Source organism: Phocoena phocoena, chromosome 13 (assembly GCF_963924675.1).
Source record: "Phocoena phocoena chromosome 13, mPhoPho1.1, whole genome shotgun sequence".
NCBI lineage: Eukaryota > Metazoa > Chordata > Mammalia > Artiodactyla > Phocoenidae > Phocoena > Phocoena phocoena.
Window position 1 is genome coordinate 14073516 of NC_089231.1, and position 72089 is coordinate 14145604.

Genomic DNA, 72089 nt, shown 5'->3' on the forward strand with positions numbered 1-72089 from the left:
CAGGGTGCCTGGTAGCTCACAAGAAAGGCCACTACTGATGAAATAAGTCAGACACAGAAAGACAACTACTATATGATCTCACTTATATGTGAAATCTAAAAACGCTGAGTTTACAGAAACAGAGATTAGAATGGTGGTGTGGGGGTGAGGAGGTGGATAGGATGCTCTGACCACAGCTTTCAGGTGTTTGATTATGAAGACAAGAAAGAGAGAGGCTAAGAACTAGAAGAGGGGGTTTGATCCCTGGTTGGGGAACTAAGATCCCACATGCTGCGGGGCAAGAGCCCGCATGCCGCAACTAAGACCCGATGCAGCCAAAAAAAAAAAAAGAACTAGAAGAGGATGTGGGGATCAAGGGAGACTTGCTACTATTGGAAAAGATGCGAGGATGTATGGCAGTAGAGGGGAAAGGGCCATACCAAGAGCCTTAATAGATAGGTGAAGGAAAACAGTGAATACTCTGACCAAGGCAATGTTTCAAACCTGGACGTGCACTTACTGTCTGACAAAGAACAATATGGAATTCTCTTTATTGCAGGAATCAAGGGCGATGGTGATCTCTGAAAGCAAACCTGATGGATCTGGAGGAAAGGAGAATCTTGAAGGCATGTTTTCCTTCTGTCTTTCAGGCCAGTGTTAAGTGTTGGAGCACAGGGCTGAGCGACGTAGGACCCTTATTCTGAAAGGCGCCTTTTCACTCACACCATTTAAGAACCAGCTCTTGGTCAATTCAAGGTTTGTCTTGGAGTGTAAGGCACCCCCAGCCCTGGCTCTGACACATGATGCGATCCTTCCTGTGTTCCCAGCTTCGTCTTCAGTACAATGAGTGCTTTTATCTCTCCTGTTTGGGAGTCCTGAGAACAAGCTGAGGTACCACAGGCAAGCAGGTACCAAGAGGGATTATTCAAATTTGACTTTGCCTTTGGTGTAACAAAATCCTTGGATGTTGAGCATTTTTTGGAAACACATCTAGCTTATTATGGAAATCAGAGCTGGGTTTGAGTTTCAGCGTGAAAAATTATTGATAATTACCGGTATTCTGGTTTTGTTTCCATAGCACTCGGAAACATTTTAAATTGTCAGTTGTGGACTTCCCTGGCGGTCCTGTGGTTAGGACTCTGCACTTCCACTGCAGGGGCCATAGGTTTGATCCCTGGTCGGGGAACTAACGCCCTGCATGCCGCGCTGTGCGGCTGGAAAAGAAAATTGTCGATTGTTGCCAAGCATCTGGCCAATACTTCTATATTGTTGATGCTCACTGTCTAAAATTGCAATTTACCCATGTTTCTGGTGACATTTAAGGTGTCTTGACCAGTAATGTGGGTGATAATGTGACCTTCACCACACATTCTTGAGCACATCTGCTCAGTTTGTCAATTTGCTACTGCTTTTCCCCTATCGTTTACCTGGAGCTTAGGAAGTTGTATATAAGCTGGACCCTGGGTTTAGAAAGGGGTGAGAAATCACATTTACTTGGGTTTCCAAGGAATTTTGCTCGTTTGGTAACTTGGAGCTCCTATTGTGGCTGCCAGACCAAGACTGTTGTGAAAGCCCAGTGATCCAACCTAAGGAGGTTCTGCTCCCTCAGGTCAAGTTCCCACAGGCTAGAGATGCTCCCCAATCAGGCTGGCCTCACGCTCAGGGAATCTAGGAAACTTATTAAAGTGGTGCAATAAATCAGAATGTAAACGATGACTATTGATTTAACCAGAAACTGTGATATAACTCTTGTTGGGAGAGTGAGAAGAGGGAGAGTGGCTTTGGTATGTTTTGTGTTTATGTGGGTGAAGTGGTGGTGGTGATAAGGTCATTAGATGCTTATCTTCAACTGAAGAAAATGAACAGATAATAAGTAAAATTAAGTAAGAAGTATTAGTATAAGCGTATCATTTAGAAATATGGCTGTAAATATCAGAAGTAGCTGGTAAAAGACAGAAACCAGGTGTGGAAAGGAAAGGGAAAGGGGAGTGTTGGTTTTTTTAATCACAAGCTTATTAGTACTACTTGGCTTTTTAAACTGGGTACATGTATCATTACATATATTGTTTTGGGTAAGTATTAAACATTTAATGTAAAAATATCCTGCTCCTACCTTCTCCCTTTACTCAAGATAAATCTCATACAACAAATCATGGCATCAGAAACCTCTAAAACACAACCTGGAGATGACAATGGACCTTAACTTCTCAGAGATATGTTGCCTCCATTTTCAACCTGCCTCCATGCACTATGCTTCCAGCTTTCCATCATGCCTCACGGTTGTAGAACAGAAAGAACAGATTTACGGATTTGGTGCTGGGGACACTCTGCTGGGAGTGATGGCTGCCTTGGAAATATGAAGAACAGGTGAGCTGAAATGGGGTCTAGGGAAACAGTGTCAGGGACCCCTCCGTGAATCTCTGGTGTAAGTGACCTCTTCAGGGAATTATTAATAAACGAACACGAGGTGAAATCCTGTAGAAGTTTCTCTAATCCATTCCTGTGGAAGCCTTCAGATGATGGAAGATTGGGGTGGCTGCAGAAGAGTGAGAAATGACCTCTCCAAATCCAGGGAGGAAACATCAGTGTGGATTTTTTAAGGGTAGGGAGCTGGGGAGAGGGAACAGCTTCCAACCACCAGTCCTGGTGGAAGCTTGTCTTGGGTTACCTAAGTGACATCTTTGCACACATCCAAGATAATATTTCCACAGCTTGGCTCATCCTGGCCTGTCACTCTTATCAGCGACTTCATTTTCACTTGGTGCCTCTACCTTCAAACCATTATACAACTCTCCTATTTAAAAAAAAAGAAAAAACGAAACCACAAAACACATTCATTTGATCCTGTTTTCTCCTTTGTCCTCATTCTTATTGACAGTCTTCACTTTTATGTCTTTCCTCTCTGTCACCTCTGTAACCTGTGGCAATTGATTTCTCTCTCCCACTCCAAATCACCCGCCCCCTTGAAGCTTGTCAGATGCTCTATTTCATTGAAAAGCCTCCAAGCTTTCTTTTTTCCTTTTTTTTTTACTCTCCCCTTTCCTTTTTTATTTTGAAATTTCCAACCCATAGAGAAGTTGAAAGAATAATACGATGAATATCCATATATCCTTCACCTCACTTCACCAAATTAGTAACATTTTGCCACATTTGCTCTTCTGGTGTGTGTGTGTGTGTGTGTGTGTGTGTGTGTGTGTGTGTGTGTGTGTTTGATAGAGTAACTGAGAGAAGATTGTGTTTATTATGACATTTCACCTGAATATTTCAGCCTGACTACTTAAGCAATTGTTGCCTAAATTTTTTAAAGGCATTCACTACAATACACTATTATTTGCAAGGAATTTAACACTGATTCAATAAGATCATTTAATAGACAGTTTATAGTCAAAACCCTAAGTTGTCCCCCAAAATGCCTTTTGAAATTTTGTTGTTGTTTTTAAATCCAGGACCCCGATAAATTTCATGTATTGTCTTTATTTTGTTTCTCCGAGCTCCCTTAATCTAGAATTCAGAATTCTAGATTCTAGAATGTTCCATCCTCTTTTATGAAATTTGATGATAGTTAACATTTTTGAACAGTTCAGGCCAATTGTCTTGCATAACGTCCCTCATTCTAGGCTTATCTGATTGTTTCCTCATGTTTAGATCCAGATTAAACATTGTTTTGTTTTCTCAAGAATACCACCTAAATGACGTTGTGTGCTTCCAGTTGCATCACATCAGGAGGTACATGTTGATGTTGTCCCATTACTCGTTTGGTAACTATGTTTTTTTCTGCCAAATTTCTCCATTGTAAAAGTATCTTTTTCCCATTTTTAATTAATAGCATTCTTTTGAGACCATGTGACTATCCTGTTTCTGACTGCTTTTCCCTCGTGATTTTAGCATTCATGGATTAGCCTCGCCCCAACCAGTTAGTGCACTGATGGCTGCAAAATGGCAATTTTCTAGGTCCTTATTGGCTGGTGTTCTCAGTTTAAAAAGAGCCTCCGCTGATCCTTTTTTGTTCAGTACCAGTACAGACTCAAGATTTCCTTTCTTTTCTTCTGTTTCATAACCCATAGCCGTCATTATTCTTTTTAAAGCTCAAATCAACACAAATGTGGCCAGTGGGAGCCCCTTTAAGCCAGTGCCTGTGTGTGTCCTTTGACATAGGCCCGCTTAGTCTCTCAGCACTTTCTTGCTTTCTGGTCCAAGATATTTCACGCTGGTCTTGTACTTTCTGAGACCTAGGATTAGTCATGTCTCCAAGAAGCCCATGTTCATTTTATTCCTTGTGGTCTCCTAGCTTTCCCTGGAACACTAGATTCTGTTTACCATAGCCTCCTCCCTGAAACTCTGGTTTCATAAATAGTGCATTAGCTTCAATCTCTTGCTACCTTCATAACTGCCCTTTCTGACTCCTGTGTTAGTCATTCACTTTTTCGAAAGTGAAATGTTTGTTATGTGTCAGGCACTGCGTATTCGAGGTACAAAGGCAAAGGGACCACAGGCCTTACCCGCAAGAAGCTCACGTTCTCAGGCTTCTAGCTAGGTAACATGGGAATTGATCATCCAAATAGGACACTTTGAAAATGAAAAAGGGATACTATAAATAATTATACTGGGACAAGAGACATAAATATGTACCGTCCAAGGCAAACCAAATTACATCACTGACTCCTAGCTGATACCCTGCCTCTAGTTTTCCACTACCAAATTCACTTTCTTAAACAGCTTCCAGCATGTAAACTCCATGCCCCCCCAATCCTGCAGCTCTGTTTTTTTTTAGGAAGTCAAGTCACGCCTCTTATCAGGCTTCTGAGGTCCTTTTAAATCTGACCCTGGGGCTTCCCTGGTGGCGCAGTGGTTGAGCGTCCGCCTGCTGATGCAGGGGACACGGGTTCGTGCCCCGGTCCGGGGAGATCCCACATGCCGCGGAGCAGCTGTGCCCGTGAGCCATGGCCGCTGAGCCTGCGCATCCGGAGTCTGTGCTCCGCAACGGGAGAGGCCACGACAGTGAGAGGCCCGCGTACCACAAAACAAAACATAAATCTGACCCTTAGTTATCAAATCCCACTTCCCACTCTGCCCGACATGCTCACCCCAGTCTGGCTGCAAGGCCTGTGAGAAGAGGAGTGCGTATGTGTTGTATATCACTGCCTCGAGCATCCGGCACAGCCCACGGCAGGTGCTTGATATTAGAATGTTCAAGAAGGGCTCTTACTTTCCTCTGCATGTGACATGCTCACTCCCATGGGCGTTCTGGCTTCGCTGGCCCAGGATGCCTTCCCATCTCTCTTAGACCTATTTGATTCCCACTGACTTCCAATCGGATGTCAGAGTGAGTGTATACACTCTCCCACCTTCTCCTCCAACTGCTCAGGATGAAATATTGTTTTAAAATTTTTAAAATTTACAACCCCCCTCCAAAACAAGCAGAAATCCTCTAGGAACCTGAATGTAGAGGAAACTCATGGTGGTGAGAGGAGACAGTGAAGTCATAGGGCCCACAGGACTCATGACCAGATAAGGGCCGTAGGCACAGGACTTCTGGGGCTGCTTGGGAAAGTCTGCAGGGCATGTCCTACTCCTGGTGGGAAACTGGAATTCTTGCATGAAGCCAGAGAACTGGGCATGACATAAGTCCACTGGAGAGCCAAGAGGCAGGAGCCAGCTGGAAGTGAGCAGACCCAAGAGCACACAGGGGCAGCCATGCACGATGGGAGCCAGGCTGGCAGCACGCACAGAGCGCTTCCTGCTTAGGTGGGGGCCTGTGACGGTCGATGTTATGTGTCAACCTGGCTAGCCCCTGGTACCCAGATATTGGTTAAACATGATTCCATACATTTCTGTGAAGATATATTTTAGATAAGATTAACATTTAAATCAGCAGACTTTGAATAAAGCAAATTACCCTCCATGATGTGGGTGGACCTCATCCAATCAGCTGAAGTCCTTGATAGAAAAAGACTGAGGTTCCTGGAAGAGGAGGGAATTCTGCTTGAAGTCTGTCTTTGGATTCAAGTGGCAGCTCTTTCCTGGTTCTCCAGCCTGCCAGACTATCCCACTGATTTTGGACTTACCATGCCTCCAAATTGCATGAGCCAATTCCTTAAAATCAATCTCTATCACCTATCTATCTATCTATCTATCTATCTATCTATCCATCTATCTATCTATCTATCTATCTATCTATCATCTATGTATCTATCTATCCATCTATCTACCACACACATATATACAAACTCTATCTATTTGTACGATCTGTATTTATATCTATATCCACATCCATACCTATTGGTTCCGTTTCTCTGCAGAAGCCACTAAACCACTTCCTGTAGGAAATAGCCAGTGTTTCCAGGTCAAGGGTGTTAAGGTCGAAAGAGCTGGGCGGGATAATTTCAACAACCACCACAACCCCCCACATGTAGGTATAACCATTCATTTACCAGCAGCTATTTATTGAGCCATGTACCGTGAGGCACTGTTCTAGGGGACTCAGTGGAGGAACGCTGTATAATGTACATGTATAGTACAATACATGCAAGTTATATATGTATAATACAAATACATGTGTAGATATGTGCTATGGAGAAAAAATAAGTCAGAGCAAAGGACTTTCAGAGGAGCTATTTTAGGTAAGGGTTGAGGAAGGTCTTTCTGAAGAGATGGCATTTAAGTGGAGACCTGAATGGAGGGACAAGCCAAGTGGAGATATAATGAAACTGGCAAACGTAGAGAACAAAGAGAAAAACCTTACTAGCAAGCAGCAAGAAGAGTCCCACTAGCCACAAAAGACCAGCAGCCTTTTCAGCACTGAGAGTAAACGCTAGACAGAGTCTTTCCCCAGGTAAAGGATCGTCCAGGAGTGAGGGTAAAATAGACATTGGCAGACACACAAGGGCTAAGTGTGTTGCCTCTCAGAGACCCTTGCTGAAAGGACCACTGAACAATAGCTACATTCAGAAAGAAGACAATGAAATCGGAAGGTGTGGGATGGAGAGGCGATGGTGAACAAATGGTTAATATGTTGGATTGATTGTCAAAAATAATAGTAAACTAATTTTTTTCTGTACACAATATGTTAGATGAACATTTGGAAGATGGGAAGTGGGGAAAGTTTGGGGGGATGTTCAAGTGTCGAAGGTCCTTATCTTGAGGAAGAAGTGGTTAGAGATTCTGACTGAATTTAGAATGGCTTTGAAAAATAGCTCCCCCACTTCTTTATGGCCTGGATTGGATCGAACCTTCCCCATGAGTCTTCTCTAATCACCCCAGCACCCTTTTATCTTCTGAACTTCTCTAGCACTCACAGCTTGTCCATGCAACTGAGCCCTTAACTGCACGAGTCACTTTCTGCAAAGTGCTGAGCGCGCAGGGGCCCAGGTCCCCACGGATGGAAGGGCCAGGGGGCCATCGGAGAAAGAGTGCCGGGCCCAGGCCCTGTTCTGCCGGCCGCTAACTGGCTTTGTGAGCCTGGACGTGTTACTCACCTCTCCAGGCTTCAGTTTTCTCTTAGTTTATCAAATGAGGTGATGGGGTGAGATGACCCCTAAGATCCATTCCAGCACTACCAATTATGACTGGTTCTTCCATGCCTTGCTTCTGGAACTTGGAGAAGAACTGTCCAGAAAGATCATCACCTGAATGAATGATAGGGCAGAGCCAGTGGGCGAAATACCACTGTCCCCTCACCTCTTCTCCACTTCGAATCTCTCATTCCTCTTTTGCGTCAGACTCCCAGCCAGCCTTTCTAGAAGACTACTCCCAAATATGGCCTGAAGTAGATACCCTTGACTAGGCTGACTCCAAGGAGTGCTTTTAGTCACTAATGCCTTTCCTTCTGCTGCTGCTCTGGGCTTATTATTCAGTCTTTCCAATCAGTTCATTCCTTTGTTGCATACTTTCTTTGTCTTCTTGTCCCGCACTCAATGACTTCCTCCCTGGATTCTGAATCAATAACTTAATTCAACCTTTGAAACCTGCTGACCCACTGAGCCCAGCCCGGCTCCTGCACTTCAGCCCTGATGTCCTGCTTTCAGATGCTCACCTCTGCCTAGCTGATACCTCCCTGGGTCTGGGTTGCTTACTCCTGTGCTTCTCCCTCATCCTGTGTCAGCCTTTTCTTAGCTCTTGGATCCCAAGTGCTCGCTCATCGTACGTAATACAACATGACAGCAAAAATCATATAGTTCTTAAAATTAATGACTTCAGAAACTGAGATGTTGCAGATTGTTTCAAAAGTGTATAAGGTACATCTCTGTACTTGTCTGCTGTCTTCTGGTGGTTTTCTCTACACAATCAAGGTCAGGTATTGATATTAACAAGGTCAGAAGGGGTGTGCTGTGGTTGAGAGCAGTCAACACTCTTCTTATCACACACATCAAAGCATTGATTTGGTCCCATGACTCCACCTAGGCTCCCTCCCTTTGCTGCATTTTCCCCCCAGGCTTTTAACCAGAAACGATGGTAATTGTTTCTCATTTAGTGACAACTCCTAATGGGCCAGATTTATATTTCAAAATATGAGTTACCTACCATGAGAGGCAGTATGTACATCATCTATTGCTGTGTAATACCACAAACTTAGCAACATGCAACAACACATACCTATTATCTCACAGCTTCCGTGGGTCAGGAGTCCTGGATAAGCTGGGTCCTCTGCTTCGGGAACTCTCACACAGTGTGTGGACTAGGGCTTCTGTCTCATCTGAAAACTTGCCTGGGGAAGGATCCACTTCCAAGCTCATGTGTTGTTGGCAGCATTCGGTTCCTGAAGTGTTGTTGGACTGAGGGCCTCAGTTCCTTGCTGGTCATTGGCCAGAGGCTATTCTTAGTTCCTGGTGTGATGCAATCATGGAAGCAGCATCCTGACACCTTTGTCATACTCTATGGGTTAAAGCAAGTCATAGGTCCAGTTGACATTTAAGGGAAGGGGTTTATACAAGGACATGAATACCAGATGGCAAGGGTCATGGGGGCTCATCTCAGAACCCGTCTGTCACAGGCAGTGAAATAGAGTGGTCAAGACATGGACTTTGGAGCTGCCTGCCTGCTTTCAAATTCCTAAATTTCTAATTACTAAATGTTCCACCATTTAGTATCTATGCTTCTCTGTGCCTCAGTTTCTTCATTTGTATAATAAGGATAATAATAGTACCTACCTTACGGAGTTGTTGTGAGGACTAAATGAGTTATTATATTTAAAGTGTTCAGAACTGCCTGGCTTATAAGAGTGCTGTGTAACTGTTAGCTATTATTACTCCTTCTCTTTGCTGATGTTATTTCTAGAGAGGTAGGGATGGCACAAGGGCAACGTTTGCCTTCTCTCTGAGATGGCAGTGGTGCTTCTCAGCCATTTCCATACACGTAGCACGTACACACAGTGGTTTTAAGATAATTACAAATAAGCAGCATGTTATACATTTGACAAATCGCTTCCTATTGATGTATGTTGGGTTGGCCAAGGGGAAAGTGGGATGCCACAAATGACAAGTTAAGTGGCTAGAGCCAACTATTCAGACAGAAGAGTCTTTAGGGACAATTTGATACTGTATAAAGTGGTTTCATCTTTAGGAACAGTTAAGATTGGACCATCAAATATTTATGGGCCTTTAACAGGGGTGCTGTCTTTCAACTAGCTGTGGAGTCCATTATAATAGTTCTGAATGAAAACTATCACCTTTGGAAAAGGTTTTATGTAGAAGATGATCTTGAAAGATATTTTAGCTTTGTGACTGAAAGAGTAGATGGAATTGGCCCCTATGGCAGTCTCCAGGTGGAAATTGTAGGAACTTTGTTTCCAAAAGTGATGTGGAATATTAAGAAGAAAGGAGGTTTCAAATAAAACCACAAAAATCTCACTAAGTAAAGACGTGACAAAAATAAAGATTTCAGAATTTAAAGAGCAAACTAATTTGGCATAATCATTGCAATTCTCTATTTCCAAGAACTTCAGCAAAAGACAGGTTTTGTCTAAGACCACAGTAGTTCTGCAGGCCCAGGAGGTGTCAGCCAAGACAGATGTGAACACCTGTCACTAGGATAAATGGCAGAAGGACAGAGCTGAGCCAGCATACCTTGAATGCTCTAAGTGTATCCATTAGCATTGCATTTAGCTGCAAGTAACGGAACATCAAGCTGACTGGACTTAAACAAGTAAAGGAGCTTCTTTACCACATTTGTCACATGTAACAAAAGGTCTAGGGATAGATGATCCTGGACAAGTAAAGCAATTCCAGATGTCATCAAGGGCCCAGTTCTGTTTATCTTCCTCCTCTCTATCTTTAGTAAGTGGCTTTCATTTTCACAGTCTCCAGAGGGCTGCTGCACCCCCAGCTATCATACCTGTTTTAGGAAAGAAAAGGAGGGAGGAAGAGGGGCTGAAGGACAGAGGCTAAGGAGCTGTGCTGAGTCTGTTCTTTTAAAAAAAACTTTCCTGAAAGCTCTGTCCAGTAACTTTTTCTTTTATTAATTGGCTAGAACTCTGTTACATAGCCACTTTTAGCCACAAGCAAGCCTAGGAAAGAAAACGTTTAATTGTTCCAGCCTCTATAGTAGAGGAAGGCAATGGAAAAAGAGTTGTGAAAGGTTTTTGGATTTCCAATCCACAGAGCCTGCCATGGTAATTTCTGGAATTCCATGTGCCCCTTGTCAGTCTTGTTTGCATATCTCTGGCTGAATTTTTAAACTATTTCCTTTGTCTATGTGCAGGAAGCCAGTTGGAAATGTTTTTATAGGGTATCAGGGAATTGGGTAATTTGATGCTAATAATCAACTGAAACATGTGTAATAAAGAAAAACTTCATATCTGGTCATATCCATCTCAATGATCACAGAAAGGATTCCTAGCTCTAAACCTCGGTGTAGTTGTTTGAACAATAGGACTTTTAGTAATTTGTGCCTTACTGCCTAGTGGTCAAAAGGAATGAATGTAAATATTGCCTTGCCCACAAGAGCCTGTCCTCAGAGAATGGAAGCCATGACTTGGTTTTATTCTTCTAGAAAACCCAGCAGCACCCAGCTGGCACAGGGCAGCGCTCAATCAACACATGACTGAGCAACTGCACCGTCCTCTCCTCTCTGACTTGCTTCTCTCCCGGGGTCACAGGCAAAGGCTAATAAAGCAATCTACTTGCATATAACATTAAAATTCTGCAAGCTGCAATGCTATTGCTTGGTTTCCCTTAGAAGGAGTGTATTTCTTGTCAATAAATCCAGTGTAAATGCCTCACTTCATATCCTGGTAAAGCGCCTGCTTGTTTGTGCGTATCACCGAATTGTCTGTCTTAACATGGGGAGCATTTGCTAACTCGCTTTGACCATAGCTGTTCTCATTTTGCACAATCAAGGTAAATTGCAGGGATCTCTTCTTGATAATAAGATGGAAGGACAGAGAAAAGAGTCAGGAATGTGATTTTCCTTTGGGAGGGGCACATGACAAAAGGCATGGTGCACCCAAGCATGTCAGAGTCACTTGGTGGTGATGGAAAGGAAAAGGGATTGCATGGGAGGGAGAGCTCAGTCTGTAAAGATTAAATAAATGCCATGACCTGATTCCCATTTAGGAAGATACCAAGTCTTTGAGCAAAATACCTAGCTTGATCATTAAGCAAGCTTGCAGAGTGTGTGTAATAAGACTGAAACCGAATATTTACTCAACATTTGGTCAAATCACTTTGACACTTCATTGATAAGAAAAATAAAATACTTAACTGAACCCATCTTATAAATGGAAGGAGAGATTTTTGAAAAAATTTTTTTCAAACACACTGTTTTGTCAAAATTGTATTACTTCTCTTGTCCCCTTATCCTCTGAGAACTCTAATCCTTTGAAGGCTGTTGATTTCCTTTTGGTTGATGTAGCAAGGCATGCTTTATTACAATTCAATTAGAACACATTTTTCCAGTGGGCAATGATCTTGATCACATTAACATTCATGAGATGAGCCTGTGTCCCACTTGGTTTTTTTTTTTTTTTTTTTTTTTTGCGGTACACGGGCCTCTCACTGTTGTGGCCTCTCCCGTTGCGGAGCACAGGCCCCGGACACACAGGCTCAGCGGCCATGGCTCACGGGCCCAGCCGCTCCGCGGCATGTGGGATCTTCCCGGACCGGGGCACGAACCCATGTCCCCCGCATCGGCAGGCGGACTCTCAACCACTGCGCCACCAGGGAAGCCCCCACTTGTTTTTCAATAAAAGAAATAGAATCAGGTATATTATTCAGTTGTAGTGGCTTGTCATCCTGGGACAACATTACTGTTGCAATTCCATTAAAAGCACTAGCGATTGGAAGGGAAGTAGCAATAATAAAAAACTGTTGCTTTTAGGCAAAAACTAGAAAATGCTTGTTGTGAATATCCTCTCTTGACTGTTTAATCAAAAGTAGAAGCAGATGTGCTCCAGGCAGCTGGAAATGCTACAGAGGTCCACACGGAACGGCCATGATGACTGAGCCAAAATCTCACTCATGAAGGAGGGAGGTATCATGCAGTCTTCTAAACTGTCTTCCAGAGCTTGTGTTCCACCCCTACGAAGATCCAATCCCCAGTTACACACTAGCACTCCCACTCCCCTTCCTTTTAGGGACATCACATAAGCATTTTGCCAAGCATTGTGCCCAGATGTTTTCTACACATTATTTCATTAAATTCTCACTACAAGCCTAAGAGGAAGGTGTTATAACCCATTTCATAAACTGATGTCATTAAGCATCACACCCAAGTTATATTGCTAGTAAATGGTGGAAAGTAGGGTCCAAAACAGATCCTTGTAAGTCACAGAGTGATAAAGAAACACTCTCTCTTGAACAGTATTGTAGTAGCAAGAGCTAAAAAAAATAAAAGCAAGGGTGGTGAGAATTCCCCTGTAAGAGTGAAGAGGGACTCGCGCGAAGGATGACAATGTGACTGCTGATTAGCTGGATCATGTAGAAACAAAGGACAGTGATCCCCGTCAAGAAATAAATGTAGGCTTGTACTCCTCGTCCATCATCTCTTGGATTTTTACCCTTATGGAAATTCTCACTGAGTCTTACTCCCTGGAGTGGAGTTTAAACATGAGAAGAATAAGCCCTATACAAAGGTTTGCTTCTTAGCCAGAATGTGTGTTCATCAACCCTGTTTTTCCAGATTATTTCCTTGGCTGTGCCCACAAGCGCCCCCTATATCATGATGCCTTCTCAGAAATAACTCATTGCCTTAGTCACCTCTGGTTACCATAACAAAATGCCATAGACTGGGTGGCTTAAACAGCAGGAATTAATCTTCTTGCAGTTCTGAAGGTTAGAAAGTCCAAGATCAAGGTTCTGGCAGGGTTCAGTTTATGGTGAGAGCTCTCTTACTGGCTTGCAGAAGGCTGCCTTCTCACTTTGTCCTCAAGTGGCAGAGAGAAGGAGAAAGCTCTCTGATGTCTCTTCTTATAAGCGCATTAATCCCATCATGGGGCCTTCAGCCTCATCACCCCATCTAACCCTAATCACCTCTCAGAGGCCCCATCTCCAAATACCATCACGTTGGGGGAAAACATTTCAACACGTGAATTTCGGAAGGACACAAACATTCAGTTCATAACAATACTGCATCCTATCTTCTGTCCTTCTCTGGACATCTGGTTTCTCCTGGTTCTCCACTAAGCTCCAAGGAGGGTTAACAACTGTCTCTATTGCTGAAAAAGCAACCTTCCTCTTTCTCCATGTCCTGCTTACATCCTGAGCTAGACTGAGCCCACCTCTGGCATGTGGCAGAATCGCTGAATGATAACTGCCTGGATTTCAATCCATGGAAGTCAGTTCATCCTGATAAGCTGCCACCCCCCCCACCCCACCCCACCCCCGCCGCCGAAACTAACTGCTCAGCCTGCAGCATTGCTCCCTTTGGGTGCTTTGCTCTTGTTCCTATTCCTTCTTCTTGGGTCCCTGGGTTTATTTTCTTATTCTTTGTCTTTCTCCCAGGCTCTTGACGGATGCTTCAACCATCGTAAATGTACTTATACGTATATAATTCACATGAAGAAACCTTATGTTGAGTAGACACTCGGAAAGGGCAGGGAAAGTGCATGGGTTTTCATGCATCCTGTGAATGGGTTTTTATTTAGAAGTCCTCTTTTTTTTGTAACCAAAGAACACTTAGTTACTGGCATAATGAATAATTAAAAAGCCTCTCCTCATGATCAGCGTCGGGAGCTTTCCTATGTTCAAGTTAATCCAGCTCCTCTGGCAAAGGAAAATCCTTATCAAGGATAATACGAATATAGCATTTCTATTAATACGAAATCTCGATTTTTATTATTGGGTCATTCAAATATGATTATCCTTTCTCTTAACTGAGTAACTGAAAAATGTAGAGGGAGTTATAGTAATGACCTTGGTGTATTCTTGAGGGTAAGAGCGTTCCCAGTAACCACCGGTGTCTATGGACATTTTGGGGTAATCTGATACAGTCCCTCAGTATTGAGGGAAGAGGACTTGTGGAAACTTAGCCTGGAACATGGTGCTTTTGCTTAATGAAAATTACTGCTTTCTTACTTCTTTGAGAGTTCAAAGACCTAGGGTGATTTCCCTAAATGGTTTCCGCAAACCTGATACAGAAGGGAAGATGAGAATTAATGTCACACTCGCTGGAAGCTTTAAAGTTCAATTCGCTCTCAGGCAGGCTGAGTTTTGTTAATTCATTGATGGGATTCTGGGAAGGCAGGCAGCCCAAGTAGGCAGTAAGAGCTAAGTTAGAATGAAGAGCACAGGGAAAAGCAACCAACTAAGGTGATTTGTTCCACATTTTGACCCAACTGGCACAAAAGCCATTACCAATTTGTTACCTTGTTAACAGATGCCGTAAGAAACTTGGAAGAGTGGCCCACTTATACTTCTGATTAATTTTCAGTAACTTAGGATACTGTAAGTAAATGGATTAAAGAACCATTTGATCTTCAAAAAGAGGTTTATGGTTGCTTTGATGATTAAGTACCGAGGGTCACAATAGATTATCATGGATAATGGATTAGGAAAAGTGGGATATTAAAACTGAACTCTCCTCTCTGGCCATATTTGGATGGTTCTGAGAGGTTAAATGGGGACTGGTTTAAGCCTGTCATTTACTTGAATGAACAGTAGAGGTAAGCAGAGTGAACTTAGTCAATCCAAGGGAACCTACTTTTCTCACTTCTGGGAGAAAAATTGAGAATCTTATTGGTGGTGCTTTGAAGTGCAACCTCCATTCTCTCAAGATAAATTCTTGGGAAAGTACCTTCACAAGTACCAGTTCAGAGCTGAAAAAGCACTCCGAGAAAAATGGCCTCTGTTTGTTTACCAGGGGCCTAGTTCTGCCCAGTGAGTTTGTCTCAGAAAATATCAACCCATGGGGAAGAGCTCTCATAGGGAAGACTCCTAGCATTGGTTCCTTCATCTCCTCTCTAGTTTTTTCTCTTTTTTAAAAAATTTATTTACTTTTATCTTTGGCTGCTTTGGGTCTTTGTTGCTGTGCGTGGGCTTTCTCTAGTTGCGGAGCATGGGCTCTAAGCGCCTGGGCTTCCAGAGTTGCAGCACGCGAGCTCAGTAGTTTTGGCGCATGGGCTTAGTTGTTCCCTGGCATGTGGGATCTTCCTGGACCAGGGCTCGTACCCATGTCCCTTGCATTGGCAGGCGGATTCTTAACCACTGTGCCACCAGGGAAGTCCAACCTCTCTAGTCTTTTATTTGTTCTGAGACCACACTTAATCTGCTTTCCCTGTTGGGAGAAACAGTTGGTGACGATGAAGTGTCATGAGACAAGGAGATCTGGGAGTGAAGGGGAATAAACTTATAATGCGTAGCTTAGGAAATAAATAAGAGTAGAGATGATTAACATGCATTATATGCCCTATGAGTGACCTATGAAAGCTGAATTAATAAACCAAAAGTATTGTTGATGCCAGTAAGTATCACCACTCAGTTTAAGGCAGAACTGGAAACTCAGTAGCCTACCAGGGCCAGTACAGTAACAAATGAGGAAATTAGGCCAGACGTAAGTGCATATACATTCATTGGGCATGGTGGAGATGGTGCTTAACTAGAAAGCATACCTCCTGTAAGGGATGGACACGATACAGTTCCAGCTGATTCTTGCTGAGTAGGAATATAAGGCCCAGTGTTACCAGATTTCCACGTTTCTCAAGAGAAGATAGAAATGTGGATTTTTAAAACAGAAAATCTCTCCCCATTAAAATTTTCTACAGGATGAATTTCCCAGCAGGAGTCCATTTTATGATTTTTGCTTAAGGGGTAAAACTAAGTAAACCACAACTAAATTAATGATGATAAAGTTCTATTAACAATAATTTATTATTAAAAAGCAAGAATAAATGAAATATTTAGGTGTACCTCTAACAAAATATGTGGAGGACTTCTATGGTAAAAACTACAAAACACCAATTAAAGAGACATACCTGTGTTTATGGGTTGGAAGATTCAATATAACAAAGATGTCAATTCTTCCCAAATTGCCATACAGTTTTAATACTTTTCTTGTCAAAAGTCCAGCAAGATATGTAGACAAGAATATTTTAAAATATAAATGGAAAGGCAAAGGAACTAGAATATGTAAAACAATTTTGAAAGAGAAGAATACAGTTAGAGAAATCACTTTACCCAATTTCAAGACTTATACAGCGACAGGCATCAAGATTGTGTGGTATTGGTGAGGGAATAAACATTTAGATCAATGGAACACAATAGATAACCCAAAAATACACACACACATATAATCAACGGATTTTTGACGAAGGAGCAAAAACAAGTCAATGGGAGAAGGATAGTTTTTTAACAAATGGTGCTGGAAAAATAATCTATAAAGGGAAAATACCTTGCTGTGAATGTAAAATATTTTCAGTACAGCTATATATTCTCACAAGGATTTTAAATTTAGAAATATTCGTATGTCAAGTGTGGTATAGGTTTTTAAAAATTTCTTTTGTAATGCAAGTCTTTGAAATTGGACCTGGGCTTAAATCCCGGTTCTGTGTATCTTTAGATATGTTAACCTAGCTGGTTTGTAAGAGAGAATAATAATACTGCATGTTTGATTGTTTTAAGTGTTAAGTGAGATCCTATATGAAGTGCCTAAGGTATTGTTGAATGCACACTAAGTGTAATAGATGTTAGTTTCCTTCCTCTTCTCTCTACACTATTATCTAAATGGTAGAGCCCCTTTATTGAAAAATATGATGTATTTCACAAGCAGGGAAACGGACGAAAGATTCAAAGGGATGGAAGAATTGTAGCTGGAAAAAACCTACCTGCAATAAATGCTGAAAAACTGCAAGGGCTACATCTCGAGGCAAGAAAGAATCCCGAAAATTGGAGGTGACATACCAGATACAACACTTCCAAACTGAGTGACCCCCCCAAATTGACAAGGTCAAAGATTTTTAAAATTACCTCTCCATGGATGATAAACCAGGACACCACTCCCAGTAAATTAATCTACCCAAGTTAAATAAACCACCAGGGCTGGAAATGGAAACACTATTTCAAGTCTGAGCACACTTTTTTTTCCCCCAGTTTGAAGCAGAAAAGAAAAGTTATTTTCTTCTACATCCCTTCAATGTTACTTTTATTTCTTTCCTTTGTTTCTCCCAATAGGACAACATTGCTATTTTCACACATTTTGATGTAAGCTTCATCAGGCAAACTAAAACCGAATGCATTACAAAGGAAAGTAAGGAAAACAATGGGCCACTTGAGATGGACATCTGCTAGGTTGGTATTATGCTTTACTTTTAAAAAGTTAATCCAGAGACATGACTAAATAAAAAAGTAGAATCAATTTAGGACAGACCATACTGTCTTTTTCCAACTTTGTTAAGCTCATCCAGTTTGGTGGTCTTGAACACAGATGTAAGTAGGACATGTCTCTAGAGAGTTATGGGCAAAAACTCCACCCTGGAATGGGAACAGGAAAACATGCTTTTTAACCCAACTTTATAAAACTATCTCCTGATATTTTAATCATTTCATTATCTTAGAGTGGAGTTTTGAAAATTCATGTCAGATACGAGTTGATCTTTTGTACAGCATCATATGCTCATCTTAGTAGTAGCTGTTTATCCTTCTCCCCCTACAGTGGTGAGCATGTTCCTTTACACTCAGTGGATGTTCAATAAATGTTTGATTGCACTAGTTACACACAAAAAAACATCATTTCCAACTGCCATTATTTACATATAGAATTTTAAAACATCGTTATGAAATATCTCCAACATTCATGCTAAGGGAGAACCTTGATTTCCCTGGCCATGTGGTTCATGGGAAGGGACTTCAGCCTCTCTCCTTGTCTTGTGGAAGAGTCGTCTTATGGACTGCTACTGTGAGACACTTCAGAGCTCTCTTCCTTTCTACCTGACAAAGTTGAAGAGTTCATGGCTCTTCCACGAGCCTGCATCCTGAGTGAGGAGACGTGAGATGTTAGCTGACTTGCAGTGAACACCTATGTAAACCAGGAATAAACCTCCAGTGGTTAAGCCTATCTTTTCTTCACTGACATGGAGACACATGTATAATCCAGAGGATGGACAGAAGTCATAAGGATTGCTTATTTTCTCATTTGTAAAAAGTCTTATTTCATGTACTTCTAATTGACATAAGCAGCAATAGAATTTTTGTTTTGTTTTGTTTTTAAACTTCAGTCTTTGGTAATAGGGCTTTTGTTTCTTTTACTAAACACAAAACAAAATTGAATGGGTAGTATTTTGATTTTTCCTTTAAGAAAAAAACCTCTACCTCCTTTGAAACCTGTTATTTATGTTTTTCTGCTCAAAGAAAACAAACGGAATCTAATATGTACTTGCTTTTAACAGAGGAAACCCTTTATGGTAAGGGGGTGGGAGGGATCTTGTTTCCTAATTGAAAAGGCAACTCTTAAAGGGTCCTGCTGTGAGCCTTCCAAGGGAGAGGCAAGGTGGTCAAGGCTCTTTCAATGGTATCCACGTCTTGCAGACAACTCTTCCTCCGATGAGCAGGCTGTGCTTTTAACTTAATTTAAGGAAGCCAAAGTTAGGTGCTGACATTAATCAGTTGTGAAGGTCATATGATTTAAGCAAATGTTCTGTCGCTAATGAGAGGGTCCCAGTCTAAAGGAGAATGAGAAGAGAAAGAAGGGAAGAGGAACTAGCTGAGGTCTTCTTTTTTTTATGATGACGATGGTTCTAAAATGTTTGAGTACATCCATGTAGATAAAAAAAACCCAAGCCATGACGCTAAAAGACCTAAGGAAATGCATCAGGACATTGTTTTATTCTTGCCACCCTTATCCTCCCCAAACTCATCCTTTCCCCTGAGGCAACAAGTTCCAATTCATAAGAATAAATAGCATGCTTATTAATAAATAACATGCTTATAATCCATTTATTGAGATCAGCTGTACATATTATCTACATTTTATTAATTAAGGATTTTGTTTCTTGCACAGTTCTATTCATTTCCTCTCTCTTCCTTTTGATATAATTTTATATCAAAATTTTAGATAACATCAATAGGAAGAACTTATTATCAAACTACATAGACATTTTTCTTACTGCTGGAAGTTATATACTATGAGTACTTTTCCTTTCTCGTATAACGTTTGGTTTTTCCTGGAGTTAGCTTTCGTTTTTTTTTTTGTTTGCCAAGTTTTCTATGTGCACATTGCCATGTTTTTTCCAAATGTTCCAACAGATAGCATGCAACTATTGAAACATTTTCCAGTATTTAAGTGCAATCCCAACTAATATATGTATCCATGACTACCCACCCCTCCCACCTTCCTAAAACCTTGGTTTAAACCTCTCCAACTCCCTATTCTAATCTGGACCGATTATTCTTTAGACTATGCATGTTTGTTTTCTGACACTGCTTTTTGCCATTCTCTCCTGTTTCCTGAGTCCTGTGTTCCTCTTTCTTAATTTACTCCCTTATCCTGCTGGAACACATCTTCCAAAAAAAGGGTGAATGGATGGCAAGTGTCTTTTTTTTACATATTGTTACACGTATGTGTGATTAGTACATCACACAGGGCTGGCTTCACAGGTATAAGCCCTGTGTAGTCATGCAGGACCTCCTGCTAAGAAAAGCCCCACTCTTGATTTAATGCCCTGTTGCTGCCATTTTGAAATTCTTAATTTTTGAACAAGAGGCTTCACATTTTTATTTTTCGCTGGGTCTCACAAATGTGCTGAGGGTCCTGTTGGCTATATATAGAAACCAAGATTGAAATAATTTTTCCTCATAATTTTGCTGCCATTTCTCCACTCTCTTCTCGTTTCCAATGTTACTATTGAGAAGTAACATTCCGGTTCCCTATTACATTTGATTCCTCACTAGCCTCTCTTTCTTTCCAGTGAACTGAAATTTTAAGCTGATCTGCTTGGATTGGATCTTTTTTTTTCATTTATTGCCTTGTACACCTGGTGGGCTCTTTTGATCTTCAGCTTTCTGTACTTGAATACAGAGAAAATTTTCTATATTATTGCTTTGATAATTTTCTTCTTTCTTTTTTCCATGGTTTTGCAGAACTCATTATTTGGATACTGGACTTTCTGGATTGATCTTTTAACTTTTAAAATCTTTTTTCTTGTTATCTATTGGCTTGTCTTCATTCTACTTTCTGCGTCTTTTCTCTGACTTTATTTTCCAATGCTTCTATTAAATTTATTATTTCAGCTGTCATATTTTAAATGATCAAGAGTCCCTCCAGTCTCTGACTATTCCTTTTTCTGTGGCTTCCTGTTCCTTTATTATGAGTGTACCATTTTCTCTTCTCTTTCTGACTATATTAATAATGGACTTTTTGGAAGCCTTCTCTGTTGCCTGTATTTCATGTTTCCTCTGTGTTTATCTTTGTTCCTTTTGGTTTTTGTGTTTCCTTTTATAGACTTTCTCCAAATATCTCCTGATCCTTGACTCAGTTTGTATTGAAGAGAAATAATAAAAAGCTGACTGGAGTATGTGTGTGTGTGTGTGTGTGTGTGTGCACACGTGTGCATGCATGTGTGTGTGTGCTGTCGTTGTTGTCGCTCTTGACTGGTGGACTATACATAAAGTGATTTGAGACAGACTTGGTCTTTTCTTTGAGGCAACGCCAAATGTCAGTAGCCATGAGTCCTTTTTCCTCTGGTACCTGATTTCTCCAGAGAACAAATCCTAAAATATCTCTAACTATAGGCATTGTGAGAGCAGACAGGGAAAGAGAGGAATGGTCTCTCACTATTCAGTAGGTAGACTTATACTGAATGTCCCTACTTTCAAAATCATGCCTCACACCTTCTCTCCATTGTGCCTGCTGTTCCCCACTGCAGAGATGACACTCTGATTCACTTTCTTCAGAGAGTAAATCTATAATCTCCTGTGGTGAGGGGGTAGGCTGGGGATACACAAGTGTAGTCTTTTCACCAACCCCTGGGTCTTTAGTCCCAAGTCACTTCTCAGCTTTCTGTGATGCCCTGTGGACCCAAGCTCTGATCTTCCTGAATTTTGCAAAGCAAACTATTTTGTTTCTCATCATCGCCTCGTCTGATGGTAGGCGGATTTATGCTTTCTTTGTTTGGCTAAATGAGTTTCTGTTCATTTTTTGTTTTGTTTTGTTTTGTTTTTCTTTTTTTTGCGGTACGCGGGCCTCTCACTGTCGTGGCCTTTCCCGTTGCGGAGCAACAGGCTCCGGACGCACAGGCTCAGCGGCTATGGCTCACGGGCCCAGCCGCTCCGCGGCATGTGGGATCCTCCCGGACCGGGGCACGAACCCGTGTCCCCTGCATCGGCAGGCGGACTCCCAACCACTCCGCCACCAGGGAAGCCCCCTGTTCGTTTTTAATCCTCCCAAACTTGGTGCCGTGTATTGTTGGCTCTCATCCCTGTTCCTGACCTTTTTGTCCTTCTGACTTTACCCTTTTTTTTTTTTTTTTTTTTTTTTTTTTGCAGTACGCGGGCCTCTCACTGTTGTGGCCTCTCCCGTTGCGGAGCACAGGCTCAACGGCCATGGCTCACGGGCCCAGCCGCTCCGCGGCATGTGGGATCTTCCCGGACCGGGGCACGAACCCATGTCCCCTGCATCGGCAGGCGGACGCTCAACCACTGCGCCACCAGGGAAGCCCCTTTACCCTTTTTTTAAATACCTTTACTTATATATTGATGGTGTTTCAGGAGGAGACAGAGACATTTTTTTCAGTCTACCACATTTAAATAGAATTCTTAACTAGCCTCTGGAAGTCTTTCTAACACTCTAAATCTGTGTCAAAATTGATGCTGGCAATGAAGTGGTATAGAGAGTATCCAAAAGTGGGGAAAACAATAAAGACAGAAACAGAATGCTATTGTTTGACCAGGAATGTTCTTAGATGTATAAATAGATCTTTAATAGCGGGGACAGATGGGGGACTTTTTTCTTCCTTTAGAAGTTTATTCAGCTTTCTAGATTTTGGAAGATAATAAGTAATCGTGTCAATGTGGGGGGAAACCTAACTCACTTGGATGAGAGGAAAAGGGGAGAAAATGTGTAGTAACAAACACATACTCAGAATTGGGGCACCTGGATTGGTTTAGGCAGAACTTTCTACTTGTGGAATTCAGTGTAAATTCATTTTAAAAATTATTCATAGAGGGGGAAAAACCTCTTCAATGAAAAGTGACCAAAACTTGACAGGGAAGAGAGAAAGAAGACTTAAAAATGAGGATATGGACTTACGTCTGCAGTTTATGTTGAAATATATCAAAAAATAAGAAGAATGCATAGAGGAATGTTTAGGTAGATAGACGTGATAAAGCCAGTGGAGTAAAATATTAATAGTATAATCTAGATGGTGAGTGTTCACTAAAATGCTTTCAACTTTACGGTGAGGTTGAAATTCTTCATAGTGCAGTGTTAGAAAAAATGAAGATTGTGGTGATAAAGACAGAGATAAAGAAAACAATATTTCTAGACATAAATTGACCAGCAAAACAAGCTCAGAGAAGACACTGTCACTCACATTTTCTTGGAGAAACATCTTTGTGTGAGCTTTTAGAATTTTACTGCTAAAGACTCTGAAGTTGATGCTACATCCTGACAGCTATGAGTACACATGGTGTTGCCTCTTTCTGGTACTTGCCCTTCAAACCTAAAATTAAGACAAGGGCTAAATTCAGCTCAAAACTAGATGCTCCCAGGGACTTCCCTGGTGGCGCAGTGGTTAAGACTCTGCGCTCCCAATGCAGGGGGACCTGGTTCCATCCCTGGTCCCGGAACTAGATCCTACATACGTGCCACAACTAAGGAGCTCGCCTGCTGTAATTAAGGAGCCCACGAGCTGCAACTAAGACCCAATGCAACCAAACAAATAAATACATTTTTTAAAAAATGTACAGGAAAACTAGATGCTCCCAAACCATGGCCTGGGCATTCAATAAGGAGGAAGTGATATTGACTTTTATTGCCATAGTAGAAGGTCAAATTACTGATATGCTGATCAAGGAAGATGTGTTTTTTTGTTTTGCTTTGTTTTAATTTTATTTATTTATTTATTTTTGGCTGCATTGGGTCTTCGTTGCTGCACGCGGACTTTCTCTAATTGCGGCGAGCGGGGGCTCCTTTTTGTTGCAGTGCGTGGGCTTCTCATTGCAGTGGCTTCTCATGTTGCAGAGCACGGGCTCTAGGCACACTGACTTCAGTAGTTGTGGCATGTGGGCTCAGTAGTTGTGGCGCACAGGCTTAGTTGCTCCGCAGCATGTAGGATCTTCCCGGACCAGGGCTCAAACCCGTGTCCCCTGCATTGGCAGGCAGATTCTTAACCACTATGCCACCAGGGAAGTCCCTGAAGATGTGTTTTAAATTGTCCACTTTATCATCATATAATATCAAACTTTGTAATTTCAGTTGGCAAGTTCTGATGACTAGAGCGCGGTGCTAATGAAATCCAAGGAGTGTTGGCCAAATGGTGCTGAGCATAAAGTGGTATAATTCTGACTTGATATCAGAATTATGGGTCCAATCATCACACAGATCAGTTGCATCATATGAACCATTATCCAATGGCCAAAAATACAACCCTGATCCTAGAGTTATCATTTGCAGCTGTGCCCTTTGTGACAAAGGGGGGCTGAGAACAAATCTATCTAAAACATGCTTATCACCACTTTTGGAAAAAACAGTTCACTTATGGCCATAGGAGATGTTTGATAGGATTAACCTACCAGGTTTATATGAGCTCATCTGGGTGGTAAACATCATTCCGTTTAGAAGGAGAATATTTTAATAAAAATGTTTTAAAAGATGACAGTGTTTTTGAAAGAATTCAGAAATATTGCCAGAGGAAAGACTCTATACAAATAGAAATGTTGAACCTATGTGTTCATGCATTGTATATATTCATCTATTCTTATGTTGGAAGATGCTGCTGCTACTGTTGGGGATATTATATGTAATGTGACTTGGCAATCAGCCTCATTGCTTGCTATAATCACAGGGCTGCAAGAGACACTGGTTTGATGTTTTCACTGATATGAAACCTATCCATTAGAGAATAACTTCACAAGGATCGTCTGAACATGCTGATATCTGCCATTCCACATGGATAACACTTTTATCCTTTTTGAATTTGTTTTCTCAGACTTCAGGAGCCCCAGTGAATTTTTAAAGATAGTTTAGCATTCAAATACAGCACATTCTGAAGGATCTTTGTGCCTGTTTTAACCATTTATCAGAAGGAAATATTGACACTTACATGTTGGAACTTGAAGAAAGCTTGATTGCTTTAGTGCAAACTCCTTATTTTATAAATGAAGAGATGGAGGTCCAAGGATGTATGTGACTTGTTTTGGATTGAGGGAATAAAGGGTACCAGCTCAAGTACTATATATCAGCTCTCTGATCACAGATGGGCAGTTTTTCTCTTCACTATATCACCAATGCTGTTCAAGACAATTTCTGTCCTGATTTGGAAAATGTCTCTGCTGAGTTGTTAATCATTTGGCAGAGTTTTCTAAGCCCCCAAATTTAAAATAGTTTTGTTCATACTTGTTAGAAAAGAAACTTTCAAAAGTAATGTTTACAATACTAAGAAGACAAACAACCTGATTAAAAATAGGCAAAAGATTTAGACAGACATTTCACAAAATATATGAATAGTTAACAAGCTCATGAAAAAATATTCATCATCATTAGTTCAACAGGGAAATGCAAATAAACACCACAATGAGACATTACTACACGCCCACTCAAATGGTTTAAATTGAAAAAAACCTGACATTACAAGCACCAAGTTTTCATGAGGATGTGGAACAAGTAGAATTCTCATACCCTGCTGGTGGGCAGTAAAATGAGTACAATCAATTTGGGAAAGTTCTTGGTAGTTTTTTGTATAAAGTTAGATACACACTTGGGTAAAGCACATTTAACAAAAAGGAATGGAAGCATATGTACATAAAGGCTTGTACACAAATGATCGTAGCTGTTTTATTTGAAATAGTCAAAAACTGAAAAGAATCCGGATGTCCATCTGCAGGTAAGTAGATATTAGATTGTGCTATATCCAGGCAATTCTGTCCAAGTTCTAAACCCTAGGACCTGTGAATGTGACTGAGATAATAGAAAATATATATTGGTCTCTGCCCTGGCTCCTGGCCCAAAGCTCCTAACAACTTCGTAATTTCCTAACTGATAAGAGCACTGGGGATGGGGGTAGCGGGGGGAGGGATAAATTAGGAGTTTTGGATTAACGGGTACATACTACTATATATAAAATAAGCAACAAGGACCTATTGTATTGCACAGGGAACTATATTCAATGTCTTGTAATAACCTATAATGGAAGAAACTGAAAAAATATATAACATATATATGCCTGAATCATTTTGCTGTACACAAAAAAGGAAAAGAAAAAAAATAAATAAAGAATTTGGTCTAATATTTGGTCTTTGACCATATTCTTGACACAAAGTTCTGAAATCCCTGGGAATTTCCTGGGTGACAGAAATATTTTTTGTTCTAATGAGGTGACCCTGAGTGGGCTCCTGGATGGGGGCTGGTCACCAGAAAAACCAAGCCATGATCAAAAGCCCGGAATTTTTAGCCCCACCTCTCAACCTCCAGAGAGGGGAGAGGGGCTGGAAATGGAGTGAATGGTCAATCATAACCACACGATGAAGCCTCCATAAAAATCCTCAATGTATGAGGTTCACAGAGCTTCCAGGTTGGTGAACACGTGGAGGTGCTGGGAGGGTGGTGGCTTGGAGAGGGTGTGAAAGCTCCATACCCCTTCCCATATACCTTGCCCTATGCATCTCTTCCATCTGAATGTTCATCTGTATCCTTTACCATATCCTTTCATAATAAACTGACAAAGGGTAAGTAAACTGTCTTCCTGAGTTCTGTGAGCCACTCTAGCAACTTAATCAAAACAGAAGAGAGGGTCATAGGAGTCTTCTTTTCTTGTTTATATATTTTTGGCTGTGTTGGGTCTTCATTACTGCACGCGGGCTTTCTCTAGTTGCGGTGAGCAGGGGCTTCTCCTCTCTTGTTGCAGAACATGGGCTCTAGGCACACGGGCTTCAGTAGTTGTGGCACTCGGACTCTAGAGCGCAGGCTCAGTAGTTGTGGTGCATGGGCCTAGCTGCTTCGTGGCATGTAGGATCTTCCTGGAACAGGGATCAAACCCATGTCCCCTGCAGTGGCAGGCAGACTCCTATCCACTGCGCCACCAGGGAAGCCCCATAGAAGCCTTTGATTTATAGCCCTTTGGTCAGAGCACAGGTGGTAATCTGGACCTATGATTGGCATCTGAATTGGGCGGGGGAACGTGGTCTTGTAGGACTGACCCGTAACCTGTGGGATCCAGGTAGAAAGTGTCAGAATTGGACACCCAGCTGGTGTTGTGGAGGATTGCTTGTTGTGAGGAAAAGTCCCCATACATCTGGTGTCAGAAAGGAGAAACAGGAGGAGAACTGGGTTTTTCTCTCTTCAGTGACCTTATTTGGATACAGGGTCTTTGCAGATGTAATTAAGTTAAGGATCTCAGGATGACATCACCCTGGATTTAGTGTGTCCTTATAACAGAAAAGACAGAGAGACAGAGATGCACAGGGAAGGAGGCCATGTGAAGATGGAGGCAGAAATTGGAGTGATGCTCCCACAAGCCAAGGAACTCTAGGAGCCTCCAGATGCTGGACACGGCAAGGGAAGATTTTCCCCTTGAACTTTCAGAGGGATTGAGGTCTCAGTGACACCTTGATTTCAGACTCCTGGTCTCCAGAACTGTGAGAGAAGAAGTTTCTGTTGTTTAAAGCCAACCAGTTTGTGGGAATTTGTTGCTGCAGACCTAGAAAACCAATAAGCTATATGATTCCATTTATATAAAGAAAATGCAAACTACTCTGTAGAGATAGAAAACAGATCAGTGACTGCCTGGGCCTAGGGATGGAGGGAGGGATGGACTGAATAGGGACCAAGGATGGGCTTCCCTGGTGGCGCAGTGGTTGAGAGTCTGCTTGCCGATGCAGGGGACGCGGGTTCGTGCCCCGGTCCGGGAAGATCCCACATGCCGCGGAGCGGCAGGGTCCGTGGGCCCGTGAGCCATGGCCGCTGAGCCTGCGCGTCCGGAGCCTGTGCTCCGCAACGAGAGAGGCCACAACAGTGAGAGGCCCGCGTACCGCAAAAAAAAAAAAAAAAAAAAAAAAAAAAAAAGGGGCCAAGGAAACTTTTGGGGTTGATGGAGGTGTTCTGTATTCACTTTGCGGTAATGGTTTCACAGGTGAATACACTCATCAAATTGTACACTTTATTTTAATTAATTTTTATTGGACTATATTTGCTTTACAATGTTGTGTTAGTTTCTACTATACAGCAAAGTGAATCAGCTATATATATACATATATCCCCTCTTTTTTGGATTTCCTTCCCATTTAGGTCACCACAGAGCACCGAGTAGAATTCCCTGTGCTCTACAGTAGGTTCTCATTAGTTATCTATTTTATACATAGTATCAATACTGTATATATGTCAATCCCAATCTCCCAGTTCATCCCAGCCCCCCTTGGCATCCATACATCAAAATGTACATTTTAAAATGGGTGCATTTTATTGCACATAAATTATCTCTCTCTTTTTTTTTAAAGCAGTGGTTATTTCCTAAACCCAGATGATCTCTGGAAGTAGAGAGGATGGCTGTGAGACTACCTGTGGGTTCAAGTTTTCCTCCATCAACCCTCTCCCTAGAGAAACATAATGGTGTCATTGCCAGTCTGAGAGTCAGACTGTAGTTGCCTGGTAGCTGCCTGGGCTTCATATTCTGTAAGGATGTTAAGTGACAGTAAGGAAAGTGGTTTGAGGGAATTCCCTGGGGGTCCAGTGGTTAGGACTCCACACTTCCATTGCAGGGGCGTGGGTTCGATCCCTGGTGGGAGAGCTAAGATCCACAAGCCCCATGTTGCAGCCAAAAAAGACAGGAAAGAAACAAAAGGAAAGTGGTTTTGTTAGAGTATTCAGTTTTATGTTTTTCTTTTACTTTCCGAAGTTCAAAGTTAAGGTTGGAACATTTTTTTAAATAAAGAAAAAAGAGCTGTGAATTAATTCATATCAGTCCCGCTAGTTTCCCCAAATAGAACGACACTGTTTAGTGCAATTGTCTTACTGTGTGTATGTGTGTGTGTGTGTGTGTTTGTGTGTGTGTACACATGTCTGAGAATTTGCAACACTTCACTGAGGAAGAGCATTTAGACTCTGCTGGGTAAGGTGACCTATCATTCGATACTTGGAAATTTCCCAAGAGGACCCTTCCTGCTACGTCCATACCCTCCACTCTGGGCTTCTTACAGTGGACGGTTTGCAGTTCCTCAAACCTACCAAAGGATGTGATTCAGAAGATCTGGAATCTGAATTTTTAACAAGTTTCCTGGTTCTGAGGTAGCAAGTTCACGCACTGTGCCTTGAAAAACAATGACCTTGGGAGAATGAAATGAGCATTCCCTAGCTTTGTTCTTGGGATTTAGGAATTTCACCAGGAGCTGTGTCATGTTTCCATTATCTGGAACTCAGTGAGTCCTTTCAATCTGCTGACTCAAGTCTTTCTTCAGACTGGAAGTTTTTTTCTCTACAACTTATTTAATTATTAACTCTCTTCTCTCTGTTCCTTCTTTTCAGTCTAGACCTCCTCTTCTTCACATGCAAGGTCTTCTGGATCTTCTTTTGTCCTATGATTTCTATCTTTCTGTATTTTATCTGTGTGACAACATATTTCTTCTAGGCCTCTGAAGTTATTCTTGATTGGGACCGTTCACTTTTACAAATTATCTATTAAATGACTGAGTATAAAATTAAGTGAAATTTTTTAGTTTTTGAATTAAAATTCATACTGTATATTTTGGGTTTTACAAAGTCTCTTTCTTGCCTAATTAGATCTCTTTGAGGACTCTAGTTCCTGTTCAGCTGAAGTTCTCATCTGCCTCTTCCATCAGGTCTCTTTCGTTTGGTACTGCCTGTTACAGCTGTTCACTTTTGTCTTCCTCCTCTGGTTACTAAACACTCTCATCTTCCTTTCCCTGCTCAGGGCTCCTCTAGTCTTAGAAATCAGGGCAAGCTCTTAGGGTTTCTCAAGCAGTGTGAACCGTACCACCCTTCCACCTCCTTGAAATTCTCCATTGAGAAGCTCTGACTAAGGATACGATTAGACCATGTGAAGCAGCAAAGGAAAAGAGCAGAAGTTTAGGCTCTTGCTTCATTGTGGAATGTCATCTTTTGGGTATCAGACTCTTTGGAATATCTATATATAACTTTCGAATATATACATGTATCTTCCTTATTTTTTGTAATTCTATGTCCCTTCTATATATACAACTCAACACAATATGTTATAGCTCTGTCTCTATCCATTTCTTTTTCCTAATTCTATGCTGGGCCTGGGACTCCCTCTACTTGGGAGGACACTTCTGCCCTAAAAATCCTCACGGAGGTATCCAGGAAAAGGATACGTGAAGGATGAATGGTGCTTAGGCCTTCATATTATCTAAGCGGAAAGAGCCTTCTTTCCCACCCATGGTCCCAAGCAGCTCGTCAGACTGGGAGCCAGCTGTGGATTTATGGCCAAAACCTTGGCCAATAATAGCATGCAACTGTTGGCATGTCTCTTCTGTTCATGCCCTTCAGGAACTTGGGCTGCAGCTGGGTAAGATTCAAAGACCCTGACGCGTCTTCTATTTGTGTTCCACTAGGCCGCTCTGGCCAGTCCAAGCAGGGTTTCCTCATCGTTTTCAAAAGAACTCCTCTCCAAATTTCTTTTAGTCTTTCACTAACCAAGCAACTCAAAGAAGTGTTTTGGGAAAGGGACATTTCCAGTACCCAGCTCCCAACTCTACAGCTCAGGTTCTCACCACAGCGGACAGCAGTAGAATAAATAAACAGAAGAAAAATACTCAAAGCTGGGAACTAGCTCCCTGTAAGAGGGTAGAGTGAGTCTGATTAAGTCCAGGTAGGAATCAGGTTTCACTCAGTCTCATTACACAGCTCAGGGCAGGCTTGGTGAAGCCCTTAATGAACGGCTCTAGCTACTAATTGTTGACCTGATTTTTGCATGAACCACAGATGTGTTTCCAACATCTGACCCATCTGATCAACGTGTAAACCTGGAGGCTGAGTCAGCAATTACATAAGGAAAACAGCAGGGTCCTCTTTTGAGCTATATTAAGGTTTTCAGGTCAGAGTAGGGGTTTTACCTTTTTAGTTAAAGCAAATGCTTGCCTCCTGCTCAATTCCTTGCCAGCTTAGAGAGAGAACTTCTGCCCCAGGGCTTTCTGAGTGTTAACATCCTAAGGAGATGCCCTTTCTACAGCTACTTTTTCGTGGTTCAGCAGCTGCTTCATTTGCCTAGATCCCTGAAATTCTGGGAGCTGGCAGGTCCTGGAAAGATGAATAGTAACTATGCTGACAACAGGAGCCTCCTGAATCCACAGACTCACCAATGAGAGGAAGGGGAAAATTGTCTCTCTTTAATTAAGATAAGTCTTTCTCATGTTTACAGGGAACTTTTCAAGATCCTTATATATCAAGGTATCTTGTGAGCTTCACACTAGTCCTGTCAGGTAAGTAGGGAAAGTAATAGTCCCATTTCATAGATGAGAAAACTGAGGCTTACGGACTTGCCTGAACTCATGTTGCTTCTTAGGAGCAAAACTGGGAGTATAATCCAGTCCCTTGGTTCTTAGTTTCTACCTATTGGAGGTCTGGCAAATTGCCTAAGTCTGTTGGGGGATCCCTTCCTAATTTTTTTCTCTCTCTGCTGGCTACGGAGGATTATTAACCAGTAGTACCAATATGGGATGCTGTCAAATTTCCTTCCTTAAGGTGCCAGGAATAAAATCCCTTTCGTCTGTGACCAGAAAGGCATAATGGTTTGAAAGCTGTGTGAAACAAGCTCGTAGGCCCCTCCTATTCCGGGTTTAGTTGCCTTACTTTCCTAGGAGCAATGTGATGGCAGCCAAGTGTCTGACATGTTTGCATTCTCAGAGTGCTGGCTGGGCTTCAGTGGGAGGCACACAACACTCTGAAACCCCCTCCAGACTGTGAATGCTTGTTGCCCTGGAGACTGCCCTTCTTCTAGATATTAGCATCCCTGGCGTCAATTTCTGTGGTTCACTTTCTCCAGGTAGCTCCTGGCTAGTTTTTTAGAATTTCTTCATTGGCTCAACTCCAGCACGGGTTTTACACAGATGGAAACGCGGACTCAAACTCACGTTTCTCTGCTGACCTTTTCTAAGTCAAATGGTGAATTTCACAAAATGTCATCCGTGCCTCTGAATCTCTTCGGTCCCTTTGGTGGAAGTATGACCATTAAGGAAAATAATCTTTTGCTTCCCCAGCTGCCGACACGTAACTCCAAGCTGACCAGACAGTCTGATTTGTATCTGTCACTGAAAGGCAAAACAGCTGAGTGTGGACTCCTATGGACAGAGTTCATGTTTTAATCCTTTGACTCTGCCTGGCTGGAGGCTGCCACCCTGCCCGAGGCACTCCGTGGATGCTTCACCCAGTGGAGAGAGGGGAAGTGGATTCTCCCCAGAGGACAAAGATCTTGGGCAGCCACATTGAACCTGGTACTGGCACTTCACTGAGCCCATTCTCAAAGCAGAAAGAAACTTCATAGGTGGGATTTAGAGGTCTGGGTGAAGGTAGAGCAACTTCAGCCTGCAGCTGTGGACCATTTCAGGTGGCGTGTGGAGTTTTGTCACATGTATACATGTGACACTTCAGTCCTATACACAGTACAGACTTTGTAAAGAAGTTGGGATTTAATTAGTATAGCATGCTTACAGGTACTCAGAGTTGACTCTGCAGGTGTGTTCTTCCATTTTCTCTACCCCTAGCCCAAGACTTATAAGGTTGATGAGTGACGACTCATGGCTTTAAGCACGTGGTCTGTGCATGGACAGGAGTCTAAGCTCAAGATTCATCTCCATCACTGTCTTGGACAAGTCATTAGAATTTCTTGGTTCTCCATTTTCTTTTCTGTAAAATGGAAATGTCCCTTGGGGTGCTAATAGTCTCCATCTGTGCTATTCCCCAAAGGATGAAATGTGCTACTGTCTTACTCCAAGATATGACCTACAACTTTGTATCTTTTTTAAAGAAGATTTATTTATTTATTTAATTTCTTTTTGGTTGCGTCAGGTCTTAGTTGTGGCAGGCATGGGGGATCTTTCGTTGTGGCACGTGGGCTTCTCTCTGGTTGTGGCATGTGGGTGTTCTCTAGTTGGGGCGTGCAGGCTCCAGGGTGCGTGGGCTCTCTAGTTGTGGCGCACGGGTTCCAGAGCACGTGGGCTCTGTAATTTGCGGCATGCAGGCTCTCTAGTTGAGGTCTGCGAGCTCAGTAGTTGTGGTGCGCGGAGCTTAGTTGCCCCGCGGCATGTGGAATCTTAGTTCCCTGACCAGGGATCGAACCCTCATCCCCTGCATTGTAAGGTGCATTCTTTACCACTGGACCACCAGGGAAGTCCCTCCAACTTTGTATTTCAATAGGCAGTTTCTCGAGTGGATTGCATTAAAACTGGCAACCTTGTAGGACCAAAAACAGCTCTGCAAAAAAAAAAAAAGAAAAAATTCTTTTATAATTTTCTTCCTGACTTATATTTGAAAAAAAAATGCCAGGGCTGAGATGGTACTAAAAAAAATGGTCAGGGAAAATTCACTGAACTTTTCCCCTTTACCCTGTGCTTATTTTCATGTCTTAGTGAGTTTCAATGTACAACTAAGTTGTTAATGTTTTCTGTTTAATAAACAGAACATCTGTAACCTCTGCTCTTGATGTTCTCAACCAGCTTGGCTCTTGGCTAACAGGGAACTAGTTTGAACTGCAGAACTCAAGGTCACTTTCACCATTCTTTCATTTACGTTCTCCCTATAATTCACTGTGTTAATGCTCGCTCTGAAAACACCCTCCCTTAAATATTATCACTTCTTTCTCCTTTGGGGCCAGGACAAATAATAGAGCTCACACCATACGGAATCCTGTGCTGGATTAGCACAATGACTCATATTTGGGGAGCTGTGTTCCTAGGGCTCAAAGAGTGACATTCATTTATACCTTCAAAAATAATCCTCCAAGCACTGATAAATTAGTCACTGTACATGGCTGGCTGCTGAATGACCTACTTTGGCTTCTAGACTTGAGAACTGCAGGAGTCTTAGTGTAACTTGGGCCTTCCTCTGAGCTTCAGTAGGGCCTGGGCTGCATGGAGAATGTGCTGGTTCTGAAATCTACCTAACAGGGACATCTCAAGGAGCAAGAGAAAGCTGGCTATCAGTGAAGCTCCTGCTTTTCCCAGAGAGCATACTTCGCACAGTTATCCCTGTTTAGTCAATAACACTTGAAGGAGGATACACAAGCGATTGTGAGTTCATAGCTGTCACTCTTCCCTTGCTATAGTTGGCACTATCTGTCCCCAAACTTCCCACCTCCCCATCTTCACTGTCACTCGGAAGGGGTTGTCACCTTTTTACTCACTCTATAGTTTTCTTCTGAAGTGGTTTTGTTAGATAATTTATTTTTTTTCTTTTACATTAATCTGTTTTCAGTTTTATCCTGTGAGTTAAAAACTCTGAGGAATTAGTAATAAGTGTTGAATCCCTTTTCTAAAGGTCTTCCTTCATGTGATTTTTCCAGAGTCTTCAGGTTTCCATACTGGTTTGCCTGAAGCAATTTATCAATATCAATACCCTCACTTCCTTTCCTTCCATGTAAGCAGACACATTATTGATTATTTTCCCTAAACAGAAAACGGTGGTAGGAAATTTTAGAAAGATCTACAAGAAAGTAATTTGCTGGTGACTTCAACTGATACTTTAGGTAGGAAATGTAAATGGACAAGAAATAGTTAAGCTGTAAAAGAATATAAACAACAAAACCACAGCTCACTGGTTTCTGTGGATGGAAAGAAGTGGTGGAAAAGGGAGAGTAATGATGTGACAATGCAAGAAGTAAACATAGGCTGAAGGTCTTGGACTAAGCAGGAGAGAAACTTTAATGTGGCCTAGAACCTAAATGAACTCTTCCTAACCTTGGTTTCTTCTCTACTATCAATGAGTTTATGCAAAACTGCAGACAGCCAGTGAGAGTTTTTGGAGACTTTGATCCTTGATATGCAATCTAAAGATTGAAAGATTATCTTTTCACTCCAATTAAATCTCCTCTAACCTTATATTGTGTGCTTGCAAGGTGAGTAGGTAAGATCTAACCTGCTGGGTGAAATAGATTCCCAGGAAGAGTGGGAGAGGTCACGTCCTCCCAAGGGGAAACCTCTCTGGCTGTGATTTGCATAAGGAGTTACTGAAACAACAGCTACCTCTTTATATAGGTGAGGGGAGACAGATAGTGAAACACGTCGAGAGTATTTTTTTCTGAGATACTGATGTTGATGTGAGTAGCCCTAAGAACAATTTCAATCTACTAGGTTAACAGGAGGGTCCACAGTTAAAAGCATAATCTGTTGTCAGTATTACATCAGTACTGCAAAGTAGGCAATCGTAGGCACAAAATCATACTAGGACCGGAGCCCTATGTAACACATGGGTCTAAGCATTTACATGAGATATTTTTCCTTGGGGAGGATGTGCACAAGCTTCCAAGGGTTCTTCACTTTCTCCTCTCTTTTCTTCCTTTTGGTCTCAAGAACATTATCTCTAAATAGTTCTATGACATTAGGGACCTTGAAGATATTCTGTGCAACCAGTTCACTTTGAGGAAATGGACGCCTCAGAGGGTTAGGTCACACCCTCAAGGTCATGCAGCTAATTAGTAGCACAGAAACACTTCTGCCTCTCTTATGCCGAGCAGGGCACTTTCTACCCCAAAGAGCAATCCTTCTTGGCTTTGATTTGCTTTCCTTTTGCACTTGCTGCAGTCTGCATGCTGCAAAGTGGAAGTGAAAAAGAACCATTCTCTTACATGAAATATTTCTTCATTTTGGGGAAAGATGGAGAGAGCCTGGAGCAGTAGATGAAGCAGTCCCTCCCACAGTGGTGTGATTGGAGGGGGCCCCACAATTACCATGTATATCAGTTTCCTATGGCTCTGTAACAAATTGCTACAAAGCTGATGCCTTGAAATGACTGAGATCTATTCTCTCACAGTTCAGGAAGCTGGAAGTCTGAAATCAAAGTTCTAGGGGAGAATCCTTCCTTGCCTCTTCCTAGCTTCTGGTGGCTGCCAGCAATCCTTGGAGTTCCCTGGTTTGTAGCTGCATCCTTCCAACCTCTGCTTCCATGGCACATGGCGTTCACCCTGTGTGTCTCTGTGTGTACTTTTCTGTCTCTTCTAAGGACACTTTCATTGAATTTAGGGCCCACTCAAATCCAGTATGATCTCATTTCAATCCCTACCTTGATTACATCTGCAAAGACCCTATTTCCAAAAGAGATTACATTCTGAGGTTTTGGGTGGACGTGAATTTTGGAGGGACACTATTCAACCCGCTACATCATTTATTCTGAAATAATAGCTAGTAGCTAGATACTAAATCAGAAGCATCATATAAAAGTGAGGAGATAATTTTTTTCTGTTTATGAAACCTTGGGATGGTCCATTGCAAACCTGAAATTCTGAAGTTAAAACTCCCTAGCAAAAGGCTAGAAGATAATATTAAGCACTCAATAAAGTTTTAAGGAATAATATATTTTTAGTGTGTTTTGCTGTGCCGGGCATTGCATTCAGTGATTTACTTGGACCATTTCATCGAATCCTTTCAAAATCCCCAGGAGGCTTGTACCATCCTGGTCCCCACTCTACAGGTTAGGAAACTGAGGTTCAGCAAGCCTGAGAGCGCTGGCCAGTCTTACACTGCTGAGCTCTTAGCCCCTATATTGGCTGCAGGACTCCTCACTTCTGTGTGTCTCCCTGTAACCCATAGAGAAGTGGACCTGTGACTACTAGATGTTAAAAATTATCAGCAGTAGGCTGATGACTTGGGATGGGGATATTGAGGTAAGAACTGATCTTTGGAAGCAGACTGCTTGAGTTCAGATCCCTGATCAACCACTTAATAGCTCTGTGTTAGTTTCTTCTTGCTACTGTAAAAAATTACAGAAACTTAGTGGCTTAAACAACACTAGTTTATCTTACAGTTCTGGAGTTCTGGCAAACTGGGACCTGGGAAAACAAAGGGCTTTACAACTCTACTGAGAGCATTTCCTCTTGTGCCTAAAAGCATTCTGGAGATTTTATGAAAAGGTAAGTGAAGCATCTAAGCCGAGAGACTCTTTCCCGGAGTAAAGGTTGGGAACAATTGAATGCAGGCAAAATCAAAGGACACGGTGAGGCCTCCAAGTAATATTCCAGATTGAAGTTTTACCTTTGAGAATATTGGAAGCCTGAGAGCACTGAGTCTCTGACTTCTGTAACTGGAGCAGAAATAGGTTCTGGGTACATGGGCTCCATTGATCCAAACAGCTCACAGTAGAACAGCACCCACCGGTGCATTTATTTAGATACAGAAACTGACTCGGAACTAAGAGGATCTGCCCACCCCAAAACCCCCTCCCGCCATTGCCATCACCCCGGGTGAGTTCCATTTATCCGTAAGTGACATGCATAGTGTGATTTATGCAGGAGAAACTTCAGTCCCAAAGTCTCACCTGATTCTCCATCTCCTCACTATGTGCTCCTTTGGGTTAAGTCTTCCAGCCTCCAGGGGAGCCGTGCTAAACAGCAAATGACAGAGTAACACTATTGGGCTCTATGGGAAACTTTAAAGATCACTTCTTTCAATATCACCATTTTATTGAGGAGGAAACTGAAGAACTTGAGGATTTAGGGCCAACTACAAGATTACAGGGGTCAGTCACCATACAAGACCACCCTGCACTTCTGACTCCAGCTGCAAATTCAGGGGGTTCCCAAACCACCCTCAGGTTCGATAATTTGCTAGAGAGACTCACAGAACTCACTGAAAGCTATTATACTCATGGTTATGGCTTATTACAGAGAAAGGATACAGATAAGATATAAGATTTAATGGAAGAGACACTCAGGGCAGAGCCTAGGAGTGTTTCACAGGCAAAGTGTCTGTTGTTCTCTTTCCATGGAGTCAGGACACATCAGTCTCCTGGTATCAATGGGTGATGATACACGTGGAGTATTGCCAACCAGGGAAGCTCACCCAAGTCTTGGGGCTCAGAGTTTTTGTTGGGGCTCCATTACATAGGTATGATTGATTGATAACCCAGGTGGTGGACCTCAGTTTTCAGTCTTCAGCCCCCTCTGGGCCTGACCCAAATCTCCCACCCTAAATCACATCATTGGCCTTTCTGGGATGACCAGTCCTCACTTAAACAAAAACACTCCTATAGGGATTACCTCCTAGAAGCCAAGGCCAAAAGTCCAGACCTCTTTGGGGGCAAGGTTGAATTCTATACTACATTATTCCAAGGAGTTAAATGACTCAATCAAAGTCACATGGCTTAGCCAAAATATTTAAATTATTAAAACTCAGTAAATCTTCATAGTCTTTAATGATCAGTACAGCAATATAGCATAGTGGTTAAAGAGTTTGGATTCTGGAATTAGACTCCTGGGTCAGGCTACAGCTCTGCATTTACTACTGCGTGACCTTGGGCAAGTTCCCACCGTCTTTGTCCCTCAGTTTCCTCATTTATAAAATGGGGATAACAATAAAACCTAACATAGAATCAATACATGCAAAACACTTAAAACGGTATGTAGCACATAGTAAGTCCTTGACTATTTTATTCTTTAATATTATTAAGCAGAAAAAATATGCAAGTAAATCAGAAAGTAAGATTTCTCCATAATCATACCGCCCTCCCACCTAACTGATAGGTATCTATCTGGGTACCTGTATTTCCAAACCTCTTCTATTCATAAACAACAATAAACAAATTATATTACATAGTCTACAAGTTCATTTTTAACTAAGATTTTAATCAACAACTTATTACTTTTAAGTCAATGAGAATTTTTGAAATGATGGAATTCTTGAATGAATGTGGAAAAGCTAAGCAACAGTGACTACCTGTTTTTTTTTTGTTTTTTTTTATTTTTTTATTTTTTTTTGACTACCTGTTTTTGGTTGCACAAGCGTTTAACTCGTGAGCAGTTGAAAACCACCTGGGTTAGAGAGGCAAAAAAATTCCTTTTGACTTGTGTGAAGTCATACCACCAAATGTCTGGCCCCCACACAGTTCTGCTCCTGCTATCCAATTCTTCCATCACAGAGGAGAATAGTATTTGTCAGGAAATGTTGCTTTCTGAATGTCGAGGAAGAAAAATAACCTTGTGGAAATTTCTGCTCACCTCAGGGGCAAATTTCCAGTTTTCCGGTTGTGAAGCTGCAAAATATTGTTTTTAGCTGTTATGACTAGAACTGAAAAAGGGTATGTAAGAAAAGAGAGAGAGAGACGATTAATGTTTAATCAAGGGGAAATGTGACCAAGTTCGTGCCAGGTACTAGGCACCGGACTGGTCAATTGGAGGGAAACAAAGTCAAAGAAGGCATCTTGTTAGGTGGCGTGGGTCCCCCAGCCTAGCAGGACACAAATGCACAAGGCAGGACAAATGATGTGCTAAGTAGGGGTTCAACCCCAGGATTCGGGGCTGTGATAGAGGCAGCATTTCATTCTGACTGGGCTACATAAAAGTGAAGACACTTGGGTTCTGCCTTTAAAGATTCCTGGGGGCACCCTGGAGGGAGAGGGCACCTGCTCGATTAAGATGAAAGCATGATACCGCAGGTGTCTCCAAGATCAGTTATGCAAGAAAGCACTGCTGAATCAAGGCTGGCGAGACACGTGGTCGCCCTCTGTGGGAAGCGACCCAGTCATAGGAGTTTTCCTTCTCACCCATAAGAGAGAAATTAATGTGTACCTTTTGCGGGGAGGCGGGTGGAAGCATCCTGAAATATACTCTGACAAAAACGACTCTTTCCTCTCCATCCATTTCAGATAGAGAGCTGATTGGTTAAACGAATGATATCAGGAGTTTACAGAAGTACTTCTTACCTTTCAACAGACTTTGGGGTCATCAGCATGATTTGTACTCAGAGCAACCTTGTGGGAAAATTACGGTGGGTGACATTAAACCCGGTGAGGGCAGGGAGGCCCAGAGGCATGACTGTGTTTATAGCACTCTTAGTGTTCTTTATACTTCAGCTCGTAAGCACTCAGCTTTCTGGTTTTCTTTTTTTTTTTTTTTTTTGCGGTACGCGGGCCTCTCACTGTTGTGGCCCCTCCCATTGTGGAGCACAGGCTCCGGACGTGCAGGCCCAGCGGCCATGGCTCACGGGCCCAGCTGCTCCACGGCGAACCCGCGTCCCCTGCATCGGCAGACGGACTCTCAACCACTGCGCCACCAGGGAAGCCCTGGTTTTCTTTTTTCTTTTTTTAATGGGCAGGAGTCCAAATCACAAAGCACACTGGCACCATTAACATTCTAAGAGGCTTAAGTTTTTAATTTTCTTTTCCATTTCACTGGAACATTTTAGAAAGTTGTGCTGCTTTTTATTGCATTGAATTCTGAACATATCCTACCACTTTGATCCTAACCCCTGCAGAGCCTGGGCAGGGCTTGACTTTCAGGGAATGGGTAAAGGTAATGGGAGTACAGCAGGTTACGAATGTTCCAGCAAGCAAAAGTGGGTAAAAGACTCCTGCCTCGTGGATAAGGATCTGCTTGCCAATGCAGGGGACATGGATTCGAGCCCTGGTCTGGGAAGATCCCACATGCCATGGAGCAACTAAGCCTGTGCGCCACAACTACTGAGCCTGCACTCTAGAGCCCGCGAACCACAACTACTGAAGCCCACATGCCTAGAGCCTGTGCTCCAAAACCAGAGAAGCCACCACAATGAGAAGCCTGTGCACCGCAATGAAGAGTAGCCCCAGCTCGCTGCAACTAAAGAAAGTCTGCATGCAGCAATGAAGACCCAACGCAGCCAAAAATAAATAAATAAATAAATAAAATTTTAAAAAAAGACTCCTGCCTCGTGACATCCCATTATGTGAAGGAGACAGCAGACGATGGATTTGGATTATTGGATTCCAACAGCCCAAGTGCTCATAGTCTACCTAACACGCCCTCTGCAGGTAAAGATACTTTCTCCCTTCTGTCCCCCAAAGCATCATCAAAGGGCAGTCCCCTCCCTTGCCGGACAGCTAAATTGTATTCGGCTGTGGTCGCTGCATTCCATGACTAACACTGATGGTTTCAATCTGCTGAATTGCCATCTGAGTGTCGTCCTCATTAGATTTCAGGAGGAACAGTTAGTGGCTCCATTCAACTTTCCTAACTTATTTTAGTCTCCCCCTTAAGCAACTGTTTAATTGGCTTACTTCCCCTGAGACCAAACATTTTCCTGTGGTGGGAGCAGAGAAAATTAATAGCTTCTGGAATATAGAACGATTGGGCCAGGATGTTGGAAGAGAATCTCCCTTTGCTAAGGTTCTTCTTGGAAGGGAATCTTTGTTTATCACCTTTAATGGGCCTGAGTCCTGCATCCTAAACATGGCCTGAAGTTACCTCTGCTGATGTCCAAGTCTATCAATTAAAGAGGTGAAAAGCAAATGAGCAACAAAGCCAACCTTTAACGAAAGTGAGATCTAGGGTGCTAGGCGAGCCACACAAGTTCAAGCAAAAATAGCCTATTGTTCCTGACAAAGCCCAGAAAACGCACAAATCAACACCGTGCAGCTACTTCTCAGTAGCAATGTCTTTGTCCCTGTCATCAAATCGCCTGCTCTTTTGAGTTTACAAACATGAGGAATGTGCACAAAAGGGATTTTTCACCCATGAATTGTGATGGCATTTCTCCTTTAAAGTCTATGTTGTGAGTAGTATACCAAACAGTTAGAGTCTGCAGAATTTCTATTTTAAATAAAAATCCTTGGTTTTGGGTTTTCCTGCACCAGTTAACAACTTGTTAAATATTGTCTCCTCTGCCAGGAAAATCATTATCTTGGTGGTTAAGGCTCAGAACTGCTCATCCCAGCCTCTTCTTTTCTCCTTTTCAAGTCAACCATGCACATTAATTTATTCAAATGTTCAACATGTATTTAGCGACTCTCTCTATGTCATTTGAGAACCTGAGAAAGTCCAGGGTGACTGATAAGAGTAAGTAGGAGTTACACAGCCGTGCAAGGACTCGGGAGTACCGCTAATTGAAGAGTTAAAGCAGGGCAGTGCAGTGAGATGAGGTCAGGTTGAAAAGGATCATTCTAGCTATTGAATGAGAATCGATTTGAGGAAAAGGTGTTTGCCACAAAAATGGAGTGACAGAGGGAGGAGGGCGAGAGATTCAAGTTCTGTCTTGATGGGAGAATTGACAGGACCTATTGATCGATTGAACGGGAATCGGGGAGAGGGAAGTAGAAAAATGACTCTTTTCCCTCCGATTTATGCCCTGATTGCTCAGTTAATTTCACTTTAGGTGACCTTTCTCCTCTGACTGTGTAACTTGACTCATTCCCAGGCAGAAGTGAGCTGAGCTAGTTCTGTTCTGCTCTAGAACATTGGGAGAGGCAGATCAACTCCACAGATTTCTCTGGCAGAATAATTATCTGGAGGGTTTTTTTTTTTTTTTTTTTTTGCGGTACGCAGGCCTCTCACTGTTGTGGCCTCTGCCGTTGCAGAGCACAGGCTCCGGATGCGCAGGCTCAGCGGCCATGGCTCACGGGCCCAGCCGCTCCGCGGCATGTGGTATCTTCCTGGACCGGGGCACGAACCCGTGTCCCCTGCATCGGCAGGCGGACTCTCAACCACTGCGCCACCAGGGAAGCCCTGGAGGGTTTTTTTTTAAATTCAAGATATTATATAAACAATAAAATAATTTGGAAGTGACCGAAGCCACACTCTGTAACGTTGATTCTTTACAGGTTTTATATGATGAACTACTAGAAATACAAAATGAGTTCGGTTATAAATATCAATTCCTCTTCATGAAAGAATTGGCTTGAACTCTTTATTAGTTATCAACAAGGAAAGCGTACTGGCTTGGAATTTGTTTCTCCTCCAGGTCTGGAGATATCTTTATCTGTTTGGTTGGTGGCACCGTATTGGCTTGCCCCAGGACATCTGGGGAGGAGTATACATTTCTCGGTTTTTGGCCTCTCAGGAGTGATTCTTTTCTCTCCGCTTGGGTAAAGAATGTCAAGTACACTTTGAACAATGGGTGTTTGTCAATTGACTTTCACAGGAGGCTTTGTTTCTCTTCAAAATGCTTTTAAGATTTCATTGTATTTTTATTAGTAAATAATCATAATTAATAACAAATATAATAGGTGCTATGTATCAAATACCAGGATACTCTGCTTATAGGGGCATCATTGTGCTTCATCCAGAGTCAGGGGGTTGGTGAGTGGCGAGGAGAGAATCTGAACCCGAGCGGAGCTGGTTTCAAAGCCCTAGAGCTCTTTTTTTTCTGTTTGTTTCTTTAATTTACTTTTTATTGAAGTAGAGTTGAATTACAATGTTGTGTTAATTACTGCTGTACGGCAAAGTGACTCACTTATACATATATATGCATTCTTTTTCATATTCTTTTCCATTATGGTTTCTCACAGGATATTGACTACAGTTCTCTGTGCCAAACGGTAGAACCTTGTGTTTATCCATTCTATATATACCAGTTTGCATCTGCTAATCCCAAATTCCCACTCTTACCCTCTCCCACCTCCCTCCCCCTTGGCAACCACCAGTCTATTCTCTATGACCCTGATTTTGTTTCTGTTTCCTAGATAGGTTCATTTGTGTCATATTTTAGATTCCACATATAAGTGATATCGTACAGTATTTTTCTTTTTCTGACTGACTTCACTTAGCATGATAATCTCTAGTGGCATCCATGGTGCTGCAAATGGCATTATCTCATTCTTTTTTTTATAAAACCCTAGCTCTTGGCCATTGCCTCAGTGGCTGAGGGAGGCTCCGGGTAACCTGAGTCCTCTAGGCTGAAGTTTTCCGTGGTGGCCATTCTCCGCCGTGATCTGTGATCACCATGAGCTTTGGCAAGTGGAGCGACATTTTAAACCACCTGAGGAGGAAACAGCAACTTCCTCCTTGGCACCTCAACTGAATTTAACCTCTTCTGGGTCTAACATCCTATATATTACCACACATCCTCTTTGATTTTATTTTTCTTTTTAGTTTTCCTCAGTTACATTAAAAAAGAAATCCTTTTTTCCCCACTTTGTCTTACTCATTCCTTCTCCAAGCCGAAAAAGAGAACTGAGGCATCATGGCTGATAAAAGAGTGAGTGATACAGTTTTATAAAAAAAAAAAAAAGTCTGTTCTAGACTTCATTCTGCCATATTGTTGATTGTTTTCTAATTTCTAGTTTATGGATATTATCTTAGATAAACCATTAACTGCTTCTTCACGTCAAAGCACAGTGGCTGGTACAAAGTAGATACACGATCTACATTAATTGGTGTACGCTGAATCTAAGTAAGGAGGGGTTAAGCATTCATTCACTCAGTGAACGTGTATTGAAGGCCCTCTTTGTGCCCTGCATCGTACCAGGGGCTGGGATGCAAAGATAATGCTGAGATTTGGAACATCCAGGGTCATCTGACTTGGATTCAAATCTTGTTCTGCTCCACTCTAATTGTGAAACTTGGAGAATTACTTTGTCTCCCCAAGCTTCAGATTTTTCATGCAACAATTAGGGCTAATCATAGAACTGTTAGGGGGATTGAACGAGGGTGCATATAAAGCCCTTAGCACAGTCCTGGCACATTGTAGGCCCTCATACGTGTTTCCTGGTAGTATCAAAGAATCGAAGATCAAGGGGAGATTAATTACACCACCAATGTAATTTATTTCAACAAGCACACATACGCATCCATGCATGGGGTATAGTGATTTTGAACGTTGGGGAGAAGAAGGATGAATGTATCTAAAACTATATTTAAAAAACTAAACAATACATCTTCCATATAACACAGACTGTGGGAAGTAAAACTCAGCAATGTCTTTGCTTTTGCAAATATGCAGAGGAGAGCAAGGATTTCCAGAGTGGAAGCGGGAGAGGGTAGCGGGCAGTATAAGACAATATTTGGAGATTAAAATTTCCGTTTTTCAGAAGGGAATAAGCAAACTTGAACCAAAGGCTCTGGATGTCCCTTGATGTTTCCATAATATATGAATTTATAAAACAAGGACAGATTTCAGTTTTGATATAAATTTAGACAGTGCTGCAGTCCAACGTTAACTGGATTTTCCTAGTGAAGACAGACGTGGCCCAGTGATGCGTGGACAGCGGTGCAGTCTGGTTGGGGCCAGGCTTGGGATCCGGCCACCGTGGCAGCTTTGCTGCTTGGTGGTAGCCCCACAGCTGGTGTCGGGGTGAGGTTTGTGTGCAGTCCAGGGCAGAGTATCTGGAGGATACAAAGAGCGTGGGCCAGAGTCCTGAGCACTCAGCATGGGAGGAGTAGGAGGGCCTGACTCCAGAGATCAGGACGTTCCAACAGGAAGGCAGATCATGACAGCGGGGAATCCAGTGGAGGTGGTACTCAAAGTCCAGCAAAATTGGCAGCTGACAGAGAAGGGCATCTACACGGAGCAAGACCCTAATCATAGGGCTCAGAGAAGGGCGACGGCCAGAGCAAGGTAAGTCTTGTTTATAGACCTTGAACTCCAGTCTCTCTGAAACTCAGGTCTATGTGGCCACAGCGCAAAACCTGTCAAGGCCACTTAGAAGGACCCAAACACCTCTATTTAAGAGCTCCTTAGACTGAAGGTGGGACAGGGCCCGTAGGTAAGTGTCACCTGTCAGTTGCTGGGAGAAATAGAGCACTACAGAGGCTGGGAAACAGCAGAATTCCTTCTAGAATCTGCACAATTTCTACTCTTATCTTCCTATTTTCTAGTTAGTTTTCATTGGTACTAGTACACCATATTGCTTTACTTAGTAAAAAACAAAAAATCCAGTACATACTATTAAAACTACATCCTGCGTCTCCTAACCGTGTGATCCAAAATGTCCCGGGCAGACCCAAGCGTCAGTTGAATTTATTGCTTTCAGTACACAGAAGCCATAAAACCAACTCAACTTTTAAATAATTTTTATATGTCCTTTCCTATAAACTGACAAATTGAAGACAATCCTTTGCCCATTTTCCACTTTTTGGTTTGGAAAGCAGTCCCTGTTTTTAGGAGTCTTAAGAAAGAGCATTGTTGTTGGGATGGGAAAGTGGTCACATGAGTGACATTTTTTCTAATGAAAAATCCAAATGTTAAACAGCCACCCTGGAAGTTCCTTCCAGGCAAGATCTATTTGGAATACATCATAGCGTGATATACAGAACCTTCTGTAAAATGGTGTTCAATCAATGTTGCACGTGGTTAAAGCAAGGGAGGCTCTTCAAACAATGCCTCCCCCAAAACTGGAGCCACTGAGCCCGGGAGAGATACTTTATCCTTGAAACCAAAACACAACTGGACCACCCTGCCCAAGGCAGGGCCACTGGCCTTAGACATTTGGCTTTTCATGCTTTTCTAGTTGAAGTACCCCTCTTCCTTTGAACAGCGTGCCCTGTTGTGAGACTGGAGGTTCCCCTTCATATCTTGAAGTATTTGCCCAGCCACATCTCCACCAGAGGCAAGCGTCAGCTATTGAAATGTGACTGGGGACTTCCCTGGCGGTCAAGTGGTTCGGACTCCTCGCTTCCACTGCAGGGAGTACGGGTTCGATCCCTGCTGGAGGAACTAAGATCCCTCATGGCCTGCAGCGCGGCCAAAAAAAGAAAAAAAAAAGAAATGTGACCAAGTCAATGTATCACCTCTCTCCTCCCCCAGCCCAGGCCCTCAGCACGTCCTCTCTGCCCATATTCCCTGCTCAGGGAATGTCATAACTGTCTCCCTAGGTGTCCAAGTCAGACATCCCAGAGTCACCCTGCTTCAAGGACAAATTTGTGCTTCTGTAGAAAACTTTGCATTGTCAAGGGGACACTCCTCTGAGTATTCTGATTCCTCAGGGACTATTGTACAACTCCGTAAATGGTGCATAACCACCAGAATGTAAAATAATTCTTAGCTCTAGATGGGCCCATGGTGTCCTATCTCGTGGAGGTTCAGAATCCCCTCCCCCACTGCGGAGGAAGCTAGCTCTGCCTCCGTGTGTACATTCATTTCAATATTCCTCCTCCATAGATGTGTCTGTTTTTCAATTTCTCCCTTGAACCAGTTATAACATCTGCCTGCTTCCTTCTTTATGAGTGGAATAAAATCTTTAGCATGTGTTCATTTTATATCCTATGAGTCATGATTTTACCTTTTATTTTTTAAAAAAACATCTTTTAGCACTGTCTTTTTCTCACTCGCCTCCTTTTCATCCTTCACTTTTTTCACTCCGTTGTCTTCTTTCTAAATGTCTCTAGAATGTGTCTCCTTCCCTGCAACCCCCCTGCTGCTACCCCAGTTCGGGGTTGCTGTCATTTTTCACAGTGATAACTGTAACAGCCTCCTAGTGGACACATGTCTCCGACCTTGGGCCCCTCCCAACCACTCCCCACATTCTATTCTACACACTGTAGCCCCTTAAACTAAAATTCCAATCCATTTATCCATTTCCTGCTTAAAACTCCTCAAAGGCTAGGGGCTTCCCTGGTGGCGCAGTGGTTGAGAGTCCGCCTGCCGATGCAGGGGACACGGGTTCATGCCCCGGTCTGGGAAGATCCCACATGCCGCGGAGCAGCTGGGCCCGTGAGCCATGGCCGCTGAGCCTGCGCGTCCGGAGCCTGTGCTCCGCAACGGGAGAGACCGCAGCAGTAAGAGGCCCACGTACCGCAAAAAAAAAAAATAAATAAAAATAAAAATAAAAAACTCCTCAAAGGCTCTGCATCACCTTAGCCCACAGGTCATGTTAAGAAACTGGGCCTTTGGGACTTCCCTGGTGGCACAGTGGTTAGGAATCTGTCTGCCAGTGCAGGGGACACGGTTTTGAGTCCTGGTCTGGGAAGATCCCGCATGCTGTGGAGCAGCTAAGTCTGTGCCCCACAACTACTAAGCCTGCACTCTAGAGCCCAAGAGCCACAACTACTGAGCCCTCGTGCCACAACTACTGAAGCCTGCACACCTAGAGCCTGTGCTCTGCAACAAGAAAAGTCACCATGATGAGAAGCCCATGCACTGCAACGAAGAGTAGATCCCGCTCACTGCAACTAGAGAAAGCCCGCGTGCAGCAACAAAGACACAACACAGCCAAAAATAAATACATAAATAAATAAATAAATAATAAAAAAAGAAACCAGGCCTTTGAGACACACTGTGAGCTGGCCCGATTCACATTTCTACCTCTCACACACTTTCCTTTTCAACCTGAAGGTCAATCACTATTACTTTTATTACCTTTTAATACCTGGCTGACTTCAGGTCTTCTCTCGTGCTCTTTCTTCTGCCAGCCTCTATTCCTCATCGGCTTTCACCAGGCGAACTCCTAGGTACCCTTCATGTCTCAGCTTAGATGTGTAGTGGAAGAAAAAACATTTTTCCCTCTATCCTCCTAGTTTCAATGTCTAGGGCCTGGGAATCAAACTGAAATAAGACAGATTAGAGAAAAACAATTTTAATTACGTATGTTGCATGGAGTTTGATAGAGAAAATGGGGTTCAAGGGTCAGATGATTGGGGTTTATATACCACGTTAAACTAAACAAAGGAAAGGGGGTTTGGGGTTTCTGGGTTGGGGGGCAAGGTAGAGAGAGAGGAGAGGAGGAAATGCGGGGTAAAAAAGGATCTTCTTGTTATGCACATAAGAGGTGTCTCCTGAGTAGCTCTCCTCCCTGTACAGAGACGTCTTTACAAATGGAAATTTACATTATGAATGTGAATTTCCTTTTCTAAAGGGGAAATTTATCCCTTATTTTTAGGCAGCTGCAGAGGTAAAGGGCTTTTCCTACATCTGCTGGCTCTCAGTTGCCTTTAGCTCAAAATAATCCATATGCCAAAGGGGCATATTTTTGGAGTGATGTATTCTGATGTCACTTTCTATGGAAAGACTTGTCCATTACGTGTCCTGTTCTTTCTCTACAGTAGAGTATATGACTTGGGGCCTGGGCACTGAGTGTGGCCCAGGAATGCAGTGGTAACTTTTTTTCTACGAGGATTTTGCAATGGTTTTAAACTGTAGAGTTTGCCAGTATCCAGAGATCATCCTCCCCAATCTCTTTTTTTTTTTTTTTTTTTTTTTTTTTTTTGCGGTACACGGGCCTCTCACTGTTGTGGCCTCTCCCGTTGCGGAGCACAGGCTCCGGACGCGCAGGCCCAGCAGCCATGGCTCACGGGCCCAGCCGCTCCACGGCATGTGGGATCTTCCCGGACCGGGGCACGAACCCGTGTCCCCTGCATCGGCAGGCGGGCTCTCAACCACTGCGCCACCAGGGAAGTCCCCCCAATCTCTTCTTTTAAACAGAGCGGTTAATCTACATCCTTGGAGCTCACAGTTGGTATTGCAGCTTGGCTCTGAAAGTGTAACCATCATGACCTGAGTTCTAGAGTCTTGCTACTCAAAGTGTGGTCTGTGGGACCAGCAACATTGGCATTCCCTGGAGCTCATTAGAAATGCAGAATTTCAGGCCCCACCTCGGACCTCCTGAGTCAGAATCTGCATTTTAATAAGATGCCCAGGTGATTCAGATTCATGTTAAAATTTAAGAAGCACTGTCTAAGGGTCCCACATTTACTGCCTGAGGGACCTTGGGCAAATTACTTAACCACACAGACACTTCAACTACAAAGTGTGTTTTCTACTTTATATGTACCTCATAGGACTGTTGTGAAGAGGAAGAGTCAATACACACGTAGAGCTTAGAATCATGGCATTTAGTAAGACACTGACAAATATTAGCTTTCGATAATATGACACCAGACCAAAGAGTAAGACAAGTCATTGGGATGTCAGACACCCATGTGAAGGGCCGGCTTGCAAATTGGTGCACTCTTGCGAGCCAAAGCTTGACAATCCAGTTTGGAGATTTATTTCAAGGAATTTATTAATGTTTGACTCTCTCACTTAGGAAAGATTCTTCTATTTGTGGTCATCTTCAAAGAGAGCTTGAAGACTAGAGTGGGAGCAGTTAAAAGAGAGGGCCAGGGCATCCCTGGTGGCACAGTGGTTGAGAATCTGCCTGCCAATGCAGGGGACACGGGTTCGAGCCCTGGTCCGGGAAGATTCCACATGTCACGGAGCAACGAAGCCCGTGAGCCACAACTAGTGAGCCTGCGCGTATGGAGCCTGTGCTCCGCAACAAGAGAGGCTGCGACAGTGAGAGGCCCGTGCACTGCGATGAAGGGTAGCCCCCGCTCACCACAACTAGAGAAAGCCCTCGCACAGAAACGAAGACCCAACACAGCCAAAAATAAATAAATAAATTTATTTTAAAAAAGACAGGGCCAGGTCATGTGACCTTTTTGAGAATTGTTCTATATGTAAACATATAATCTTGTGCTTCTTTTCTTGATTGCTGTCTGTAAATTCCTCGTGGTGTCACCTGACTCTCTTTGCCTCTCTACTCTCTGCTTCCTCTCTCTTGCTTCTCTGTCTCCTCTATTGCTCCCTATTTGGCCTCCATCCACCTTACCAGATAGTCCTTTATCCCACTGGGTCTTTCCTTGTGAACTGACTTAAAAGCCTTCCAACTGGGACAGGCCGGTGGCCCCTGGCTGCAGCAATGGTGAGGAGAAGCCAGCCGGACCAGACTTGGGCGGTAGTTCCTGTGTCCTTACGCTTTTGCTTTCACCAAACTATTTTGCAGGTTGGCTCTGAGGGTAGACTCAAGCTGACCCTGAATCCTGATAAAGCCACATTAACCTCTGTAGTTGCGTGGAGTAGGGAAGGGTGAAGCCCTATAGTCTTCAACAAACAGCTGTTGAACTTCCTGTGAGGTCTGCCACTGAACTACATCTGGGGAATATGGAGGTGAATGTCCCAGATCATGACTTTGAAGAACTTGCTCCATGATCTGTGATGCTATGTGATGATCAAAGGACCAAGAGCAGGTTATTTTAGGGAGAGTTTTATGCCATGGATTAGGATGTGAAAGCTGGTAACCCCACCACTATCACTGTTGGTATGTATCATCCTATTTTACTGAACTCATGTATGATTACTCTATCACCTACTTGCCTATTTGCCTAGCTTCAAACGTTTTGTTACATAAATGGAATTATTACATATGTGTATCTTATTCTACACCCTGATTCTCTCACTTAACAGTATATCACAGGCAGTTTTCAGGTTACTATTCATAGCAACTCCTCTCTTTTTAAGGGGTACATGGTGTTGCTGAATAGAGGTACCAAAATTTAACTGATCTTCCTCCTTGTATATATAATGGTATACATATGCAAGCATTAACGTAGAATAAGTTTCTAGACTGGATCTATTAGGTTACTAGGTACGCATATGTTAAAGTTTAGGAGGCAATGCAAAAATGCCTCCTCCAAAAATTCTGTATCCATTTACATGCATACCAACAGTATATAAAAGTTCTAGTCCCCCCCCCCCGCCCTCACTTAAGCCTTTGTTTATCAGTATGAAAAAAGATGTTATATTTTAGATTTTTATTTCTTTGGTAGATTGAATATCTTCTCATGTATTCTTTTGCCATTTGTATTTTCTCTTTGAAGTCGCTGTACCTACCTCCCATCTTTTTTTCCTGTGTTTTTTTGGTCTTTTCTTAAGTTTGTACCAGGTCTTTGAACAGTATGGCTACTGACCTAATATGTCGTACATAATACAATATCTTTGCTCAGTCTACTTTTTACTTTTTAATTTGATTTTTTTGCCTCATTTTTGTTGTTGCCAGGCAGAAGCCTTTTTAAAAATTATCATTATATATTCACATATGCACATTTTCCATCATGGCTTCTGAATTTCATGTCTTGTTTGTGAAGGCTCCCTCTCCACCCCAAGATGATAAAACCTAACACAGAACCTTAAACTTCATGTGTATATATATATATATATATATATATATATATATAGAGAGAGAGAGAGAGAGAGAGAGAGAGAGAGAGAGAGAGAGAGAGAGAGAGAGATGATTTGGTTTGGTTCAGGAGTAATATTTTATTAAAAATAATACAACCACTGAATACCTTGAATTAACAGGCAATACATATTTGTAAAACTGTTAAATGATATCCTTTAAAAGGAGGTTTGTTTACCAAAACATTTACCCTAGATTGAGTTCTCCAGGCATGCAATAGCTCTGTGAGTATTCTCAGTCATATCATTTGATCTTTTTCAAGAAAGAAAACTACAAAAAAATTCTTTTAAAGTCTTATTGTACAAAGGGTATATAGATGGAGTCTTCCTGATTTTTTTTTCGGTGTGAGTTGATCTTCTTGGTACAGTATTCCGAGTCTGGTCATCTCCCCATACCACATCTAGGGCAGGGTTTTTCTAGAGGGTCTTTTGAAATATGTTGCTGGAATTCCAGGTGCTCCATATCCGGGGACGTGTAGAGGAGTTTAAGCGGGCTCTCAGGGAAGGTACCGTGAGAAAACAAGAGATGGCACCGTTTCGGGGAGTAAAAATTAATGATGGATGAAATGGGCTTATTTTAGAAACCACATCCTGGACAAAATCACACTCTCAACCCCTGCCTCTGCAGCCCTGGCCCTGCCCACAACTGCCGAAGCCAACTTCTTCCAGTGGCCTTAGCCTTTCCATGCCGCGTCATCCAGCTTTGCTGACAAAAGTGCCTTTCTCAGGCAAACGCCTTTTAAAATATGTCATGGCCTTCCTCCGTGGATATTCTGAAAGGCTCAAAGAAACCAAGTTGAAGGGCAGTTTCAGAAGGCCTAACACAGCCTGGTGCATGATTTCTCCATGGGGCCTCATGTGAGTGGGCGTGAAGCAAACTGCTGGTTTCCTTGAAGGTGGTCACTGGGTGGCCCAAAGCACCTGTAAACCTGACCCAAAAATGGCTTGGGGATCTATCTGAGACTCACTCACTGATCTTAGCCATAGGTGGGCATCAAAGGCTTTGAGGATAAAGGGTTCAAGGCAGTTAGGGAATCACAGAGATTCCTCAGTACCTTCAGGCTGACCTTCCTCCAATCCAAGCCTGCCTTCCCACTTCTGTTTAGGGGCAGCACAAAGCCTCTTTGGCCTAAAAATACCCCTGCTTCCTCTTTCCTTCTCATCTCTGTCCAGCTGGGTTGCCCTTCCCTTCTACTTGAAATTCTGCTCTCAAAGTGACCCCATGGGAGCCGGTGGGAGTGATAGAGGCAGAAAGGCAAAAAATGAAGATGAATCTGGAGCAGATGAGGAACTTCTGCACATTATAGGAAGATGCAGGAGCCCCGCTGAAAAAGAGGCAAATAATATGGACAGGCAATTCACAGAGGGTATCAGTTTCCTACAGCTGTCATAACAAAATAACCCAAACTGGTGGCTTAGAATTACGGAAATTTATTGCCTCAAAGATGAGGAGGCTGGAAGTCTAAAATCAAGGTGTCAGCAGGGCCAGGATCTCTCGGATAGCCTAGTAGGATCCTTTCTGGACTCTTCCAGCGTCTGGTAGCCCCAGACATTCCTTGGCTTGCGGCAGTACAATTCCAGTCCTCATATGGTGTCCTTTTTATATTTCTTCACATAGTCTACCCTGTGTGCACATCTGTTTCCGTGTGCAAATTTCCTTTTTCCAGAAATGACGCCAGTCATATTGGATTAGAGCCCATTCTAATGACCTTATTTTAACTGGATTACATCTGCAAAGACCCTATTTCCTAATAAGGTCACATCCTGAGGCACTGGGGGTTAGGACCTCATCATGCCTTTTCACGGGGGACACATTTAAGCCATTACACAGAAGAAGAATTTCGAAAAGCTAATCAGTCTATAAAGAGATGAGTAAAATCATTAGCAATTAGAGAAATGCAAATCAAAGCAACACTTTTCTCGTATTAGACTTGCAAAAATTAGAAAGCTGGTTATGCCAAACGTTGCTGGAATGTGAGGACAGAGAAACACCTGTGCTCTGCTGGTGGGAAGGAGTGCAAACTGGAGCTCCATTTCTGGAACAACCTGGCAGTACTTGGTTAAATTAAAAATGTCCCAGAAATTTGGCTTCTAGGAATATATCCTGGAGAGATTCTCACACAGCGCCATCGTGGGACAGGCCAGAGATGTTTATTGTAATCTTATTTTTTGGGGGGGGAATTTTTTTTGCATGTCTTTTTGTGTGCATGATAACGTGTACATAACTGAAATGTACCGTTTTAACCATTTTTTAAAAGTAAATTTATTTATTTATTTTTGGCTGCATTGGGTCCTCGTTGCTGCATGCGGGCTTTCTCTAGTTGCAGCAAGTGGGAGGCTACTCTTAGTTGCGGTGCACGGGCTTCTCATTGTGGTGGCTTCTCTTGTTACGGAGCACGGGCTCTAGGCACATGAGCTTCAGTAGTTGTGGCTCGTGGGCTTTAGAGTGCAGGCTCAGTAGTAGTGGCGCACGGGCTTAGTTGCTCCATGGCATGTGGGATCTTCCCGGACCAGGGCTCGAACCCATGTCCCCTGCATTGGCAGATAGATTCTTAACCACTGCGCCACCAGGGAAGACCCATTTTAACCATTTTTAAGTGTACAATTCAGTGACATCAAGATCATTCACATTGTTGTACAACTATCACCACCATCCACCTCCAGAACTTTGTCATCATCTCAAACTGAAATTCCGTACCCATTAAATAATAACTCTTCCTTCCCCGCTCCCTCCATTGCCTGGTAACCACTATTCTACTTTCTGTCTCTATGAGTTTGATTATTCTAGGTACCTCATATAAGTGGAAGCACACATTATTTGTCCTTTTGTGTTTGGATTATTTCACTCAGAATAATGTCTTCAAGGTTCATCTACGTTGTAGTGTGGATCAAAATTTCATTCCTTTTTTGGGGAGGTTTAATATTTCACTGTGGGCATATAATACACTTTTAAAAAATCCATATTCATCTGTTGATGGACCCTTAGGTTGTTTCCACCTTTTGGCTATTGCAAATAATGCTGCTATGAACATTCGCGTTTAAGAATCTGCATCCCTGCTTTCACTTCTTCTGGGTCTATACCTAAGAGTGGAGTTGTTTGATTATATGGCAATCCTATGTTTAACTTTTTGCTGAACCACCAAACTGTTTTCCTGTGCGGCTGCACCATTTTATGTCCCTACCGGCAATGCAGGGGGTTTCCAATTTCTCCACATCCTTACCAACACTTGTTATTTTCTGTTTTTTGTTTGTTTTGTTGTTGTTGTTGTTTTGGCCATGTGTGGCTTGTGGGATCTTAGTTCCCCAATCAGGGATTGAACCCGTGCCCCTTGCAGTGGAGGAACCCCTGGACCGCCAGGGAATTCTGTTTGTTTTTTAACAGTAGCCCTCCTAATGACTGTGAAGTGGTATCACATTGTGATTTTGGTTTGCATTTCTCTATTGAGTAACGATGTTGAGCATCTTTTCATGTGCCTTTGTATTTTCTTTTTTAATGAATTTCTTGTGTGTCTTTATTTTTTTCAAAATAAAAATCTCATATATATCAATATAAATAGAGGTCTATCTATCTACCTCTTCATATATCCATACATGCGACACAATAATACCATTTTGCTAGACACATTCAAATAAAAAGATACAGATTAAACAGTTTAGAATGGTTGCCTATGAGGGGAAGTGAATGGGATTTGCAGATAAAGGGAATAAATAAACAAAGCAACACAGGGCCATTGAGAGGACAAAGATGATAGTGTGCTATGAACTGAGGAGAATAATTAACTCAAAACTTTGCACATTAAATCAAAAAAAAAAAAAGGAAAGGCAGAGAAAACATGTTTTTAAGCCCACAGTACTTTCTGGTCCTGCCCTATCCTCACCCTGCAGTGCTGGCTACCATCCCGAAGCTGGTCTACCTTCCTGAGCCCTCAGGCCTCTTCCTCTGCAACAAGGAAATCCATACTGGGGAGCGGTGGAAGCGTGAGTCCTCTGGTGGATCAAAATTAGTCAGCAGGACCAAGCAGCCCCCTTGCTTTCTTCCCCTCCCCTCAGCCAGCTGCTCTAGGGCCTTGCGCCTCAGCCTCTTCTTCAGGGCAGTGCGGGAATTCCTCTTCTCTGGCGCCCCTTCTGGCTGTCACATTCTCTGACACTGAAATTCACCATGCACTCTTTTATTTTTCTTAATTAATTTTTATTGGAGTATAGTCTCTTTACAATGTTGGGTTCATTTCTGCTGTAGAGCAAAGCGAATCAGTTATACGTATACGTATATCCATTCTCTTTTAGAATTCCTTCCCGTTTAGGTCACCACAGAGCACTGAGTAGAGCTCCCTGTGCTGTACGGTAGGTTCTCATTAGTTATCTGTTTTATACATCGTAGTGTACATATGTCCGTCCCCATCTCCCAGTTCTTCATTCCTGTCCCTGGGCCAGCAGAACCCCTGGCTCTGCTGCAGTTTGTGCTGTGAGCTGCTGGCAGGCACCACCCTCATTTGCAGGCAGAAAGAGGAGACAGGTTGTTCTTGAGCAGATGACCTCAGTTGGTCTAAAACCCAGGAAGGAAATTAAAGGAAGTGAATTTTTCTTAGTAAGCTGCCACTTAGACAGCTTTGTGGTGTTCTCTGGCATTTCATCATTTCCAGTGCCAGTTGAGACCAGTTGGTGCAGAAAGGGACTAATTAAAGGGTGTCGTCAATTTTTCAAAATCTCAGAGAAGGTTGAACGGAAGGTTGTAGGTTGTGGAGAGCAGAAAGGCTGGTTTGTTTTGACTCCATTTAAATACTTGGCTTCCTTTGAATAAATACCACGAGTGGCACTTGCCAGAAATCAACTTTAATAGCACGTATGTGTGAGTCTCAGCCCAAAGTGCTGCGTTGGAAAGGCTGACAGTTCTTCTAAGAGCAATTTCCCTCACCAGGCTGCGTGAGAGAAGACCAATCTCCATTATACTTTACGGCAGGAACACTTACCATTCTGCTCCACTTAGGAAATAAGGGACTGGACGTTTTGGTTTTGGTTTTGTTTTTTTGGCCGTGCAGCGTGTGGGATCCTAGGTCCCGACTGGGGATTGAACCCATGTCCCTCGCAGTGGAAGCACAGAATCCTAACCACTGGACTGCCAGGGAATTCCCTGGACATCTTTTAATTAAACAACTTGGATTGTGTTTGGGGTGACTATTGCCCGTGGAGCCAGTGCTGAGCAGAGGGTGGGGCAGAGTACCTGCTCCCCTCCTGGGGGCCTTGCAGGGTGGTGGGCTCCACCTCATGGCTTGCAGAGTTTACTTCTTTGAACCTGCAGATGACTTGGCCCCAGACTCACCTCAGTGAAAGTCAATTTGCACTGGAGGAAATTCGGAGATTAGAGGCAGGACTTCTGGAAAATTACAGGTGATAAATGCCCCTCGGGAGCAGGAGGTCACCCCTTCTACTTTCTTTGCATCAGCACTCAGGTCCAGAATAACAAACAAGCCACATTAGCTGCAGGGGAAAATAAATAAATTCAGGAATTCAAACTCCATTTCCCAAGTTACTTCAGAGAGCCTGTTTTCAATATATAAATCAGCACTGGTTGGTTTTATTGCCACTTCAAAAATTACAGAAACAAAATGTAGGAAAAAAAAATGAAGAGATATATCACTGGAAAGAAGAACTATGACATGTGTATTGCTTTAAACTAATCTCAGTTCAACAGTCTTTACCGCTACTAGGAAACCTAACATGTACATATATACTAGTACATGTAAGCAAGAATATAACCATTTGTTTACAGTGAATCCTACCTATGCTGGCACAAGAGGGAATGTGACCCAAGAACTGTATTGGCTGGAATTTGCACCTACTGGACCTCATAATTTTTAGGAAGTACAAGAAATCATGCAGGCACAGTGGCCTTTGGAGAGACTTTCAACAGCTCCTCCCAAGTCAGTAAAGATGGCGCTTGCAACCTGGGTTGTGGTGCAAAGAACTGAGTAGGGCAGACTTCCAATCCACGTGCACACGCGTGCACACACACACACACCCTGCACATTGCTTGGCATGGCTGGCCTGGTGCTGGGTCCACCTCAGTAAAATCTCCCAGCGTTCTGCATGATTTGTCCATGAAAATAGCACTGGGTATCACCAGGAAAAGGCCCAAAGCTGCTTAGTGGAATCAAAGACTCCAGGGTCGTATGCTCTTCAAAACAGAGGTGCTGGAGGCTGTAATGGTAACTTCCTGAAGAGAAGGGAGGAAAGTCTGTGGTTTAATAGTTTGGGAGGGGCTGCATCCTTTGCGTCCCTCTTAAGAAATGTTCCTTAACATTGAAGGAGGGCAGAATATGCCACCCGCTAAATGTGCCATTTCGGCATGTGGATTATTTTGAGCTGAAGTCCATCAAGATCCAACAGGTTCAAGAAGAGCTGTTACCTCTCCCTTAACGACCTAAAAGGATGTAGATAAGGGGCCTGACCCAGAAATAACTTTTTATCTGAATGACCTATGAGTATGGCAGGGCAAACCTCTATTATCAAAATCTGGTCTTCTTATCCTCCAGGAAGTTATCTTTCTCCCCTTTGAAGCCCCAGCCCTTGTCCCATCCTGTAGCTCAGGATGGCATATAAGCCTCCATTGCCCGGCTGCCTTTGGGTGTCATAATTTTATGAGGATCCCATATGTACAAGATAAAAATTGGTTTTTCTCCTGTTAATGTGTCTTATGTCAATTGAACTATTAGACCAGTCAAAGAACCTAGAAGAAGAGAAAGAAGATCCCCCTGCACCTCGACAGCACAGGAACAGGTTTAACTTTGAGATGGTTTGTAAGATAGTCTTCCGGGAAATAGCAGTTTGCAAAATGCTGTTGAGGGGTGGGAGGTGGGAGGATTTCCTTGGTCTGAGAAGGAGAAGGTAACCAATCCCTAGAATATGGCCAGGGGAGCTCCTGGAAAGAGCCCTGCTGACGCCTGCCATTTAGGTGGGGAAGCTGAACAGGAGAAAACACACTGTGCGGGCTTCCTAAGGAGTCGGAATCAGGAGTGATGCCTTAGTAATGATCTTGAGAAACATGAATTGGCCATTTGAGACAAATAGGCACCTGGAGGAGCCCTAACCACCACGTTTTGTTCAGGCCTGATGGGGGGCTTCCCACAGGTTTGAGTCAGGAAGCTCTGTCAAGGCGATGAGAGGCCACGTTTGAGCACTCATAGGGTGGCCAACTCCGTTTCGTCCGGGACTCTCCCAGTTTTAGCACTGAAGGAGGACTCCCGGCCTACGACTCCCCTCTGTCCCGGGCAAACTTGCACTTTTAGTCACCTTTCTGTCTGGAAAAAGCAGAGCATTCAATTCAATCTCGTTTTGAAAAGAAAATAACTAGAGTTCGGCTACAGGGGCTGTGAAAGACCGCCTTTATCTTGGTAATTCCCTCTCTGCTTATTTTTGTTACCTCTTATCTGTTTCCTGGTAGTAAATCTCTTAGAAAGAAAATGGACTGTGTGCTTGCTCTGGGCTGGGTTGAGTGTGGTAGCTGGGACACCGGGGCTCACTCTGCAGCTGGCTCAGAAAAGAGGAAATCTCTAAGGCTAGATTGGCTGATGGCAGCTGCGAGCAAGAAAGAAACGCAGGTTACATCCTGGGGCCAGTGAAAAGGCAGGACAGGGTGTTGTCGGAGCTAGTCTGAGCCCTAAGTGCCTGAAGAAGGGAGAGCCTTCCCAGGGGTGCTCAGCTCAACCCTCTTAGGTGGGCTCCAGCATTAGTGGGTCTTCTATACTCCCCCCATCAGACCTTCTTCCTGATGCACTTGGGTGGATTAATCCCACACTTGGCCTGATGTCAAGAAGGGAACAAGAATCTGGGCCAAAACATTAAAATTTGTCTTGAGTCCTTTTCACGCCACACTTCTTTTCCTTCTTTCCTTCCTCCCTCCCTTCTTTCTTTCTTCCTCTTTTCTTTCCTCCCTACTTCCTTGCCTTCCATTATTTTTATTTTCCTTTCTTTTCAGGGCTCAATTTAAAAAGCCCCATCACCTTAAAGCCCAAGTGCCCCTACTGCCCCCATGTGTATCATGGATGGAAGAACTCAGTCCCAGGATAGCAGTCCACACACCTGGGGAGAACCAAAAGACCTTGGGACACACCAACAGAACTGTGGACAGAGCTGAAAGGCCATTGATTAAAGAGTGTCAGCCAAGGACATACATGTCAACTGGAGTGACATTTCAGATGTCACAAAATACCTGACTGGTATTTTCGAAGCCATACAACTCTGGCTAACTGAGGATTTCCCTAAGAGATAACACCTTGATCGTGTTTGTGTACAACGAGCTACTGCAGGTCTTTGTATTCAGCTCTGATACACACATAAGGGCAGGACTGCGTCTGCCTCATTCAACTTGTATTTTTAATGCTAAGAACAGCACCTGGCCCATAGTTACTGGAATATATATGGGAGTAAGTGTCATATCACAATTACATGCATATCATAATTGTATATGCACATATAACAGTATTTGTTACATTTTTACTACGTGCTAGGAATGGTTCTAAGTATGTGTATTATTTTATGTAGTCATCACAAGCACCTTATGAATTATTATCCCCATTTTACAAACGAGGAAATGAAGGCACAAGATAGGCAACTTGCCTAAGTTAAGTGTCAGGGTCAGGATTTGAATCCAGGTTCCAGAGCACTCTTATGGACCGTTATATTTTACGTCTCCCATTTATGTGCATCTATATCTCATTGTAGTATAAGAGCACCTGCTGTTAACACAATGAAATGCACTTTTAATCTAAGAAAACAATACATTAAGGGGTTATTTTTTGAGTTCTCAAAACTATTCCAGCGTTCCTTAATGTCCTTAACTACTAAATGTTTCCCATAAAAAAGTGTGTACATATGTGGGGCTTCCCTGGTGGCGCAGTGGTTGAGAGTCCGCCTGCTGATGCAGGGGAAACGGGTTCGTGCCCTGGTCCGGGAAGATCCCACATGCCGCAGAGCGGCTGGGCCCGTGAGCCATGGCCACTGGGCCTGCGCGTCCGGAGCCTGTGCTCCGCAACGGGAGAGGCCACAACAGTGAGAGGCCCGCGTACCGCAAAAAAAAAAAAAAAAAGGTTGTAAAAAGTGTGTACATATGTGGAAAAGGGAAATGTTTTGAAAAGCAGTAATGTCTATTCCTCTTCTGCCTTTTTGAGACCCAGGCTATGACCTAGTTCGCCCCAAGTATCCATTTGCCTTGGGTCCGGGGAGGGGGAGTGCATGGACTGAGACATCTGTCACATTACAGTGTGAATGCTGGGAAATAGGAGATAGCATTCGGCCTCTGTTGCGTAAAAGAGAATTAAGAGATTTTCCCAATTCGTTCCACCTCCCACTCCTTTTTTCCCTTTAACATCGTAAGGCCAATTCTGGATAACCCAGCCCATATAGTTCTTCTGCTGAAGAGGGTGGACGTGATATGATAGTGAGAACTGAGATATATTGCCTGCCAGACGATGGAAGGTGGGGAAAGACTGATTCTTCCAGCCCCAAGGGATTACAGCCTAAGAGGCCCAGAGAAGGGGGAAGGAGCCCTAGAAAATGTTGTGTGTGCCCGGATTTTTGCCTCATTTGGCTTTGGCTCAAGTAAGGAGAGAGAAAAGCCAAGAGCAGAAGAAGGGCTCTCTCAAACCAAGATGTTTATTAGGATCCTGAAAATATCTCTGGATCAATTCTCAGACCTGCTCAGCTCAACCTGGGAGGCGGCTATGCCAAAGGCACTAGATAGAGAGGGCGCCCTGGGCTGACCTAACCCCAGTTGTCTGGGATCCCACATTGTAGGAGGCTGAGCTGAGAGCCATGGGACCACCCCCAGGCCCGCAGTGGTAGGGGAAAGAGACATCAGAGCTAAGGTTGGAAATGGTGGAGGTCTGCCAGAGCAGAGGACCACCAGGACAGCAGGCTGCCTGGAGGAGAGGAAAGGCCAGAGGCTCAGGGGTCTATAGCAGTAAGGGTTGAATAAATTTGGAGGGTGCTGGTGAACCAGCGTGTACCACCAGAGCAGTGCTCAAACCAGGAACGACCAGATCATAACTTACACTAGCTGAAGATTTCAGCCAAGAACGCTGGCAGAGCGGTTGCATGTTCCTCCCCCAAATGTCCAGGGATTGTCTGCAGGCGAGAATTTGGGGAAAGTTGAAGCTATCTGAGAGCTGAGCCCCTTTATCCAGGAGTTACTGGACACATCCAAAAGCATTGTCGGATTGAATTTCATTTTAAACAGGTTTGGAGATTTAGGTAAAAAATTTTAAATCATAAAAATCATGGGAGGGAGGCCAGATTATTTATGAAAAATAAAAAATTATATTTTCTCTGTGTGTAGGTTAAAGTTTGCAATCCTGATACAATATATACACCCAGGCAAATCTATGGTGGGGGAGGAAGAATTTTCCTCTACCTCTCAAAGCTTCTTTTGGCTGTTCTGATAACATGAAACAGATTAAAAGGAGAAAAACCAAATTTAATTTTGTATGTATCACACATACATAAGAGGTTCAAAGATAAAGATAAGATAAGGTCTACATGCCATCCTGAGTTAAGGAATGGGATAGGGGTCTGGAACTTCCAAGGACAGGACGGTAATTTATAGAATGATAAGAAGGCTTATCATGTGGGCTTCCCTGGTGGTGCAGTGGTTAAGAATCCGCCTGCCAATGCAGGGGACACAGATTCGAGCCCTGGTCCGGGAAGATTCCACATGCCATGGAGCAACTAAGCCCATGCACCACAACTACTGAGCCCGTATGCCACAACTACTGAAGCCCGCGCACCTAGAGCCTGTGATCCGCAACAAGGGAAGCCACCGCAATGAGAAGCCTGCCCACCGCACGGAAGAGTAGCCCCCGCTCGCCGCAACTAGAGAAAGCCTGCGCATAGCAACGAAGACCCAATGCAGCCAAAAATAAATAAATTAAAAAAAAAAAAAAAAGAAGAGCAGATGTTGGGTAATTAGATGTTTGCCCTGCCATACAGATGGGCCACTCATTTACAATTATCTCTGGTAATAACTCTTATTGTGGGAAAGACCCCTAATTTATAAACTTCTAGATAGTTGACGGAGGGGCAAATTTTCTCTTGACCTCACAGGGTCTCAACTGCCTTTAGCTCAAAATAATCCTCATGTCACCTAAAACTAACACAACATTGTAAATCAACTATACTTCAATAAAATAAAAAAATATAATAATAAAATTTTAGAAAATAATCCTAATGCAAAAGTGACACATTTTGGGGAGGCTTGTTCTGAACCCCTTTAACATCAAGAATCATATATTGGTTCTTCTGTTTTCACTCTGAGCTATGTCATTATTGTCTCAATTATATGCTTTGCTAGTGTCCACCACTCCCTGAAAGCAGTAGCTCTCTACACTAAAGAGAGAAGCTCTGGTAAGGGACCATTGGATTGACAGAAGAAACAGTCAATTGGGGGACTTCTCTGGTGGTCCAGTGGTTAAAACTCTGCCCTTCCAATGCAGTGGACACGGGGTCGATCTCTGGTCGGGGAAATAAGATCCCACATGCCGTGCGGCACAACCAAAAACATTTAAAAGAAGAAAATTTTAAAAAAAAGAATCGGCCAATTAGTGACAGTACTGTTTGGCATAAAGATTATTTTGAGCTAAAGACAACTGAGAACTAGTAGAAAAAGCTCTTTATAGCCCCCTCTTAACTGGCTAAAAATAAACTTTTCTTTTATTTAGCCTAAGATGGTACATAGTAAGCCCCAATCATCTGGTTGCTTCCTTGAGTCTCATTTCTTTGTGGAGCTCCTGTGGATACATACATACATACATATTTAACTTTTTTTTTCTTTTGTTAATCCATCTTTTATTAATACTATTTGTGGCCCCAGCCAATGAAAAAGGTTTTTCCTCCCTACACCCCTATTTCCCAGTCCCCGGCAACCACTAATCAACTTTCTGTCTCTATGATTTGCCTTTTCTGGTCTCTTCATGTAAATGGAATCATACAATGTGTGGCCTTTTGCGTCTGGTTTCTTTCACTTTGCGTAATGTTTTCAAGATTCATGCATGCTGTAGCATATATCAGTGCTTCATTCCTTTTTATAGCTGTGTGATATTCCATTGCATGGATATACCATATTTTGTTTATCCATCTATCAATCAGTGGACATTCGTGTTGTTTTCCGTTTATGGCTATTATGAATAACGCTGCTGTGAACATTCGAGTACAAGTTTTTGTGTGGACATGTTCTTAATTCCGTTGAGTATATACTTAGAAGTGGAAAATGCTAGGTCATTTGGATATGCTCTGTTTAACTTTTTAGGAACCACCAAACTGTTTTCCAAGTGGCTATTCAATTTTACTTTTCCACTAGCACTATTTGAGGTTTTCTGATTTCTCCACATCCTTGTCAATACTTCTTATTGTCCTCCTTTTGGATTATAGCCACCTAGTAGATATTGTGTCAAATATCTTAGTGAAGGTTTCTGATGACGAACCTTTCGGGTAGTTTGTATACATTTCTGTAAGCTTCTTACCTTCTTCTTAGCATTGCTTCATGATTCTTTTATTTTTGCTTTTAGTTTGGTAGTTTGCTGCTATTATACGCTTCATGACTCTAAGATAAACACTTCTGTTTAGACTTTTTAAGCAGGTGACTAGTCATATAACTCTATATATGGAATAACTTTAATTGCTGTATATATGGAGCTATTTATCTTTAAAAGCCTGAAAATAAAGTTACTGCAGGGTCCTAGTGAATCCCTCTCTGGTGGCACGGGGTAACTTTTTGTGTCCTGTCACACTCAATGTGACAGATGTGTGACCAAACCTCACTCTGTTAATAACTTTGCTTTTTAATTGAACTTTTACCCGTCACGGACGGAGGGACAGGTTATATAGCTGGTTCTGAGTTAATTACAACTGCCATTAGTTTTTATTTGCAGTTCCTGAGCAAGCAGTAAAACAGCGAGTTAAGTCACATCTGCAGTGGGACCATGACTCAATTAGTGATTTTGAATAATAGACAATAGTAATTAAGGTCAAGGCAATCACCGCAGCAGCATCACGTGGCAGGCTGGCTTCAGCAAAGACTATTTTGCAACACGTCTCCAAGGAGGGGCGTGAAGGGAGACAGAATAAACCAGGAAGGGGTTCTCTACTTCATGTCTCTTGCAGACTGGGAATGGAAATTCTTGAGAATACCTTAAGCAATATTTCAACATCAGTTTATCAATTTTCATTTTGGAAACTCAAAATTCAACGTAAAACATGTAGATCCTACAAGGTAGTATTTTCAGTCCCGTTAACAACGTCTATGAAGAGCCAGGCCCCTGAGACTGAAAAACATATGCAAACATAAACATGTACCTGGATAACAGGGTGCGCGGGGGAACTTGATAACTCTTTCAAATTGACTTTGCAAACCCAAGCCTATAAAATCCCTTTTATAGCATGGTCATGTGACTTGGGTGTGATCCCTCCAAGAGGGGTCCTGGGTGAGGCATCTGGTTCTCATTTTATTTATTTATTTATTTATTTAAAATTTATTTTTGGCTACCTTGGGTCTTCCTTGCTGTGCACGGGCTTTCTCTAGTCACGGTGAGCCGGGGGCTACTCTTCGTTGTGGTGCGAGGGCTTCTCATTGTGGTGGCTTCTCTTGTTGCAGGGCATGGGATCTAGGTGTGCAGGCTTCAGTAGCTCTGTGGCATGTGGGATCTTCCCAGACCAGGGATCACACCTGTGTCCCTTGCATTGGCAGACGGATTCTTAACCACTGCGCCACCAGGGAAGTCCCTGGTTCTCATTTTAGATTTTAGTTGCTTATATCACCACCTTTCTAGAGCTGCAGGTTCTTAGATTATATAGGCCCTTGCCACCAGCCTGATATTTTATACTGGTGATAGAAAATTTCTTTAAGAAATAAAGAAAAATTTAATCCAAAGAATGAGAAGTTATGAATGTTAGGAAGAAATGGGATATAACAAAGGAGGCCCAGATTAATGCACTGAGTGCTGTTAAAATGTTCATCACACCATCCCTGAAAGTGAGGTTCCTGGAAGAGAGGGACTAGGTTTGGGGATGGACTGGTTGTGTCTGGGAGTCAACCCCTTTCTCCTGTACCTCTACCTTCTCACAGTTCTCATCACCCAGAAGCCCAGTCCTTACCCAAACTCAGGGCAATACAGTTGTTTGCCTAAGCATGCTTCTCTGTGCCATTTGTAGATACTTTTTCCTTAGTTTGCAATGATTCTATTTGGAATCATGAAGCCAGTGAAGAATAGGCTTTGCATCTTCTCAAAATGCATGTGTTAAAATTCTAACCTCCAAAGATGTTAGCACTAGGAGGTGGGGACTTTTGGGAGGTACTTAAGACATGAGGGTGGAGCCCTCATGTATGGGATTAGTGCCCTTTTAAAAGAGCCTCCAGAGAGATCCCTAGCCACTTTCACCGTGTGAGGACACAGAGAGAAGGCACTGGCTATGAACCAGGAAGAGTGCTATTACCAGAACACGACCATGCTGGCACCCTGATCACGGACTTTCCAGCCAAGTCGGCATTTGTTACCATCTCTAACTATCTTGCTTCAATATCCATACATCAAATCCCACTTCATCAGATCTTCCTTGACCTCTCTCTTAATTCCTATAGCATACATCTGTATTAAGCATTGGGCAGTCTTAGGACATTTGGGCTTCTAAAACAAAATACCATAGACTGGGCAGCTTAAACAAAGGAAATTTATTATTTCACAGTTCTGAAGGCTACAAGTCTAAGATCAAGGTGTTGTCAGTGTTGGTTTCTGGTGAGACTTCTCTTCCTGTCTTGCAGATGGCCACCTTCTCACTGTGTTCACATGGCCTTTCCTCTGTGTTTGCACGTGGGGTGGGGGAAGAAGAGAGATCTCTGGTGTCTGTTCTTATAGGGACACCAGTCCTATAGGATTAGGGTCTCACCTCTACAACCTCCTATTATCTTAATTACCTCCCCAAAGTCCCTATCTCCAAACATAGTCACACTGGGGACTTGGGCTTTAATGTGTAAATTTAGGGGGAAACAATTCTGTCAATAACAACAAATAACTCAATTCTTAGGGTGAACCAGCTCTGATCATCTCAGAACCAACCTTGCTTGTTGTAATTTTTCTAATTCTTTCTAGTTGGTCTTAAGAAGGCCAGAGGTGGATCTTACTTTGGTTGTCCTTTGTGTTTTCTGGGAATACAAAATGGTGGGAGAATTTCTCTACCATCCCTGCTTTCAGGAAGCACAGGGCTTAGAGTTCAACATCAGCACTAAAGAAAAGGCCTCTAAATTATTTTGATTTGTCGTCCTTATCACAATTTTTTTTGAGCACACACCCCTGACCTTTATTTATTCATTCATTTATAAATTATATACACATACTGTAGTTCTGCTGTATTATATTGTAAAACATACATAAAATGTTAAAAAATACATTAAAAAATAATTTTAAGTTAAAAATAAAGAAAAAAACTTGAAGCAAATTTGAATAATTGCTTCCTACACTTTACTTTGGAGACCACTGTCCTGCGTCAGGATGTAATAGGGAAAAAAAGCAACGAATTTGGAACCACTAATTTTAGATCCTGGCTCTTCAGTTGCCATTTGTATTTTCTCTTCTGAGTCTCCGAGTTTCAGCAAAATAAAAGACCCAGGAACCCTCCGGTAGCTCTAATAGGCTAAGATTCCTGACAGAGCTTCCGGTGTATTTTGGTACCAAATACATTTTGATGACTGTACAAAGAATACTGTGCCTGCCAATAGAGGGAGGACAGTCAGGGGAAAAAGAAGAGTTAGGGAATTACATACTATAGGAAATGGCCAGGGCTTTGATTTTTATCTTTAAAGAGCCTTACTTAGCATTCAAAGTAAAATCTTGCCCTTTAGTTATGAAAATTTCATAGTAGCTCCTTGTTGTTGCTGACCTTAAGGGCTGTTAGAAAAGGAGAGTTAATTTTATTTACTTGCAAATGAATCCTGGCTCCAGTGGATTGAGGATGCAAAGCCAACTTGTGGTCCAGTCACTTAGAAGTGAATTAAAACACCATCCCTGGGGTAATAGGGTTTCACCTCAGGGGAACGCTGAGAAAGAAAGGAAAAAAAGCCTGGACCTCCAGGAGTGAAGAGTCTATTGTTATGCTAATGTACCCTGAGCCGGAGTGAGCATTTGGTTCTCAGCTACAGCTTCCTTTCTAGCAAGTTTTGGATGCTTATGGCTGGATCACAGGGAAGGACCCAAGTAGGTTCTTACCGTGGACTCTTAAAGAATCATTTTTTTAAAAAAAGGTAAAATCACAACTCTCATACTGATATATGAACACATGCTAAAGATTTTATTTAACTCAAACTGGTGAGGTGTTAAAACCAGTTCAATGGAAAGTAGAAAAAGAACCATCCTATGAATATGGGAATGTTGAAATTAATATGCAAAAGCGCCTCCAACCGAGCTTTTACTTTAGGAAAGTGAAGTCCATGAAACCACTGGGGATAGGACAAAATTTGCATGCCTATCGCCAAGAATTATTTTGCACTGCCGTCAGTCATGTACAATTCACAAAGCTCTCAAATAACCCTCATGACACCGTATAACCCAGAGAGGAGTCCTCTAGAGTCTAGACATTGTGTAGTTTTCCACGGAAGCACACCTCTGTGTCCATTGATATGAATGGTGCCCTACTGGAGCTGTGCATCACGGTTGGGGGGGGGGTAGGGGAGGGAGGGGGAGGGGGCCTACTGGGCCCATTTCATGCTCCCAGGCCCTGTTTTCCCCTCAGGTCCTATCCTTCTTGTCACCTACAACTCCTAAGCAGAGGGACCTCCCCCAAATTCCTGACCCGTGTAATATTTTACTTCTCTTAGTTCCCTCTACCTCTGTGATACCTGGAGAGAGACAAAAGAAAGATAATGATGTCTATCATGCTTTTTCTGTTTCTGTGGATGACCTCTTCCTCTTTCTGAGCCCTATGAGGAGAGTGTGGTGCGAGGCCCGGATTGGGCAGCCAGCTGTCATGTGCCTACAGAATTCCAGGGGTGGGCTAGAAACCACCTCCAAATCCTGTGCTCTTCTACTACCCTGTCCAGCTGAAATGGAGGGGTGGGGTAAAGAGGGTACCCAGTGGAGAGAAGAGCAGAAGAAAAGTTCAAGGACCAAAATGAAGGGCATCTGGGGAAGTGTTCCTCCTCTAGGTAAAGCTGAGGATGTTTGAAGTTATGCCAGCCAAGCTACTATGCAAATTTGGGAAATACAATAGGCCACAAAATCAGTGCTCTCTAAACCCCTCCAGGCCTTCATAATCTGTATCCATGAAGTTTTTGTTTTGTTTTGTTTTGGTTTTTTTTTTTTGCGGTACGCGGACCTCTCACCGTTGTGGCCTCTCCGGTTGCGGAGCACAGGCTCCGGACGCGCAGGCTCAGCGGCCAGGGCTCACAGGCCCAGCCGCTCCGCAGCATGTGGGATCTTCCTGGACCGGGGCACGAACCCGTGTCCCCTGCATCAGCAGGCGGACTCCCAACCACTGCGCCACCTGGGAAGCCCTGTATCCATGAAGTTTGATTTTCCCAGTCAAGTTAAATTTCAAAACAAAACAACAACAGAAAACAAAGAGAAAAAGCTCTTCCTTGGCAGAAGAAACATGGGTGGGAGGTGAGTCTGTCACCATATTGGTCAAGTGGCCAGGCCCAGAATTGAGGTAGTGCTGTCAGGTCTTCTAGCCGAAACCCAAAAGAGATGTGTTCAGTAGGCTGCATCCAATAGCATTCAAATTCAGAGCCTCGTTGAAAGGATTAAATCTTCCAGTGATCAGTTTAGGGAGTATTTTACTTAGGCTGTCTCAAGTAGGACCTGTTTTTCTAGTTGTTTCACTCGGTTTAGTCTTCATTAGTTGAACTCCTGTTGTGTTATGATGGACTCGGCACAGTGCCATGGACTGGGGTTGGGCATCGCGGAAATACTCCACAAATATCAATAAACATGCACACTTGCACTTTAGCAGCTTAAGAGTAATAGGAAAATTTTTTTTTTTTCCTTTTAAATGTGGAGGCTCCAAGAGGGTCTCTTAAAGCCTAGACTCCAGAACTCATACAGTATCAGTTCCATCACATTTAGTTGATCAAGAAATAATTACAAATAGGGACTTCCCTGGCAGTACAGGGGTTAAGACTCCGCGCTTCCACTGCAGGGGGCACAGGTTTGATCCCTGGTCAGGGAACTAAGATCCCACAGGCCACGCGGGGCAGCCAAAAAACCCCCAGAAAACAAGAAAGAAAGAAAAAACACAAATAATTCTGCTGGATAGGAGGATGAGCAATGCTACATTGCAAAGGGTCGAGCATACTGGGCTGGAAGGAATTCATGGCCATTAAATAATTTACCACACATTAGCACCAGGCATAATGATTAACATATGTGGGGGTGGATTTCTGTTGTGACAGGATTGGTTCTCGTAGTTGTCAACATTTTGACATCATGTCTCTGATAACCTGAAGTCCTTTGCCCAGCCCAGCCCAGCCAACTGGTCAGCCTAATGCATTGTCATTTGAGAAAATGCTCTAGCCTGAGTCTGGACTTGCTGGAGATTAGAGCTGGCTCCAGCTCTCCTGACATGGGTGGCACTTTCTATATCTCACACTGCTGATTTGAATTCAGACGCTTGATCTCCTTAGGGCTCATTAGGATTGGCTGTCTCAGACTTCCCTGGTGGCGCAGTGGTTAAGAATCCGCCTGCCAATGCAGGGGACACGGGTTGGAGCCCTGGTCTGGGAAGATCCCACATGCCGTGGAGCAAGTAAGCCCGTGCGCCACAACTACTGAGCCTGTGCTCTAAGAGAGCCCATGAGCCACAACTACTGATCCCACGTGCCTTAGAACCCATGTTCCACAACAAGAGAAGCCACCACAGTGAGAAGCCTGTGCACCGCTATGAAGAGTAGCCCCCGCTCGCCGCAGCTAGAGAAAGCCCACACGCAGCAAAGACCCAACACAGCCATAAATAAATAAATAAATAAATAAATAAAAGAATTGGTTGTCTCTGGGCGTTACCCATTCAGCATTTTGTCTGTGTTCAAAATTTCAGCTTAAGAGGAATTCTCCAAATTGCACAGACTTGATGGGGTTTCTTCTTTCAACAGCCTTCTCTCACTGGTTTTGTGTTTTGCTAAGAAGGAAGCTTGATTCCTCTCCTTTCATATAATAAAGCGTAGGATTTTCCCTATGGGTCTTAGAGCAACAGAAGCAAAATTGTTATGAGATCAAATATTTGAGGATTCATGTAAGAGTTTTTTGAGCTAAAACTATGCTGAGAAAAGAGATTCCAATCAACACAAATTGATTTTCTAGGGAAAAATTGTTCATATTTTTCTCTTCCTTTTTTGTGTTTTGACTATAGATTTAACTCACGCCACATGGGGCAGGACATGCTTTGATTCTGTCTAATGCAAGTCTTGTTGGGAACAGAAAATAAAGTTGGATACTAAAAAGGTGTCAATACCCTAATGGATGAGAAATGAATAAGTTCTTCTGGTGCAGGTACCATGTCTTATTCATCTTTATGCCTGCTGAGATGACAAGCCCAGTCACTTGTACATGGTAAATGGTTGATAAAGGTTTACTGAGTTGAATTATTACAGACAGGTGGATCTTGGGATCTGATGTGTGCTCTTAATCTTTTGAGATGATTGTCAAGGACAAGCACGAGTCTTTTGGGGGAATGTGTATTCATTCTTACTTTTAGCTGTATTCCTGAAGGTTTGCACATGGTTATTTATTCAACATGGGATAAAATCCAAGGACATAGTTCATTTATCTTCTGCTTTATTTAAATTAGACTTAAGGAAATCTTACTCAGCTTACTCCATTACTGATAGATAACTAACATACTCAGAAAAGGGACTTAGGTACTGGGGCAGGGAAGGGCTAATTCAAACCAGGTAGACAGATTTCTTTTTGGCTGTGCAGCATGTGGGACCTCAGTTCCCAACCAGGGATTGAACCTGCACCCCTGCATTGGAAGCACACAGTCTTAACCACTGGACCGCCAGGGAAGTCCCAAACCAGGTAGACTTCTAATATCTTAGTGGGTACCAAGTACTGCAAGCACTTTACATTAGCAATTATGGAGTAAGTTTTAAATATAGCTCTGTCTTGAAGGAGTGAGCTGGCCAGATCAGTGATTGGTTGTTTCTGTAACTCTTATAAGAATTAACTTTTCCCCATTAAACTTATGGCCAGCAAACAACACTGCTTCCTATAAAACTGGAAACAGTGCTAGTGAGGGTCATCCTTGAGTAAATATGTAGCAACATGAAGTGGATGATGCAGACTGGAAGCTAGTGGTCACTTCTCCACTCAAGATTTATTTTCATTGTTTTTAGGTGAGAAAATAGATATGAAGATTTCTCAGACAAATCCGGTTTATTGGAAATACAAATAATTGCTCCCTTTGGTGTACTCGGAAGTGCAGCAGTAGTTGCTTGATAGATCATGAGCTGACATTACATTTCCAGGATGGAGTGCTGGCCTTTATGGGAGCCTCAGAGGAAAAGGAGGCTGAGATTGAATAAGGCTGCAAAAGAACTCACTGCTGAGACGCTCACCTTTGCATATAAATTTTAGGACCTTTAATAACATGAAATGGTCTGTGTACATTAAAATTTCACATGAGACATTTGCTAGCTGTTAGACAACAAGG